We start from the raw sequence: 72,089 nt of genomic DNA on the forward strand, positions 1-72,089 counted from the left end.
GTCACAAAACCTCAATACAATAGCATTCGATGCTATTTCGCATATTTCAATCCTAAAAATTAAAACAAAAACGTGGCCGCGTACGTTCGTCTTCTCCCATCCGACCATCAAAAGCCCCTCCGAGTGTCCACCGAATACATTTTTAGCCGTTTCGTTTTGAATAAGGTGCACATTAGCCGGCTAAAGATGAAAATTGCCGGACGCAAATGAATACTGTATCGAACTTTAGCCGGTCCTCGAATATAAACCTAAGTTTAGCCGGCTAATTTTAAGTTTATACTCATACACATCTTTAGCCGTAACATATTATATATGTATACGTAACATATTATATATGTTACGGCTAAAGATAGTTATGAATATAAACTTAAGATTAGCCGGCTAAACTTAGGTTTAGCTTCGGGTATTTGATAATGTTAGTTTCTTCTATCTTTAGCCGGTTAAACTTAAGTGTAACCGCATCCAATCGGCTAAAAATGTAGAAGCTAATAGAAAAGAAGAAAAGTATTGGCAAGGCTTGAGGGGCGCAAATTTTCAGCAATTGAAAGAATTCAGAGAAATAGTAATATAATAATCAAACTATCAAAGCAATGCATTTTTTGTATGAAATTCACATATTTTTAATAGCAGAAAAGCATTTTATCCAGGAGTTAACAAATGGAGAATGAACATACATATATTTGTTCTGTGTCTCATCGTAATCTTATTAGCGAATCTAAAAATCTAAACGCATGATAACGAAATTCGAGACGAACATGCTATTTTGAATGTGATGAATGATGTCGCGAACTTCTTCATCAAAATACCGAAGGTCAAATTCTGGAGCAATATAAGTATCGGTTCCGAATCTTATTTGTAGCTAACCGGAATATTTGGCTGATAAGCTTTACGATGACTGCACTTGAATCCTCCGGGATGATTCATAAGGCTAGCCACAAGTCGTATTTTGTAATCCGTATGTTCAATGACTTGGGAAGAAATTCTCAACAAAATCAGCTAGAAAAAGTGTTTTCAACTATTTTCATGTTCATGGTTTTTTGTGCTTTTTTGCAAAAGTTTTGGTTGAAGAAATTGCAACATTAGAAATTATCGTTATTATTTCGGAGAAAATTTTTCCATAAACATAATTATTGAATGGTAGGGAAAATAGTTTGTTCTTAGAAAAAAAACTCTCTATGTCTAATATCTTATATTTCATTTCCTTGTGAGGTCATATTCTGGTTCTTCATAGGACAATTGTTATCCACGTTCCTTTTGTTCTGTGGAAAACTGTTTATCTAACTTCTGTATGTGAATTGATTTTAAATAACTTAGGCTCGATTTGAAGAGCATCAATCTCCTAAACAGATGAACATAACTCATTAAACATTAAATTGAAAACCCATGGGCGTTATGTAACAAAACCCCAATACCATAGCATTCGATACTATTTTGCATATTTCAATTCTAACAACAACTTGCTTTCATCTTCTGACATCCGACCATTCAAAAGACATCACCCCTCCGCGTGTTCATCGAATACATTTTTAGCCGTTTCGTTTTGGGTAATGTGCACATTAGCCGGCTAAAGATGAAATTCCCTGAGGCAGCTGAATACTTTATCGAACTTTAGCCGGTCCTCGAATATAAACCTAAGTTTAGCCGGCTAATCTTAAGTTTATGTTCACACCTATCTTTAGCCGTAACATATACATATGTACCAAAATAAACGTCATCCTCAATTTTATTTTACCCCACATTTCGCACGCATTAAATCTCTGCCATTGATGTACAGGGCATACAGTAAATCAGTGTTTCCTGTGGTACAGGCACAGATTACAGAGAATCTGAGGGTACAGGGTAGGCAAAATTCCACTTCACAGATTACAGAGTGGCAAAATTCGATGGGATTGAATGGCAGCTCTGTAACCGCATTGAACTATAAAAGAACTCTTTTAGAGTTCAACGGGATCAATAAGACTTTTATAATCATGAATGAATAGGATTTCAAAAGAAAATACAACTGTACTATAACACATATATTAATTTATTCAAAAAACTCTCTCCTTTGCATTAAGGGTAACGTTTTCATTCTTATGAAACTATTCTCATTTCCTAATGGACTATACAATCTTTCACCTTCTTTTCCTAAAATGGATCTCAGACAAATATTTCTCAGTAATAATTTTGTATAATATTCCTTGCCCCCTTCAGCTAATTCAGGGGATTTTTCTTTTAATTCTTTATCAATTATTTGTTCATAATGCACCTGACTATAGTCTTTCACAAAGAAATAATTACCTAGTGTAAAACAAGTTACTAAAGAATACATAATTAACCGAACTACTAAAGGTTTAGCATATAAGTTATAAGTTGTGTTGATCGAACGTGAAAGGGCATAAGTAGCAAAGGAACAGGTTGTTGCAAAAAATGTATCGATCATCAGTTTTGGAGTTTCCCTCATTTTAATTTCTCTAGCTATCGCGAAATTCTGAGCATTTTCTGAAATGATGAGTGATTTCAACAACTTTTTTCCAGCTTCCGTTTCCCAAGAGGCCAATTTTTCTCCACCTAACTGAAAAACATTATAAATTGTGAAAACATAAATTATTTAGAACATTATTTGATCAATATCTTAATAATTCTTTGGGAAAAATTTTAACAAGTCTGAGTAAAGGTTACTTCCACACTGACATGATGGTTGTATTTCGGAGAATTGGTGGGGTAGTTTTCGTTCACAAATTATTTCATCCCAATTTAATTCCTGTTTGGAATAATAACTTCAGTTAATAATAGGCAATATTTGAATTTCTTCAACCGAATAATAAAAAATTATTAAATACGGTATTGTTACTATAATGCATAACACAAGGTTCATGAGTCAAAACTTTTGAAAATACTCCTTCTGACGAAAATGTAGTATTTTTTATGAAATATCCTTGAAACGTCACATTTTGAAATAACCATTTCAACCGTGTCCCAAAAAAAAATTATTTCAAGCACTTAAAAATGAAAAATAGAAATGGGTATTTGAAATTTAAAGCGTTTCATTTCGATTGCAAAGTTGGCAACATCGACTGAAATATGACTTTATAATAAAGGACAACAAATACATTATCTTGATGAGATAGACAAAGATGGATGTCTATGAAGTCTGTGACGAACGAGGATCGTAAAATTTTATGGGATTTTTATGGCCGGTTGAAGTTGAAGCTCGCCAGTAAGTAGGCGTCTGTAAATCAACAGCTGTTATTTTATAAACAAGCTGATCGGACATTGTTCTTTTCATTGTCTGGTAGGCGCTGTTGCCAAATCGTAAACTCGGAACCAAGCGATTTAAATTTTAAAACCCCATATTTGAAGAATGATTTTGAATAGTTTCCGCGGTGCATTTGAAAAAATCATGAATGAAACTCACAATTATTCAGTTTAAATTTGCATATGCAGTGATAACCCAAATAGGGAGAATTACCCATTTATTCCTCCTTATTTTTACTGGTGAGGGCTACTCATTTAGTTCATCAAATTTTTGAGTTGCATCTGTAGAGCAAGTTTTCGAGAAACAGTCTGAAATAAGTCTTTACCTGAATATCGTTAAGTCTTAAATAAGCCTTAACGATGTATAAATATACAGTTAGAGTTTCTAGCCTTAAATATACAATAATCTAACATGATATAAAAACTTAAGCCATGTAAACACATTTGTCAAAAGTGACAACTGCGAGTTCAAAGTTTTAATTTGTTTCTTGTTAGTAAAAAAACATCTATATCATTACATCTGAATAACACCCCTTTATACGCAACTATATCTTTGAATTTTTCAGTTCTCAATTTCAAAAACCAATTTTAAACACTTACAGTAATTCGAGATATATCAACATCTGTTTCTGTTTTATAGGAAAAATTAGCAGGAATTCCAATTCGAATACCCCATTTACCAAATGATGAGCCTATCCCACCAACATGAAAACCAACTATGTTGAAAGGTTGATAGAATGGCCTTCTTTCTGGATTTACCTAGGGTTGAGTGAAATGTAGTCAATGTAGCTCAATTCTAAATTCAACACATACTTCCAATATATCCAATACTTTCTGAAATTTTTCTTTGGTTTCAGCGCTAAGAGGTACAGCAAAGCCTTTTCTACAAAGTTAACTAGAATATAATGATTTCAATTTTTATGTTTTTTCTGATCTACCTATAATGATGAAGAAAATCTACATAATACTCAATTAATATAGTGTGAGGTGCCATATGAGCAAATGCAACACCTCCAATTAATCCAGCCGCCATAAAAGAAGCAGCCTTACGTCCTCTTCTTGATATACACCAATTTAAAAATCGTTCAGTCATTTTTTTAAGTTTTACTTAAATGAAGTTCACAAAACCAAATTCGTTTTGTCTTTCCTTTTCCAAATTTTTTAGAAATCGAAAAATAAAAACAAATTCTATTAGTTGTTTGGTTATTCAGAGAATTGGTGATACAATACCATTGAACTAAAGTTCAATGTACAATACATGCATTCGATTCTGTGACGTATAGCATTCAGAGATATCTCTATATTTCTGATAGCATGAATACATTTCAGGGAAGGAGTACTCTTTTTTAACGAACCCATTCAGTATGATGATAGTAAGCAAAACTTTGAAGAACGCATTTCCAGTTCCAACTTTAATCAGTTCAATCCAGAGAGAATCCTGGTTGTTTATAGTTCAATCAATATTAGTGTTCTGTGGTTCAATCTTTCTCCTTCTATTTCCACTCTGTAATCCTACTCTGTAATCTGTGTTCTATTTCTATGAAATCTTTGGTTCAGCAAGTCATGTCACCAGTGTCACCTATCACACAAATGTCATTCAGTTCATTCATCTGTCGATCTGTCGTTCATGTGATCGTACATTATCGTATTTTCATTAGTACTGAATTTCATAACAAATATAGTGAATATTAATAATTAACGAAATGAACCAGCCTTCAAATATTTTGGCCTGGTAAATCAGATCTCTCTGTTTTTCACAAGATAATACAATGTGAAGATTTCTCCTGCAAATTACTCGAAAATGAAGGATATAAAGTGTGTTTTTATTTTTATGCTTATGTGTGGATTCGTCTTTACTGGCGATGAAAAAGTGAATAATACGGTGAACAGTGCTACGAATAACGCAGTATCTTCTGTTAGTACGACAACAGCGACGACAGTCAAAGTTACAGAAGGCTTAAAATCAAATCAAGACCAGTTTTCCTCACCAAATCCAGTACCTGTTACTACACCTAGTAATAATGTTACTGTTAAGAATGCATCAATTTCCACTAGTACCACTAAGAAAATGGAACCAACAGTTTCTTCTACTATGCCCAGTGTTCCTATTGTAAACAACCAAACTAATATTAGCTCTACAACTGCATCGGCAGATCCTGTGTTACCTGATAAGGGTTCTGCAGAAGATGAACATAATAGTTCTATGGCAATATTCTTTGTACTCTGTGTATTAGCACTGGGTATTTTGCTTATTCATCTCATGTTACAAACAGGGTTCCAATATATACCAGAAAGTATTGTCATCGTATTCCTAGGAGCACTTATCGGATTAGCTATGAGTGCATTATCAAATAGAAATATCAGCAACTGGAGGAAAGAAGAAGCATTTTCACCAACAGCCTTTTTCCTCATTCTGTTACCACCAATTATTTTTGAATCTGGATATAATTTGCACAAGGGAAACTTCTTTCAAAATATTGGATCGATATTAGTGTTTGCTATATTTGGAACAACCATTTCCGCTTTTATAATTGGATGTGGAATTTATTTTCTTGGATTAGCAGATGTAGTTTACAAATTAGGTTTTGTGGAATCTTTTGCCTTTGGATCATTAATATCTGCAGTAGATCCAGTTGCAACTGTGGCAATTTTCCATGCTCTGAATGTGGATCCTGTACTGAACATGTTAGTGTTTGGGGAGAGTATTTTGAATGATGCAATTGCCATTGTTTTAACAACTGCTGCTCTTGAATCAAATAATCCAACAATGTCAGCGGGAGAAGCATTAGTTATGGGAATTCAGTCGTTTTGTCTGATGTTTTTTGCATCGGCTGGTATTGGTGTTGTCTGCGCCCTAGTCAGTGCTCTACTTTTGAAACATGTAGATCTAAGAAAGAATCCGTCCTTGGAGTTTGCTATGATGTTAGTATTTACATATGCCCCTTATGTGCTTGCTGAAGGTAAGGTTCTAATCATTTATTATTTCCCATCTTATATTATAACCAAAACCCATTATTGCATTTTTTTAAATTCTGAAATATTGTCAGAAATATTCAAGGTAAATTATGAAGGCTGTTCATTGGAAAATTTTTAGGGAAGAACAAACAAATGAAATTAAAATTACTTACACAAAATCAATCCAATTCTTCATAAATTCTTTATTAATATGATGTAATATCGAAACAAAATTAAAAGTAGATCATATGATCGGTAGATTTAATACACTGGTTTTGGTCAGAGGATTCACAAGCCCAAGAAGCTGATTCCTTCATGGCTTTACGAGAACACTTATTAGAATACTGAAAATCTTCCGAGAAATCTTCTCTGTTTCTTGATGTAAACAAACAACCAAGTACTTACCATAGTTGCAAAAACGAATTCCTTGAGTACCTAATCAAAATTTTAAAAAAATCTTCCTATTTGAGCACCTTTTGGAATGAAGAAATGTCGAATTTTTCGCTGAGGATAAACTCCAAAATTCCCACTTTTATATGGGATGTGACGGCAACGAAATTTTTTTTTTGGGGGAAAGGAGATTTCCCTTTCAAAATCTGCAATGAAATTCGTTCGAAAAACCTGACGAGCAAAAATTTCTTGAAAGGGACCCAAAATTCCGGTAAATTTAAGATATGTACTCGGAAACGGCTGGATCGATTCTGACCTAAGTCAATAAGTGGCGGACTCGATGGCGCATAACAGGCTCCACAAGAGCTGGCGCTTGTTAACATGATTGCTTTTTCATGAATCACGAAGTGCTCTATTGCTACCCCTATTGTTCCATAAAATAGAATAAATAAGAGCAATATATAGATAGGTTTCTTATTGAAAAAAATGGAGTTTCAAGGAATTTAAATTAATGAAACGGATTTTAGAATTGTTTTCAAAAATAAGTCTACAAGAAAACACCCCACACAGACTCTTTTGAAAGTGTTTGCACCTATTAAATAATTCCTCGTCGTTATGGAATGTAAAGTATCATCAAATTGATGATTTAACCAAGATTTTATTTCTCATTAAACTCAATTATGAAATTTCACATGATTATTTGAACAGGTTTCGTGAATAAACCTATACAGGTTATCCCAAATTGCTTGATTTTGGCTGTTTCTGGTACTTCTAGACCGAGTTCTAGACTAGACAAGTAAAAACTTTAAAAGGAGTCCTCGATTTTCGTTAAAAGTCCATAACTGAAAACCGTTTCATGATATCTTCATTTGTCCTGAAGATATGACCAAATTTTGATATTTTGTCGATTTCGAAAATGTGCCGTATCTTCTTTATTTACAAAAATATCTGAAAACGGTAAAACTTTCTACAGGCACTACGATACCATATTCAACTTTTTTTTTATCTCTTGAACTAAGGGTCGAAAAAAAACAACTTCGTTATTTCAAATACGAATGCATTCTTTTTTTGGCCTCATATCATCCAAAAAAACATCAGCTTTTCAAAAATATATATATATATATAGGGAACTCTAACGATTTGTCAAAATTAGCTAAGCGTTCGCTGTCGTGAGGCAGACAAGCTTTTCCCTCCATTGATTCGCGTGCTGTTTTGGTCGAGTATTGTGTTTTGTGCATGGTTTTGGAAAAAATGTTCTTCCCGACGTTAGATTAGAGTGATAAGACTATAGCTTTTTCAGAAATGCCTCTTTATAGTGATAATAAAAAGCTTTGCCCCACGGTAACGAACAATGAGCTGATTTTGACAAATGGTTAAGCCTGGTCCAGACTGTATAACAAAACATTTTATTAACAAAGTTATACAACAAATGTGTTATACAACTTTGTTATGTAACTTGTTATAAAATAGCAAAGACATCCAGACTATGTAACAAAATAAAACTAAACAAAAGTGCTCATCTGGAAGCAATGGCATCTGTAGTATTGAAAATGTCCTCAAATGTATAGGATGTCATTTTGGCAGCAGCAGCTTTCGCGATATTATGTAGACGACGAGTGAAATCTAAACGGAGATTTCGGGTACGGCCATCGTTGAGAGCTAGAGGAAAATATAGTGGAACAACTCTTTTGAAGGATCTAGCAATGAATGACATAGACCCATTGACAGGGGACATCAAATGTAATGTAGTTTTAAAAATTTCCTAAGGATGACAAGTTCTGACTTCGAATACCTGATAAATCAAATCGGCCATACAATAGGCAAAAAAGACACGACATGTTTAATAACACAAGTGTGGACAAGTTGCGGCGTGTTATATAACAAAGTTATATACGGATGTGAAGGCAGCAAATAAGCCAAATTTTCTTCATATTATATTTTAGGTCCCAGAAATCTCCCGTTCACGATTGCAAGCACGGGTCTGAAGGCAGCAACGGTTTCCAGCAACGGTTTTTTCATTTTCGCTTTTACCATACAGATTGTAAAAATACCTGTTGTTCGGGATTTTTTGATACGAATAGGTTATTTAGAACATTATAAACACAGTCTATAGGGTGAAATAATTTGTGCATCGAAAACTACCCCCACCAACCCCCCGAAATTGAACTATCTTGATACACAGTGAAAAAACCCCGTTGCTCGGAGTTTTTCTATGAAAATGGGTTCTTACCCACATACTGAACACGATCTATAGGGTGAAATAATTTGTGCATCAAAAACTACCCCCCTCCAACCCTCTGAAGTTGAAATATCTTGATACAGTAAAAAGTGTGAAAAAAAAACCGTTGCTCGGTGTTTTTTGATGGAAATGGGTTGTTACCAACATACTGAACACGATCTATAGGGTGAAATAATTTGTGCATCAAAAACTACCCCTCCTTCAACCCTCTGAAGTTGAAATATCTTGATACAGTAAAAACCGTTGCTCGGTGTTTTTTGATGGAAATGGGTTGTTACCAACATACTGAACACGATCTATAGGGTGAAATAATTTGTGCATCAAAAACTACCCCCCTTCAACCCTCTAATGTTGAACTAACTTGATACAGTAAAAAGTGTGAAAAAAAAACGTTGCTCGGGGTTTTTTGATGAAAAAGGGTTTTCACCAACATACTGAACAAGACCTATAGGGTGAAATAATTTCTGCATCAAAAACTACCCCTCCTTCAACCCTCTAATGTTGAACTATTTTGATAGAGTAAAAAGTGTAAAAAAAACCGTTGCTCGGTGTTTTTTGATGGAAATGGGTTGCTACCAATATACTGAACACGATCTATAGGGTGAAATAATTTGTGCATCAAAAACTACCCCTCCTTCAACCCTCTAATGTTGAACTATTTTGACACAGTAAAAAGTGTAAAAAAAACCGTTGCTCATGGTTTTTTGATGGAAATGGGTTGTTACCAACATACTAAACACGATCTATAGGGTGAAATAATTTGTGAATCAAAAACTACCCCCCTCCAACCCTCTGAATTTGAAATATCTTGGTACAGTAAAAAGTGTGAAAAAAAACCGTTGCTCGTAGTTTTTTGATGGAAATGGGTTGTTATCCACATACTGAACACGATCTATAGGGTGAAATAATTTGTGCATCAAAAACTACCCCTCCTTCAACCCTCTAATGTTGAACTATTTTGACACAGTAAAAAGTGTAAAAAAAACCGTTGCTCATGGTTTTTTGATGGAAATGGGTTGTTACCAACATACTAAACACGATCTATAGGGTGAAATAATTTGTGAATCAAAAACTACCCCCCTCCAACCCTCTGAATTTGAAATATCTTGGTACAGTAAAAAGTGTGAAAAAAAACCGTTGCTCGTAGTTTTTTGATGGAAATGGGTTGTTATCCACATACTGAACACGATCTATAGGGTGAAATAATTTGTGCATCAAAAACTACCCCCTCCAACCCTCTGAATTTGAAATATCTTGATACAGTAAAAAGTGTGAAAAAAAACCGTTGCTCGGAGTTTTTTGATGGAAATGGGTTGTTACCAACATACTAAACACGATCTATAGGGTTAAATAATTTGTGCATCAAAAACTACCACTCCTTCAACCCCCTGAAGTTGAAATATCTTGATACAGTAAAAAGTGTGAAAAAAAAAACAGTTGCTCGGGGTTTTTTGATGGGAATGGGTTGTCACCAACATACTGAACAAGCTCTATAGGTTGAAATAATTTGTGCATCAAAAACTACCCCCCCTCGAACCCTCTGAAGTTGAAATATCTTGATACAGTAAAAAGTGTGAAAAAAAACCGTTGCTCGGGGTTTTTTGATGGAAATGGGTTGTCATCAACATACTGAACAAGACTTATATGGTGAAATAATTTGTGCATCAAAAACTACCCCCCTCCAACCCTCTGAAGTTGGACTATCTTGATACAGTAAAAAGTGTAAAAAAAAAACCGTTGCTCGGAGTTTTTTGATGGAAATGGGTTGTTAGAAACATACTAAACACGATCTATAGGGTGAAATAATTTGTGCATTTTCACACTTTTTACTCTATCAATTTAGTTCAACTTCAGAGCGTTGGAGGGGGGGTAGTTTTTGAAGCACAAATTAGTTCACCCTATAGATCGTGTTTAGTATGTTGGTAACAACCCATTTCCATCAAAAAACCCCGAGCAACGGTTTTTTTTCACTCTTTTTACTGTATCAAGATAGTTCAACATTAGAGGGTTGGAGGGGGGGTAGTTTTTGATGCACAAATTATTTCACCCTATAGATCGTGTTTAGTATGTTGGTAACAACCCATTTCCATCAAAAAACTCCGAGCAACGGTTTTTTTTTCACACTTTTTACTGTATCAAGATAGTTCAACATTAGAGGGTTGGAGAGGGGGGGTAGTTTTTGATGCACAAATTATTTCACCCTATAGATCGGGTTCAGTATGTTGGTAACAACCCATTTCCATCAAAAAACACCGAGCAACGGTTTTTTTTTACACTTTTTACTCTATCAATTTAGTTCAACTTCAGAGCGTTGGAGGAGGGGTAGTTTTTGATGCACAAATTATTTCACCCTATAGATCGTGTTTAGTATGTTTCTAACAACCCATTTCCATCAAAAAACTCCGAGCAACGTTTTTTTTTACACTTTTTACTGTATCAAGATATTTCAACTTCAGAGGGTTGGAGGGGGGTAGTTTTTGATGCACAAATTATTTTACCCTATAAGTCGTGTTTAGTATGTTGGTAACAACCCATTTCCATAAAAAACTACGAGCAACGGTTTTTTTTTTACACTTTTTACTCTATCAATTTAGTTCAACTTCAGAGGGTTGGAAGGGGGGTAGTTTTTGATGCACAAATTATTTCACCCTATAGATCGTGTTCAGTATGTTGGTAACAACCCATTTCCATCAAAAAACACCGAGCAACGGTTTTTTTTTTTTACACTTTTTACTCTATCAATTTAGTCCAACTTCAGAGCGTTGGAGGGGGGGTAGTTTTTGATGCACATATTATTTCACCCTATAGATCGTGTTTAGTATGTTTGTAACAACCCATTTCCATCAAAAAACTCCGAGCAACGGTTTTTTTTTACACTTTTTACTGTATCAAGATATTCCAATTTCAGAGGGTTGGAGGAGGGTAGTTTTTGATGCACAAATTATTTCACCCTATAGATCATGTTCAGTATGGTGGTAACAACCCATCTCCATCAAAAAACCTCGAGCAACGGTTTTTTTTTCACACTTTTTACTCTATCAATTTAGTTCAACTTCAGAGCGTTGGAGGGGGGTAGTTTTTGAAGCACAAATTATTTCACCCTATAGATCGTGTTTAGTATGTTGGTAACAACCCATTTCCATCAAAAAACCCCGAGCAACGATTTTTTTTCACACTTTTTACAGTATCAAGATATTACAACTTCAGAGGGTTGGAGGGGGGTAGTTTTTGATGCACAAATTATTTCACCCTATAGATCGTGTTCAGTATGTGGGTAAGAACCCATTTTCATAGAAAAATTCCGAGCAACGGGTTTTTTTCACTGTGTATCAAGATAGTTAAATTTCGGGGGGTTGGTGGAGGTAGTTTTCGATGCACAAATTATTTCACCCTATAGATCGGGTTCAGTATGTTGGTAACAACCCATTTCCATCAAAAAACACCGAGCAACGGTTTTTTTTTACACTTTTTACTCTATCAATTTAGTTCAACTTCAGAGCGTTGGAGGAGGGGTAGTTTTAGAGATAGTTCAACATTAGAGAGTTGGAGGGGGGGTAGTTTTTGATGCACAAATTATTTCACCCTATAGATCGTGTTTAGTATGTTGGTAACAGCCCATTTCCATCAAAAAACTCCGAGCAACGGTTTTTTTTCACACTTTTTACTGTATCAAGATAGTTCAACATTAGAGGGTTGGAGAGGGGGGGTAGTTTTTGATGCACAAATTATTTCACCCTATGGATCGGGTTCAGTATGTTGGTAACAACCCATTTCCATCAAAAAACACCGAGCAACGGTTTTTTTTTTACACTTTTTACTCTATCAATTTAGTTCAACTTCAGAGCGTTGGAGGAGGGGTAGTTTTTGATGCACAAATTATTTCACCCTAGAGATCGTGTTTAGTATGTTGGTAACAACCCATTTCTATCAAAAAACTCCGAGCAACGTTTTTTTTACACTTTTTACTGTATCAAGATATTTCAACTTCAGAGGGTTGGAGGGGGGTAGTTTTTGATGCACAAATTATTTTACCCTATAAGTCGTGTTTAGTATGTTGGTAACAACCCATTTCCATAAAAAACTACGAGCAACGGTTTTTTTTTTTACACTTTTTACTCTATCAATTTAGTTCAACTTCAGAGGGTTGGAAGGGGGGTAGTTTTTGATGCACAAATTATTTCACCCTATAGATCGTGTTCAGTATGTTGGTAACAACCCATTTCCATCAAAAAACACCGAGCAACGGTTTTTTTTTTTTTACACTTTTTACTCTATCAATTTAGTTCAACTTCAGAGCGTTGGAGGGGGGGTAGTTTTTGATGCAAAAATTATTTCACCCTATAGATCGTGTTTAGTATGTTTGTAAGAACCCATTTCCATCAAAAAACTCCGAGCAACGGTTTTTTTTTACACTTTTTACTGTATCAAGATATTCCAATTTCAGAGGGTTGGAGGGGGGTAGTTTTTGATGCACAAATTATTTCACCCTATAGATCGTGTTCAGTATGTTGGTAACAACCCATCTCCATCAAAAAACCCTGAGCAACGGTTTTTTTTTCACACTTTTTACTGTATCAAGATAGTTCAACATTAGAGGGTTGAAGGAGGGGTAGTTTTTGATGCACAAATTATTTCACCCAATAAATCGTGTTCAGTATGTTGGTAACAACCCATTTCCATCAAAAAACACCGAGCAACGGTTTTTTTTCACACTTTTTACAGTATCAAGATATTACAACTTCAGAGGGTTGGAGGGGGGTAGTTTTTGATGCACAAATTATTTCACCCTATAGATCGTGTTCAGTATGTGGGTAAGAACCCATTTTCATAGAAAAACTCCGAGCAACGGGGTTTTTTCACTGTGTATCAAGATAGTTAAATTTCGGGGGGTTGGTGGAGGTAGTTTTCGATGCACAAATTATTTCACCCTATAGACTGTGTTTATAATGTTCTAAATAACCCATTCGTATCAAAAAATCCCGAACGACAGGTATTTTTACAATCTGTATGGTAAAAGCGAAAATGAAAAAACCGTTGCTGGAAACCGTTGCTGCCTTCACACCCGTGCTTGCAATCGTGAACGGGAGATTTCTGGGACCTAAAATATAATATGAAGAAAATTTGGCTTATTTGAATATTTCAGAAAATTTTGTTGAGGAGTATATTGACAATATTCCTTTCAGTGAATCGGATGTTCCTTTCTTATCAGCAGGATGGCGCACCTGCACCTGCACCTGCCCATAATTCGCAACGAACTAAAATCAGTGGCTGGGAACACATGGTCCTATTGCCTGGCCTGCAAGATCACCAGACCTCAATCCAGTCAATTTTTTAGATTTCTTCGTGTGGGGATATGTTAAAAATAAAATTTTCAAGACTCCAGTCATTAATAGGGCTGATTTAGAGCAGAGAGTCAGGAACGCCATCAGAGACATTTCCTCAGTTATGCTGTTGAATTCAGTGAATTAGAAAAAGAAGTAGGATATGTTTACAGAATAATGGAACTCAATTTGAGAACTTTTCATAAGCTATACTGAACTTTATCATAGAAATTCTGTTCGATATTTATTCCAATTGAGTTAACATGAATAACATGATTTTATTGAAGTTATAGGTGTTTCAGCTAACAAATGAAATTATATGAACGGAAAGTTTTAATTCCTATCATAGAGATGGAGATTTATTGGTCCTGGACAATTTTGTGATCAATGGTTTCATAGAATTCTATCAATATAAAAATTTTACTAAAATGGTGATTTTGCCTCGAGTAAGAAAGTAATATATCGACATATATATATATATATATACAGGGTGACCACGGGAAGTATTTACATTTTTGATGTGACTGTACTCGGCCTTGGCAAATTAGGGGGGGTTGGGCGGGCGGTCATTCACCTCCTTAGCATTGGCCATTTAGGTATACCAGTCTTTTTTGAAGAGGATGGAGTTGCGGTGACCGTGAATGCGAATCGGTACGTGCGTATGATCAACGATTTTTTTTCTTACAACTGCAGATGCTCAACTTGCAACAGGACGTATGGTTCCAGCAAGATGGAGTTACTGCACACACAGCAAAAGTTTCGATGACGTTGCTGCGAAACTTGTTTCCAGGTCATGTCATTTCAAGATTTGGAGATTTGCCCTGGCCTCGTCGTTCTCCCGACCTCAACATCTGCGATTTTTTTTTTGTGGGGACATTTGAAGGAGAAAGTTTTTCAACGCAAACCTCGTAATTTGAAAGATTTGAAGGAGGCAATTCGTGAAGAGGTGGCACTAATCACCGAGGAGACACTACAGCTAGTATGGCAGAGCTTCCTCAACAGAATTGAAAACTGCATCAGAGAAGACGGCCGTCACCTTCCTGACATTATTTTTGCAAGTTAAATTAAATGGCATATCCTAACAAACATGTTAGAAAAGTAAATAAATTTTTTGTTTAAAAAATTAACACCGTTTTGCTGTTTTCAAAATGTAAATACTTTCTGTGGTCACCCTGTATATATATATATATATTTTTTTTTTTGAAAAGCTAATTTTTTTTGATGATATGAGGCCAAAAAAAAAGAATACATTCGTATTTGAAATAACGAAGATACGGCACATTTTCTAAATCGACAAAATATCAAAATTTGGTCATATCTTCAAGACAAATGAAGATATCGTGAAATGGTTTTCACGAGGGTTTTCAGTTATGGACTTTTCACGAAAATCGAGCCCAGGACTCCTTTCAAAGTTTTTACCTATCTAGTCTAGAAGTACCAGAAACAGCCAAAATCAAGCAATTTGTGATACCCTGTACAAGGTGTCTCTTCGTAAGTTAGAATTAGAAAATTACAGACCATTACACTGGGTGTTTCTCGGGGTCTTTACACATGATTGTAACATCGTTGTGGACTTGGAATTATCCTTTACCGCTCTATACTAATGAATATCATGAAATTTTAAAATTGGCACTGATTGTATTCTCAATTTTCAGTGAAATTTAGCCAACCTTCTGTTAAAATTATTGAAATCCTCTCGGAAATCCTGCAAAATAATATTATTTCTCGGATTATTCCAACGCTAACTGCAATTTCACAATAATTTATATTGTATAAGTCAGTTAATTCTTCAAGTCATTATTCATTCATTTAAGATGTTGATTAGGGACATGTGTCGGACCCATAAGCCATCTTTAGCCAATTTTTGAAAAACGGGTGATAAAACAGTGAACTAAGTATATAAAAACAGAGATAAAAACGAAGAATTCTGCACTTAAATAACTAGAGTCAAGTTTTTTGTGGTCGTGGAAACCGGAAACCGGTATCACGTCCGAAGCATTGTGTGATATGTCAGATGGTGAGATGAAAGCTAGTGAAATTCTCTAATGACGAATAAAATTTGTTTTAGTACAGTGTCCCAAAAAAACCACCCGGATAACCAATTTTCAATTGACGGTCGTTTTTCAACTCCATCTCGAAAACAAAATCGAACTCAATCGTTTCAAAGGACTCTATGAAGATCTACAATTTGACGCCCCGCTCGCTAAATTTTCTCAATTTTTGACCGTTATAAGTTATAGGGTTAAAAAGTTGTAACATGTAACTATAATCTTTGACCCGTCCGCCAGCCAGAAGCGAGACTTTCAGTTATCGGAAAATGGAGACGGAATTCAGTTTCAAAAGTTATATGTTTAAAAGCCAGAAGGCGGCCCAACGGTACGATTCGGTTCTTATCTGCGATTTCGTCTTTCCAGAGGCTTTCGCACCGCCAGTAAAACTACTTCTAGTAGGGTCAGTGCTCGGACAGGACGAGGACGGGTTTTTTTCTCCTGTCCATTTTCGTCTTCCCAGGGGCTTTTGCACCGTCGGATAAACTACTTCCGGAGGGGTGAGAACTCTGATAGGATGGGGTTGGCTAAATCTGAGCTTCAAATTTAACAGTACGGGGCGGCGGCTTACCTCTGAACTCACAGCACCGGCTACGAAGTCTATTAAAGTTCTTCGAGATTGTTATTAGTCTATCGCACAAGTTTTCAATTCAAGATATTTTGAATATTTTTCCAAAACTACTTCGAAAAAAAATTTTTCTCAACAATGCAGAAATAGGTAGTCATACTTAAGCTCTGTATTTCAGAATTTCTCATCATCAGCCTAATTAAGATAAAAAGCTCTCCAAAAAGTTCTTTGCGAATCACAATTCGATAAAACTTCATAGTTTAATTCAGTAGGTTTAATAAAAGCCTTTCTTTTTCAGGTATTCACCTTTCTGGTATAATGGCAATATTATTCTGCGGAATAGTTATGTCTCATTACACTCACTTCAACCTGTCAACTGTGACTCAAATAACGATGCAACAAACACTGAGAACTTTATCATTCATCGCCGAAACTTGTGTGTTTGCTTACCTTGGACTAGCATTGTTCAGTTTTAAGCACAGAGCAGAGCCTGCTCTTGTTGTTTGGAGCTTGGTGTTATGTCTTCTTGGTAGAGCTTGCAACATCTTCCCACTAGCGTACTTGGTAAATAAATTCCGGGAACATCAGATAACGAAGAAGATGATGTTTATAATGTGGTTCAGCGGTTTGAGGGGAGCCATTTCGTACGCTTTGTCGCTCCATCTGAATTTCAGCGATGAAACTAGACATGTCATCATAACAACCACTTTGATAATCGTTCTGGTTACTACCCTCGTCTTTGGAGGCGCCACCATGCCACTTTTGAAATTCATGCAGGCGACCAAGAATCCCTCCAGGCGTCTGAGGAAAAAGAAGAAGGACAGAGAGGTGATTCTAAGTAAGACGAGGGAGTGGGGAAAAACCATAGACTCTGAGCATTTGTCGGAGACCACGGAAGGTGAAGCTGAAGTATCATTCGTATCTGATAGAATAAAAGGGTTCGTGAAGTATGACATTAAGTACTTCATTCCATTCTTCACCAGGAGATTCACACAACAGGTGAGTGCAATCTTATTGAACGGTTGATGGGAAAGATCTCCGGAAATTCAAGAGTGTTTTAAATTCATTTCCTTTATTGAATTGTCAATTCTTTTCTAAGACCCCAGATAACTGACATAAATGATGTTGAGAAGAGAAGGCAATCAAAACAAATTTTGCTGGTTTTCCCCTATAATTATAAGAAGTGGAAAAACCCATCCCTAAAATTTGTTTCGCAAGTAACTTCATCCTTATCATAATTATGCCGATGAAAAATTAATTTTTGATAGCTTGATTTATTTTGAAAGTATTAGGTCTCTTGTAATGTTTTGCTAGCAGTACAGGTGAATAATTATCAACAGGTAGCTCAAGGTGCATAAAAATTTATGATTTATGAAAAAATGCTAAATCTTAAAACTCCCATATCTTCGTTAATATGGTAAATTTTTCGCTAATATTTCACAATCTTGTTCCTATAGGCATTCACCGTCAGCACAAGAAAAAAAATTGCAGGCCCGTATTAAAAAATTTCAATTTGACAGGTGAGAAATATCACACGGTATATGAGATGAAATAAATTCAAAAAGAAATTTGAGAAGAGCGAAAAAAACTGATGAAAGGCCTGTTTTTTGTTTTCATCGCACAAATTTTATATTGTTTTTATGATATGTTGGAATCAGAATATTACAATAATTTTATATTCCCATCATGAAAAATAATATTCCTGATAAAACAAAAACACTAAATTTGAGTCTAAGATAATTGATAGTTGATGGTTAGGAAGGGGTTACATCTTACGGCGCCCTCAGGTTCTATTGTGCCCCCTAAGAGATGTTCTCACCAGGTCGTACACATCTCGCCTAAGATAAGTTTGATTTACTTTAATTTGTCCCAGAACTCTAGTTCATTCTACTACACCGAAAAAAGTGGAACAATAATCCGCCTGGTATGTTTCCAACAAAATTTCCTCTTCATCAAAATAATGTAAACTTTATAAGGACAAATTTTCTTCTAACAGTTTCTGGGGGTTAGACTTAAAAAAAAACATTGTTTCATCCAAATATGAATTTCTTCAATGCAAAAAACATAATATTGAAGAAAATAATGATTTTCAATCATGAAAATGGATTTCAAGATTTGAAGGTATATTTTAAGCCAGGCTCATTCTAGCACATCAAATTCAGTGTTTGTTCTATCAGGAATATTATTTTTCATGTGAATATAAAAATATTGTAATATTCTGATTTCAACATATCATAAAAACAATAGAAAATTTGTGCCATTCGAACAAAAAACAGATCTTTCATCAGTTTTTTTTTCTCTCTTTTCAAATTTCTATTTGAATTTATTTTCATCGCACTATCATCAAGCGCTATCAGAGTCTTCAATATTTATATATAATGATTTAACCCTTTCAGACCCAAATTAAAAAATTTCATTCAAAATAAACCCATATTTTGAGGTCGAGAATACATGAAATTCAATATGTATATTTCATTGAATATCTATTTGCAATTTTTTTTAAATGGTGGTTTCTACATGTAACGACCAGGACTCAACTAATAATACAAGTAATATTATTGTAACGTTTTCTTCGCTTGATTAAAACGTCCGACTTATTAAAATTATTTATTTACACTTAATACACTTATAACTCACAAACTGACCATTACACTACTATTTATTTCCACTAGTCGCTTGCACTGTAACTGTACTTGTACTTGCCTACCTGCTCCTCCGCTGGGCTTATATAGGCGCCGGAAACATTCAGGTACCTTCGCGGTTATTCGAGAACCTCGCGACCGCTCTGGTTCTCGAAAGGTCCGACCGCAAGGGCCGGACTGGTTACACTGTCCCCTCCTTAAGCCTGTTCTGTCCCAGAACAGATTTAGTGAATTTCTCCGAGGACCGTGGCGAAACTTGCACCCATCACCATTCCTACAGTAGCCATTCTGATGGAAGTAGCACTCCACAGTTTTTCCAGACTCCCTGGCCTGCTTTGGGTTGAAACTACACACCAGGATCCGTATACCAGTCCCCTGAAATACCACCTCCAGCATGCTTCGCACAACTCGCCAATTCAGCTGGTCCAATCCACAACCGAGCTTGGGAACAGCTAATTTCCTAACTCCAAAGCGTTGAAGGTCTTCTTTCAAGCTATGCAGTGCTGTCCATAGATTCTGATAGGTTGGCTTCTGATAGGAATGTTGCTTGGTGACTAGGTAATAAATGAACCGACCTTCAGCCTTCAATTTCAAAACTTTTCCGATTCTTGGCTGCTGTCGCAATAGCTGTTCCTGACGTCCAAATTTATTTCTGAATACTCTTGCTATTCCTTTGCTCATACGAAGGTCCTCCGCTACGCAATGAGCGAGAGAGTATTCCTCAGACACGGTAAAGAGGTCTTGATGTACTTCCTGTGTAACGCCTCACCGTAGCAATCCATAAACTTCTGGTAATCGCTGATACCTTGCATCGAAGTTTCCACAAGACGTACTTCTTCTTCGTCCTGCGCGTACGGGGCTAATCGGTTGAAACGGACAACCTTTGGTTTTCCTCTGGGGAGCTTCCTTACTACATCATTTATCCTCTTGATTATTTCATACGGTCCCTCCCACTGTCTCTGCAGCTTTGGTGAAAAACCTTTCCTCCTTTGTGGATTATGTAGCCACACCAGATCTCCAGTGGTGAATCCACCTTCAATAGCCTTGATGTCGTAGCGCATTTTCATTCGGTCACTTGCTTGCTGCATTTGATTGCGTACCTTGTCATGAATGTAATCCAGCTTGTTCCTTAATTTACTAACGTAGTCCTCCCCAGCTACGTCTTCTCCAGGCTTACATCCAAACTCTAAGTCGCAAGGCAGCCTTATTTCTCGGCCAAACATTATACTGGATCTAGTTTCCTTGGTAGATTCTTGAACCGAAGATCTATATGCCATGGTGAATAGATGTAAATATTCATCCCAATCCCGCTGGTGATCAGAAACTACTTTGGCTAGATGTTTTCCCATGGTCCGATTCATTCGTTCGACCATGCCGTCTGATTGTGGATGAAGAGGTGTAGTCCTTGTTTTGTGAATCCCCAATTTGCTGCATACTTCTTGGAATAACTTCGATTCAAAATTTCGGCCTTGATCACAATGCAGCTCCAGAGGTATTCCAAATCTGCAGAAGAATTCTCTGACCAATTTGTCAGCTACCGTACTTGCCTCTTGATTAGGAATACCGTAGGCTTCCACCCATTTCGTGAAATAGTCCATCGCTACCAAAATGTACTTGTTTCCATGGTCTGTTTCGGGTTCCATTATGTAGTCTGGTCAGAATGTCTGTCACACGGCTCTTCGGCACAATCAACTGAAGTCTCTGCTCAGTTCCATCTTCATTTTCCCAACAACGTTTCAGAAGACCTCCATCAATCTTCAGCGTTTCCCATTGTGCCCAATACGACTTTATATTCTGGCTCAGTGTGGATACTTCTTCCCAAGTAGGTCGTCTACCGCTCTTCTTCTAACTCAGGATTACTTTTAAGTCGTTATCTTCCTCTTGTGCTCTTTGAATTTCTTCAGGTAGCCAGTCGTCTTCGATTACGGTGGTCCGCCTTAAATCGATCTTTTCTCCCAGGCGCGAACAATGGCTGCAATTCTCGGGACAAGGTCTTCTTGATAACGCGTCTGCATTGCGATGGCTAGTCCCCGCTCTATGTTCAGTGTCAAAGTCATACTCTTGCTGCCTCTCAATCCATCTAGCCACTTGTCCTTCCGGGTTCTTGAAACTCAGGAGCCATTTCAAAGCAGTATGGTCCGTTCTTAGTAAGAATTTCCTTCCGTACAAATATTTGTAGAAATGTTCTACGGACTTGATGACTGCTAAAAGTTCTCTCCTGGTCACGCAATAATTCCGTTCTGGTTTGAACAACACCTTGCTGAAGTACCCGATGACTCTTTCCTGTCCATCCTGAACTTGCGATAGAACGCCCCCAATGGCTGTATTACTGGCATCGGTGTCGAGCACAAATTTACCTTCAGCCCTTGCGTAACTCAGAACTGGAGCTGTGATCAGAGCCCTTTTCAATCGTTCGAAGGCTCCAGCGCAATCATCGGACCATATGTACTCCTATCCATCTTCCGTCAATTTCGTCAGCGGCTTGGCAACGTTGGCAAAACCAGATACAAATCTTCTATAATAAGTGCAAAGAAGAAACTCCGCAACTCACTCTTGTCTTTCCGTTCCAATACTGAAGGCAGTCTTTTCTTTGTCTTTTGGATCCAAGCCAACCTGCCAATATCCACTCTTCAGATCCAAGGTGGAAAACCAACGTGATCCCGAGAGTGTATCCAGGGTATCATCAATTCTCGGTAAGGGATAGCTGTCCTTTTTCGTGGCCTGATTGAGCTGCCTATAGTCTACGCAGAATCTAGTGGTTCCATCCTTCTTCTTCACTAATACAACGGGCGATGTCCAGGGGCTATCGGATGGTTCGATTACACCTTCTCTCGCCATGTCTTCAATAATCCTTTCAGCTTCTTCTCTTTTTGCCAGAGGAAGACGTCTAGAATGCTGTCGGATAGGTTGTGCATCACCAGTATTGATTTTATGCTGCACAACATCAGTCTTCCCTGCTTTTCCGTCCGTAGAAAAAAGGTCGGAGAACGTTTGAACCAATTTTCTCACTTCGAGTAGTTGGTATCGGTCGAGCTCTTGACATTTTGAAGTGAGGAGGGACACCAGTTCTTCGGAACTCCTTTGCGATTTTGAGACTTCTGCAGTACTTATCCCACCCGAAATATGGTACACAGGTACACCACGTCCAATCAAGGTATCCTTCTTCAGGGTGACTGGAAACATGTTGACATTTAGCAATCGGATGGAAATGCTGTCTCTTACCCTTACCAAGGTCTTCCCAAGTAATAGTCCTTTAGCTAAGGTTATATCGTCAGAGGGCTCAATTACTCTCACGCAGCCACACCTCGTTACATCGTCACATCTACCAGTCACTATGCCTTCAGTTCGCCCTGGTAACGTGATGTCCTCGGTCAGTCGAATCCGATATATCTTGTCCTCCACATCATTGAATGGAATCTCTTCACTTCCTAGCCGAAGTACATCACTCTTCATATCCAATTGGCATCCAAGCTTCTTAACAAGGTCCAATCCCAGAATAACTTCTTCCGTGATTCCAGCTACCAGAACTTCGTGGCTAACTGTTGTGTTTCCTAATTCAATAGTGGAGACGATCGATCCATAAGTCGGTATTTCTTGTCCAGACGCAGTTCGAAGTTTGATCCTAACTGGGCGAATCTCGAATCCTTCAGCAATTTCTGGACGCACAATGGTTTTGGTCGAGCCAGTATCTACCAGTATTTTCACATTTCGATCATTTATCTTTCCGGGGATAACTATGCTTGATAAATCCTTGGACATTATTCCCCGGATTATCACTTCGGGGGCATTTTTGGCTTGGGTCGATTTATGCCCCTTATCACCGACCCCTTTTAGTTTCCCTGCTGTGACTCTTTTTCCAATTCTGGACAGTTTCGCTTGAAATGCCCACTTTTGTTGCAGTTCCAGCACACAGTATCCTTTTTCCTAGTTTGTGATATTCTGCGGATTTCTTCTCTGACAATGTCCTCAATAGATCGGTCTGTTTCTTGGACTTCTCTTACACGAAGGTGTCCTCTATGCGACGCTTGCTTCGCTGCCTCTATTTCCAAAGCCTGGGCTAAGGCATCATCTATGATTGTAGGGCGTGCTAGTCTCAGGGCTTGTTGTATTTCACTATCCTTTATCCCATCCACGAATGTCTGGATTGATAGCTGTTCCAGGAAACTATCTGGAGCAGATGGATAAGCCAGCCTGACTAATCTCGCCACATCAGCTTCAAACTCTTGGAGATTTTCCCCTGTTTTCTGCACTCGGTTCTTTATTTTTGCATGGTATACTTGTTGTAGATGAGCATCACCATATCTCATCTGAAGTTTCGATGTAAGAACTTCGTAACAGGCTTGTTGGCTCTCCGGGATCGTCTGCAGAATGTTGAGTGCCTCTCCTCGCAGAGCTATAATTAATGCCGTGGCTTTTTCGTTGTCGTTCCAATTGTTCACCAGGGCAGCAGCTTCAAACTGTTTTTGATATGTCGACCACGGTATTTTTCCATCAAAAGTTGGAGGCTTGATCTTCATTCTACTACATTCGCCGTCATTTTCCGCTTTCGCTGTGCTGTAGGATGTTGAAGCCAGAATATCTGTTCTGTTTGACATTCTTTTCAAGGAATCTATCAATTTGGAATGATGTTCAATTATTCCTGCCATTTCTTCAAACTTTCCGTTAACCTTGTCAAACTTTTCATCAACCTCGTCAAATTTTCCACTGACTATATCGAATCTCTCGTCCACTTTATCGAATTTTTCATTTATGGTTTCTCATCCAATTTATCTGTAAGTTGACCCACCACATCGTTACAATTTTCCCTAATCTGGTCAATTTTCTCATTCAATTTCTCATCAATTTTCTCATTTAATCTTCTGGAATTTTCTTCCATTTGTTCATTCAACTTACATGAGTTCTCGTCCATTTTCTCATTCAACTTACAAGAGTTCTCGTCCATTTTCTCATTTAACTTACAAAAGTTTTCGTCCATTTTCTCATTAAAATTTCGAGAATTTTCTTTCCTTTCTTTCGTTCATCTTACTCAAAAAGTCCATTACCGCTTGAGTCTCCATTGCGTTCTGTAATCTTGTGGTCACTGGCATGAACAAATAACCGAAAATATTTATTTAATTCGAGCGATGTTGAACCTCACACGTGACACCAATGTAACGTTTTCTTCGCTTGATTAAAACGTCCGACTTATTAAAATTATTTATTTACACTTAATACACTTATAACTCACAAACTAACTATTACACTACTATTTATTTCCACTCTTGTTTATTTCCACTAGTCGCTTGCACTGTAACTGTACTTGTACTTGCCTACCTGCTCCTCCGCTGGGCTTATACAGAGTCTTTCACGAGGAACCTCACCCATATTTATACGGGAAACTACTGAACGTATTTTCATGAAATTCAGCACTTATAAGTATTTCACGATGCTGATGAAATCTAAAATATTTTCAAGGCATGAGCACCTCCGGTTTTTCCGGAAATGACATCAACTTCCGTTTTTCAAATTAGAACACCATTTTTTTATTGCAGAAATAGATTCCTTAGAAAACTTCAAGTTATTTTGATGTAACATTTTTCAGTTTTGGTTGGAAAATTGTCTCTGAGCGGGAAAATTCGAAAAAAAAATCGAAAATAGAGCTCCGCTGAAACAAGAATAACTTCGAGGTTTTTGGATGGAAAATTTTCATTTTTGGGATTTTTCAAGAAGTAAGATTGATGAATCCACTTTAAAAATCGAAATCGCGATTCATGATAAAGGGGGTGAAAAAATCGCTTTCAAAGTTAGGGATGACAAAATCGTGAAAAATCAATTTCTTCAAATTAGAACCCCATTTTTTTATGGCAGATATTGAATCTTCGTTAAAAAATAATGTGAGTGTATGCATCACACCCTTGCCCTAAAATGGATATTTTCTGAGTTATTCACAAAAAACTGTTTTTCGTCTTGAATTTTCAGCTATTTCTTTTCCCTTCACGCCAAAAAGATGAAATTTTCAGGAACTGTTATTTGAACCATGCTGTAGATTTTTCACCCCTTCTTGAAACCGACTTCAAGTTACTATTAGGAGAACCATGGCAAACTCTCGCAGTTATAACTAGAGAAGATGCTCAAAGTTTTGACCGTTAATTTCTAGACATTTATTTATACGTCTCAGGAATGCTTCGTGCGTTGCTCTTCTTATTTCATCGGGAGGAAGAGATCTGCAAAAGTGTTTAAAAACCAAATTGGGTTTCAAAACTATGAATCTAAAAATCTAAACAAACCTGAACGCATTTCTGACTCGTTCTATGCAGTCCTCTTTATCAGTCAGGGGAGTTGAGTAGACAATATTTTTTATCCTACCCCAAACATAATAGTCTAAAGGAGTTAAATCGGGAGAACGTGGTGGCCAAAGATGTGGACCATTGTTCGCCAACCATCGATCTTCAAATAGCCTGTAGAGGATATTTGACACATTGAGTGAATTGTGTGGAGGCGCGCCATCTTGTTGATACCATAAGTCATTATGGTTCTGTACTAGCGGCTCAATTATTTGAGTCAATATGTCAGAATATCTATCTCCTAAGGGAGAACATTCTTTAAATAATGCAAACATGTGTAGTGTTCTATCTTACCAGTTAAAGTCCCATCATAAATGTGAACATCGAGAATTGCATTATTTTTGATGGCGCAAAAAACATTGAAACTCCAGGTATCTTGAAAGTTCCATTGTCTGAAGTGGTGGTTGTTCTCTTCATCCCAATAATGACTGTTATGCCTATTGAAAGAACCATTCTTTGTGAATTTAGATTCATCTGTCCAAATTATACAGTCCAAAAAGTTTTCATTCTCTTGAAATCGAATCATCATAGCTTCGCAAAACTCTGTTCTCCTGACGAAATCAGTTTCCTTCAAATGCTGTACCCTATTGAATTTATATGGGTGCATTTTATGTTTTTTTAATATTCTCCAAACACTCGATTGAGATAATCCCAGATCAATCTCGGCATCTTTGAGAGAATTTTGAGGATTCACACGAAAATATGCAAGAACTGTAATTTCGTTGTTCTCATCTTCTACTACACTTTTTTCTCTGTGTATAGTTTTCTTAACGAAAGATCCGACATTGTTTGTCATGGTTCTGTTAATGGTATCTCTCGTTGGTCTGGGTCGGTCAGGAAACCTCTCAATGAACAGTCGAATCGTTCTATCTACAACTTTATTACATTCTCCATGAAGTAGAATGAGATTTAAATAATCTTCATTGGTAAAATTAGGCATAGTGATCGATTTTATAACTTAATACGAATTATCACCAAATTAATAGTAAACACAAAATGCTACTGAATAAAGAGGAATTTGGCAGATGTAATTAATGATATTTATCATTAAAAAAAAAAGAATGTAAAACATGGTAAGTTTTTGCATATGGTTCATAAGGAATTATTTATTTATCACTGGAGAGAAAACCGATGGCCGATTAGTTGAAATAAAGAGGTTTCCGATACAAATTCGAATCAAAATTCGCCATCTATTTAGGAACAACCTGTAACTTTTTTCTCTTGCATATTAGGGTAGTAAAATCTAAAACATGGTTTAAGTAACAGTTCCTGAAAATTTCATCTTTTTGGCGTGAAGGGAAAAGAAATAGCTGAAAATTCAAGACGAAAAACAGTTTTTTGTGAATAACTCAGAAAATATCCACTTAAGGGCAAGGGTGTGATGCATACACTGACATTATTTTTTAACGTAGATTCAATATCTGCCATAAAAAAATGGGGTTCTAATTTGAAAAAATTGATTTTTCACGATTTTGTCATCCCTAACTTTGAAAGCGATTTTTTCACCCCCTGTATCATGAATCGCGATTTCGATTTTTAAAGTGGATACATCAATCTTACATCTTGAAAAATCCCAATAATGAAAATTTTCCATCCAAAAACCTCGAAGTTATTCTTGTTTCAGCGGAGCCCTATTTTCGATTTTTTTTTCGAATTTTCCCGCTCAGAGAGAATTTTCCAACCAAAACTGAAAAATGTTACATCAAAATAACTTGAAATTTTCTAAGGAATCTATTTCTGCAATAAAAAAATGGTGTTCTAATTTGAAAAACGGAAGTTGACGTCATTTCCGGAAAAACCGGAGGTGCTCATGCCTTGAAAATATTTTAGATTTCATCAGCATCGTGAAATACTTATAAGTGCTGAATTTCATGAAAATACGTTCAGTAGTTTCTCGTAAAAATATGGGTGAGGTTCCTAGTAAAAGACCCTGTATAGGCGCCAGAAATATTCAGGTACCTTCGCGGTTATTCGAGAAGCTTTCGCAATTTACTTTATTGCTTCTTCGGGGTTTCTACAAAATAAAATTTTCAGATCGAAACACAGTTGCATACCATTACCTCCTGAACATGACCGAAAGTGAGGTTAACTATGTGACCGACTTCAACAATAATTCTTTTTGCGGACGATACATCCATAGCAGTACGAGCGAAAAGTATAGATGATCTCATACGAATTTGTGAAGAACTTATTCTGCGATTTGAAGCTTGGTGTCGTAAAAACTCGCTCATTATGAACTCCAGTAAGACTCAGATTATAAAGTTCCAGAATCGTGAAATGGGACAGTCTACACCGCTGATTATTAATATGTCGGGCGGCAGTATAACAACCGTAGAGTGTGTGAAGTTCCTTGGTCTTTACGTCGACGGCTTCTTAAGATGGAACTTTCATTTGGATCATTTGTGTAAGACTCTCAACAAATCCTACTACGCACTACACCGATTAAGAGAGTCACTTCCAATTGAGACCCTCATCAGCGTGTATTACTCTCTGGTGTACAGTCATCTGAACTACAATGTTCTTCTTTGGGGAGCATCATCGGAGAGTAATCGTGTATTCGTCACGCAGAAGAAGATTATTCGCCTAATATTTGGTCTGAGGTCTAAAGATTCTTGCAGAGACGTCTTCAAGAACTTTCAAATTTTAACGTTGCCGTGTATATACATGTTGAATTGTCTGTTGTACGTGCGAGCTAACTTATCCAAATTGGAGAAATGTTCAGACTTTCATGATTATAGAACAAGGCATGGCAATTTATTGAGTATACCAATGCACACAACTTCCAAATTCAGGGCATCACCTAAATTTGCCGGAATTTCTCTTTATAATCATCTACCAAGCAGATTTAAAAAGTTGAATGATAGACAGTTCAAGAAAGAAATCAAGGTGCTATTATGTTCTAAGGGTTACTATGAGCCAAGAGAATTTTTTTCAGATCAATTAAGTTGATAGTTGTATTAATATTTGTGAATTTTCTTTTTTTTTCTTTGACCTGTCCTATATATCGCTATGGTATCTGAAAGGATTAATAAATTATTATTATTATTATTATTATTATTATTAATACATAGCATACTTTTCAGACCATAACATCAACATACAAATTAATAATAATAGAACAAATGAAAAATAGGGTGATCAAAATCTGCCATAGCACATTTCAGAAACAAGGTTTAAAACAATTCTATGAAATATTGGTTCAGAATTCTTATCCACCTGGAATGATTAAAAAGCTATTATATTCATCAAATACAACTTGAAATGAAAATGAACAACAAAAACCAACAACTATTATTGAAGCCATGTCTGTTCTCACTCTGATTTTAAAAAGTGTTACAGAGAATTCCCAAAAAAAGTTTGAATATTGATTCGAGTTTTCATCGGAAACTTTATCATTTCTTGCTCTGCATGACGATATTTCTTTACTCAAGTCTGCTCTACGTTTGTTTTCGCGTCTCAGAAATGCTTGATGTTTTGCTGTTCTAATCTCATCAGTAGAAAGTGTTTTAAGTTGTGAATTTATTGAGAGGTTTCTATGAGTCTGAACTAACCTAAGTGTTTGCAATCCCCCCTGTCAGTTGGTGAACATATTTTTTATCCTAACTTAGTTTGTTGGCAATATATCTGCTAAACGTGGTGGCCGGAGATGAGAACCATTGTTTGCCAGCCACCGCTTTTCAAAAAGTTTATAGAAACTATGACATCAGCGTGCCAATTTGAAAAGGTACCACCCTGATATCACGGCCCCATGCAAAATCGGAAAAAAATGCAAAAAAAGGTTTAATTTGCTTCGTAGAGAGGCATTTCCGACTGTTCTAATCAATTCGTATCAACCCTGTGAGCGTGATGACAACAACCCCTGAAATCTTAAATGAGAAGGGGGGGTTGAGTAGCACCTTGTTTTGAAGGTAATACGATTGCCTTTTCAAAAAGTTCGTATACTTGACATTTTTGGTAGTACACCAATCAATCCTTAAGTGTGAAGTTTGATCATTTTCATCCCTATAATAAAGAAGTTTGTTAAAAAACATCATTGACTACAAAATAATCCTAAGCACCAAATGGCCTATCCATTCTTGACATAAAAAAATCAAACTACCCTCATAGCTGGTCACCGTTAATCAAATAATTTACTTCGCTTATCGCTCCTCCTTTACTTTTGGGACGATTTACGCAAGTTAACGTTAATCGTTAACACCATATCAGAAATGCTCTTCTATATTGTTGCGTTCAAGATCTATTTATGAGAATTGTTGTTTAGGGTTATAGAAATTAACAGTTTAGGAACAAAATAAAAGAAGTGTATAATCAGAGTATGCAATTTAAATCATTAAATCTAGGTATCTGGCTCTGCAATATAAACATCCTTCAACATATCGATGTTCATGAAGGGCAATGTCATATTGACATTGATACTTTATACTCGCTCTGTATTTTTACCGGTGAAATAGTTGTTGTATATTGTATGCGATAAATTTAAATAATTGTCATCTTTAGATCATTTCAAATACATCCAGTTTGAACCAGCGTGCATCATGACGAGGACTAAAATTTCTTTCGTGAACCGAGCAGGTTGAACGGATGATTTTGAAATCATTTGTCCAACAAATGGTTTGATTGGAGTCAATTATTATTATTTGCGTTAAGGATTCGGGTCACGAATGAATACGGGCAATTTATTCGAGTCTCATTATGTCTCAAGTATTCAAGGTGAAATTTTACGATTAAAAATACATAAATATTTGGATATATCCGCCATAAACCTTATTCTGTTTACTGAAATCGGAATACCTCTGTGATCAATAACATGAGTGTATTTACCTTGAAAATTAATTGATGTATGGAGAATTTAAAAATCATTTAATTGTTAGAAATATTGTGGATAGTTCGTAGCATGATTTATATTTCACTAAAAATGATCATAGAATGAAAAAAGAAGGCTATATTATTGCCCCATTCGGTGAAAAATGTCGAAATTGAGAAAAGTATGTGTAATTATAGGATGAAGTTAGTCCTATAAATAAGAAAAATAACACGGCTCAACACGAATTTTGACTTTGATTCTTATCAAATTTCGTACCCTCTTGGGTACGAAATTCCGATAGATATCTGTAGTTGGAGGAAAAATAAATTTACCTGAAAAAGTTTGCTTTTGTATGCAGGAGAGAGGTTGATCAATATTTCAGAAAATATTAAATTCAAATTTTTATTAACGATTAATCGGAACAAATATATTTATAAAAAAGTTTTATATTTTTAAATTGTAACTCGACTGCAACGCCACTTCGGCCCTACCAAGTTGTAAATCTAAACCATCAGAAGTAGTTGGGGAGCCTAAGAAGGAAATTCGGGATTTACTCGAGGAGATATTTCAGAAAAATTCCTTGTTATCATCTTCAAACTGTCAGAAGAAGAAAATGAGTACGTAGGAATGTAAATGAAAACATGGCATTGCCGAATTTTTCTCATTATTTAGAAACGTACACGATTATATGAAATGGCTCATTTCGATACCAACTGACAGAAAAAGACTCAATTTTAATATTAGTTCAAAACTTAATCAATAAAATTCCTCTGAATTATTCACAATTTTTTTTTACAATAATTTTTTTTTACAATAGTCATCACAATCATCTTCTTGTTCGAACCCTCCAACAATCGTGCTGAAAATGGTGTGCAATAGGGTAACAACACTTTCTCAACATAACCAATTTCAACAAACTGTCTCAATTTTCTACACTGTTTTCACCCCCAATGACATCAAAATATGCACCCAGTTCCCATCTGTTCTGTCAATGGAAGTCGATGTGTAAGACTGTTGATCACGAATTTTCGAGATAAAAGTCAATCTTGAACTTCCCTGAGGAACATCAATCGATTTCAAGCGAGTGACCGGTCATTACCGCGGATATGGTTTTGCCCATGGTTATGTTGTGGTTGTGGCCCTTCATAGGGGTAGTTCCGATATTCCCGAACAGTATTGTCAGTATTCCTAGAGACCCATGACTTCTAACCCTACGTCAATAATCAGTTAGTTTAACCCAGCTCTCGAGTATCGTAATCGTCGGTCATCTGCGGTATAAAATAAGTTCATGACGTCATATCATATAGATCAACAATGACCAAAAGCGTTCGATTACAGTTGGTAATTACCTATTATTACCGGTTACTCGCTTGAAATCGATTATTACGATCAACTAAAAATAAGTACCTATGATCTAAAATCTAAACAATATTCTCTGAGGATAGAACAATTATTTTAAACGCTGTATAACTATTGTCAGTAACAAGTTATCAATTCATTCAGAGCGAACTCTTAATATAACTGTGAGGTTTGGGTAAGAAAAAGTTAGAATAAACCGTAATTGAAATTTTATTACTAATCCAAAAGTGTAATGAAATATAGGATGTCTCATTTCTCATTTGAAATAACAAAGCTTTTTTTGATTCCGGATACTTTAGCAGATACCTGTGATTCGTTAAGTTTTCATGAAAAAGCCTCATTCGGTTAGCTTTATATATTATGTCTAATCGTCCTAATCGATACTTGAAAAATATTTTAACATTCGATTGGATGTCTGATAACCCACAATTGAAGAGCAAAAGTTTCCTCAATATACATATTTGCCTCAATTTAAAAAATCATAATCATAAGTCTGCTATGTCAGCTAGGGTGGTGAATTATAGGTGCATTGTGTTTGTTGATGTGTGTTCCTTTCAAATAGCCCGACCGTACTTCATGCATCGTTGAACGTTGGTAATTGCGACATTTACGTTATCAGCATTCACCTAGTATACCCGTCCTTCTATTATGAAAACTATCTACACTTTGCAAATCGATTTTCAATTTATCTTTTGTGGGTGGAAAATTTATATCGAGGTCGAAACAGTCACTTTGATGGATTGAGAGGGAGGGGAAAAAGAATGCGTAATTTTCTATTTATACGTTTGGGGTTTAGGGTGTTCGTTGATTAATTGTGGATATTTTGGGTTGGGCTGAATAAATTTGAAGTCTCTTTTCAGGAAATTATATTTTTGTAGTGCCGATCAATAATTGAACACGAAAAAAAAAATAGATCACCGTAGAAGGTATCCCAAATTGATTGATTTTGGCTTTTTCTGGTACTTCTAGACTAGAAAAACTAGGAAAAATTTTGAAAGGAGTCTCGGGGCTCCATTTTCGTGAAAAGTCCTTCAGTGGAAACCTTCGAAAATGTAATCCCCATCAAAATCTGATTTATAATTCAAAAGTTATGTAAGGAAAAACACACATTTATTTGTGCATTATTTTAGGAAAAGCAAACACTTTTCATTACCATTATGATGCAGCAGCTACTATCTTTTAATATGGCTCTACTTCTCCATATGGATAAACGCTAATCTATCCCTTCAAGGTCTGCAGAGTTTTGTTGTGATAATTTTTAATTTTTTTTCCAGGAACTCAAAGATTGTAAAAGCCAAATGACCGACCTCACAAACCAATGGTATCAAGCTATACGCATCTCGCCAGACCAATCAGATGAAGAACAGGCCAACACTCCTAGATCCAGTATTTCAAGCATTATACGCTAAATATAAATTATTTTAACCTTTAACTCCCCACTTCATATTTTTGAAGATATATTGAAGAAATCAACCTGTATATTGTTGAGAAGATAATATGAAGCACAAAATTGTCAACAAAAAAGTGTAAGTTTATTAAAGAATTTATTTTTAATTTGAACTGAATAATTGGCTGTTACTCCAAAAATAGGTATGTGCATAATTTTACGTTTAAAACAAGAATCGAATGCTTAACTGATGAAAAGTTTGGAGCGGTTGGAATTTATAAAATTGGGTCCTTTGTATTTCAAGAGTTTTTCGTATTTAGACTGATCAATCAACATAAAATTACTCATGATTAAAGCGTTTCTCGTTTGAGAAATCCCTGATTGAACTCAATGAAGATATTGCAAATCAAAATTTTACTGAGTTCACATAGAAGATATTTTGCCATGTGCCAAAACTACATATACAGTCAATATCGAATATTCAAAGGAATGCTTGCAAAACTAATATGTTGTTATGTCTTCATGAGTGTTTTTGACTTCATTTGGGATTTTTCGTTGCTAAAATAATAATGTTGATTTTATGAAGACTTTAATCATCAGTATTAATACTAATCTAGAGACCATTTTTTCACATTAGGATTCTGGGACGATAATTGGAGTTATTCATATAGTGAAATAATGATTTGGAACTACATATTATTTGTGTTTGGATCAAGATCCTGATGCTTCTTAATTTAGTTATACAAATGTAAAACTTGCATATTTCGACTGTTCACATTCAAAGTTTTGCTTTCATTAGTATGCAATATTTCAATTTGATAATGCAAAATCAACTTGTTTTGAACACGTTTTCTGAAGATTCAAAGGAAATCAATCGTAGTTCATATATAGTCACTATAATATATTTTTTGTTAACTAAATTATGACTTTTCGAGTTTGACTCTTAAAGAAATAAATTATGAAATGTAGTTTCTTTGTAAATAAAGTTGTTCATTTTATTTCAAATTTAGTTGGTACTTAGTGTAAATAAATAATCAATTTGCTTAAAGTGCTCGTGATGAAATATTTTATTTGTGTGATAACACTGTGATTTAGTTTCAGTTACGATAAATTCCTAGCTGTAAATCTGTTATAAAAATAAAATGTATGAATTGAATACATTTTTTTATTATATTGGTGTTCCATTGATATAAACCGGGAGGTTCTAATCATAGGGCGTGAAATTTGCTCTCCAATCAAAAAGATATATGGAAAGGAGGTGCAATTCAGCAATTCGTCGAAAAGGTGATGACGTAGATGGTGTCAAACTGAATTGACAGAACTGGTATCGTTAGCAGGGGCATAGCATAGATGCGTTCTACGAAGCTACTAGATAATTGAATAATCTAATATTCGAGAACCTAACCTAACTCTTTATATATAGTTTTAGTGTCTGAAATATGTATAATGAAATGAAGGTTTTAGCGGCATGCAGACAGGAATTGAATTCTGAAAAAAGTACCACCCAGAGCAGGAAAAGCGAATGTTGATCCCCTCCACCTATAACATTTCCAATCGCTTTCGAACGCCGCAGTTCGGAAGTGATAATACTAACACGTGAATTCCTAAGATAGTGGTTTCCAGACAATGCAGATGGATCCTCACGTCAGCCCGGGTAACTCAGTTGGGAGAGTAATCGAGGGGTCGTAGGTTCGAATCCTGCTCTGGGTGGTACTTTTTTCAGAATTCAATTCCTGTCTGCATGCCGCTAAAACCTTCATTCTTTGTATATCTTTGTATCTCTGAGGTAGGCGTTCACAACGCTCAAAACGTACCTATGGGCGTTCCACTAAACGACCACGATCGTTCTGTTGGGATCGAATACGTCATGGATGACGTCATGGTTTTCGATCACGACGACTCATCTCTGCCACAGAACACACCCATGACTTACTTTATGATCTCTGCTGGTGGGTCGAAGTGGTCGTTTGAAAGAGCGTGGAGCCAAATTCGAAAATGGACAAGTGTACGATAGAGCGCACATGATGTTTGATATTCTTGTACCGGAGGACTCGAAAAATTTGTCAGAATTATTGCAAAATACTTTTCTACCACTATACTTATTTGTTTCAAAATATTGTGATGATAAAAATCCAGCATTTATTCAACTTCTAAAAATTTTATGAACTTCGTGTTTCGCATTGCAGTAGCACAAGCATTTTCCAGCTGTTTAATTCTTCTTTTAATTTTTTATCGAGAGGCCTTTTCTGACTATCCAAGAAGGTTTGGTTGAAAATATAGGTTCTTCATCACTTTTTGAGGAGAATCATAAACAATTTATATGTTCATGTTCCCTCAAGCTTCGCAGGACGAATTTTCTTCACTTCACTTACTTTTTCCAAGATGGTGGTGAAATGGAGAAGACTTGAAAAGTAAAATATAGTTCAAAGCCTTCCTTGGAGGATTCTCAGACAGACAAAAAATTTAAAAAGTGTTGTTTAGGTTTAGTTCTAAATAACCCAAAAAAGTCAGGTATAGGGAACTCTAACGATTTGTCAAAATCAGCTAGAGCTAAGCGTTCGTTGCCGTGGGGCACACAAGCTTTTCCCTCCATTTATTCCCATGCTGTTTTGGTCGAGTATTGTGTTTTGTGCATGTTTTTGGAAAGAATGTTCTTCTCGACGTTAGATTACAGTGATAAGACTATAACTTTATCAGAAATGCCTCTTTATAGTGATAATAAAAAACTTTGTGTGCCACACGGTAACGAACAATCAGCTGATTTTGACAAATCGTTAGAGTACCCTATTAGAAAATTAGACACACATATCCCAAGTTTGTTTATTAGTAGAGATTTCGCTATTTGTCATTTTTGAAAACGGAATTCTCCGTCGCTCACGTACCGTTCCACTAGCCTATACCGTTTTGAAGCACTGGCATTAGTGGAACGGTAATTCGGGAGGTCGTGGTCGTGACAGAGATATATCTATATCTCTGGGTCGTGATCGTTGTGAGCGCATAGTGGAATGCACCCTGAGTGGAACGCATACCTTCAACAGTAGTCTATGACCATTTAATGTTATGTATCTATGACGATTTGAGGAAGCCGAAACGAAAGTGAGGTTATGTAAGAAAGAACAACAATCACAAGCATTCAAGAATATTTGTAATTGTTTTGCTTCTTGAAGTACCTTGATTTTATAAAAATTATAATATTTACGAAAATGGGAATCGATCGCACCCCTTGTGTCTTGAATGAAGAAACAAGAAATTTAGTGAAACAATCGAAATTGTTAGTTGTTGGTGCTGGTGGCATCGGTTGTGAAATCTTAAAGAATTTAGCGTTATCTGGATTCACCAATATCGAAATAGTGAGTCTACCTAAGACTGAAGACTATTTTGAATACAAATTCAATTTTTTCAGATCGATTTAGATACAATAGATGTTTCGAATTTGAACAGACAGTTCTTGTTTCGTAAGGAGCATGTAGGGAAACCTAAAGCGGTGGTTGCACGGGAAACGATCCTAGGATACAATCCAGACATAAATGTTAAAGCATATCATGACAGTATTACTAGGTAAAGATAATATGCATTCATATTATAACTTGCTCATCAGTTTCTTTTTAGCCAGGAGTATGGTGTTAATTTCTTCAAAGAATTCAATGCTGTTTTAAACGCTCTGGACAATAGAGCAGCAAGAAATCATGTCAATCGTATGTGCTTGGCTGCAGACGTACCTCTGATTGAATCTGGGACATCAGGTTATTCTGGCCAAGTTGAACTGATAAAAAAAAATGTAACTCAATGTTATGAGTGCCAGCCAAAACCTGCTCAGAAGACTTTTCCTGGTTGTACCATTCGTAACACTCCTTCAGAGCCAGTACACTGTATTGTATGGGCCAAGCATTTGTTCAAGTAAGGATAACATAGGTTTTTAACATTTTTAATCAAACGATATGAGACAGCCTTGCTCAATGTCGTCTTACAAATAATATTTCATTTAACATTTCTTATAATTTTGAATAGGCCTCTTCAAAGGATGATGAGGAACAGTTTTTTGAAGGTTTCTTATGAAAAATATAGAACTCGTGAGATGTGGCAAGCAATATGCCACCATTCAAATAAAGTTTATGGGTCCCAACCTCAAACACAATTTTATCTGATTTTATAACTGGTACCTGTCTTTAATGATATAGCAAAGGATATTTTACATATTGAAGCTGATAGTCAAAAACTTAATCTTTCAGAATGTTTGGAAATCAGTGTATGTAACATACACTGTATGTGTATGTAACATAACTGCGAGTTCATGTCCATGAGATTGTACAACTCTCTTCCTTTGTCCATCAAATCAATTTGTGAATTCAAGAATTTTAAAAGACAAGCATGGAAATTCCTGTAGGAACTTCAGCCATACAATCCAAAAGAGTACTTTGAAAGATGATTTCTAATGTGTGACGTATTTTTCTTTCATTGTGTGAATGTGTATATACTTGCAATAATTGTAAAAACAAATAAATGATTATGACTTTAGCCTGGCGGCTTTCACACTCCTGTCCAGAGGAACATTCACTTATCCCAGATATCTCAGATGTCTCAGATATCAAAAGGATTAAGCTCTGTTGGAGCCCTTTGCAGGTTTTCAGGCCCATGGTGGTGGTCGGATTCAGGCAGCTCCTCGGCTTCTGCACTTCACTAGCTGCACCTCCTGTCGAAGCAGACGGTGTTCCTCTGCATTCCCCACGTACTTGCGTACAGTTCTCGCCGTTCCCAGCAGTACCGCCTTCTGCATGAGTCTATAGATATTTTCGTCCAACTGAAGTTTCCTCAAGTTCTCTGGTAGTTTCTTCGGTATCAGGCCTGTAGATGAAATGACAATAGGGATGGTCTCTATATCTTTCAGCTTCCACTGTCTCCTGGTTTGTTCTCTGTATTTTGAAATTTTTTCGGTGTGTCTATCTAGAAGATTGTTATTATTTGGAATCGCCACGTCGATGAATAGTGCTCTGTCTTCATCCTTGAGCAATATGAGGTCTGGTCTATTGTGAGTTATTTTCCGGTCTGTGAGAACCATGCGATCCCAGTAGAGCTTGTAATGTTCATTTTCCAATACAGCATTTGGATGGTAATTGTAATAAGGAACCTTTTTCGAACTTAGAAGTTGGTGTTTTAATGCCAATTCTTGGTGAAGAATCTTGGCAACAGTATCATGTCTACTCTTGTACTCCGTGCCCGCGAACTTCCGACATCCCCGGTGATGTGCGGGATAGTTTCATGTGTCGCACAGCCATAACGACAGCTATCGTCCTTCACTGTGGCATACTTGGCGATATATTTCATATCAATATCAATAGTTCTTTGTCGGAATCACCTGGTCCTGGATGGCGAGGATAAGCCCTCTGTCTCGGGAAACAACCTTCCGGAAGTCAGCCAGTAGTTCGACGCAGATATGTCGATGTAATCATGGTTGGCCTCGTTCTGGTGCCTTCCATGCAAAGGTTTGCATGCAGATTCTGCATTTTGCTTTCTGCAGAGTGTTCGACAGCTTCCGAGTGTAGTTCTTGTTGTAGTTTTAACGGAGTAGAACAATCAGCAACACAAACTATTCGATGAAGTTCCTTGCAAAGGAAATATATTCGAAGTCCTCCAATTTCCTGGGACATGCGGTTGAACAAATCAATAATTCCTCTACCCCAAGATGTCGTGGCAGCTCTGTCCGTTCTATTGAGCTTTTGGGGTGATGTTTATTGAGTTAAGTCAAAATCGTTCTTATTTTTTTCTGCTGCTAAATCGGTGGTGGTCTAAGAGATGATACCGAATGAGTAGCTCAGCGCCGAGCAAGCGCAGGTATTAATCGCTTTTATCAGATTCTTGCTGTTAAAACCAGTTCTCATTATCCTTCTCAATCTTCGGGTGAACTACATACTCCGTTAATTCTTTCTTCATCTGGCTCTGATTGATTTTCCTTGCCTGTTTTATGCTTAAATACTTGTATGTGTCTCCTTCCTTTAATACTTCAATTTCTGCATCTTCCTTGAGTTTACACGTACCATCTTCTATTTTTCCTTTCGTTATGTTCAGCACTGGACATTTTTCTAGTCCAAACTATTTTTATTATTACACTGATGTAATAACTTAACGACGACGATGACCTCAATAGCTCCCCATTTTTCAATTTATTTTGAATCACAATCCAATGTCTACAGCGGCACAAGGAACCAAAGAAAACAACATGTTCTTTCAGCGACGTTTCGGAAAATTTATTTCCTTCTTCAGGCACATCAGAATAATATTGACTATAGGGAAGAAATATACATTAGTTACATGAAAAATAGGTTTAAGCACAACTTAACAGACAGATTCAAAAATCAGGACAACTTAATTTCGAATATTTTTGTTCAATTAGTATTTTCGTCAATTTAGTTGCTAACATAAAAAATGAAGATTCAATGAAAAACTTGTTGAAATCTAAGGGAATGATATTTTTCCAAGGCATCGGGGAATATTATGCAGTTATAGAGAGTTTCCTTCGCTTCTTTATTTAAAGACAGGTCCTTAAATTGTTACCTTATCTGTAATTGCTCCGAACGTTCCGGAACCGTTCTAGTCCGATTTGTCATCATGCTCTAAATGTTTTGGAAACTATAATTACCCATTCTAGAGTTTTAGGAGAAAAATTGAAACCTTCTCCTACCTGAAGATGTTATTGTGATAGCGAAACACTTGTCTGGTTTAACAATTTGTTTTTGTGAAAATGATGTGACCTGATTTTAGATCAAATATAATGGTAATCTTTTAGTTTTTTTTAGCAATTCCCTGAAAAAATTTCTAATCAACATTTGAAAAATATATGTATCTTGTCTTAGTTATGAAGCGATAATATTACCTTGTCAACGAATAATACCACAAGCACTTTCAGTACAGTCTCACAGTTTTTTTACACTTTTTATAACTTACCCCTTATTTTCTCAAATATCCCCAAACAATTATTCAGATAGTTTCGAATGTACTGAACTATTGTAAAAAATAACGGCTCAGATATTTGTTTCTTGTTGCCAGCGACACCAGTACTTCTGTTCTTGAAATTAAATGAAATCGCATCGTACTTCAAGCGATGATAACTGCGTCATCTTAAATATTCCATGTTGTAGGCGATTTCTGGTGAAATGATTTATTTTGATTCGGTCTAGCTTCTGTCAAAAAGACCCTGTATCTAACTTGCTCAGTTTTATTCTTCTTAATAATTATCGAAAGAGAAAATCTAGAAAATCTGTATTTTTGTCTTTGAGTCATGCATTATAAGAATATGTTCTTTTATTTTCAAATCTACATAGCCAACTTTTTGGTGAAGAAGATCCAGATCAGGATGTTTCTCCAGATTCAGAAGATCCTGAAGCCAAAACAGAAGGTACCCATAGTATGACTGAATCAGGAAATGTCAAGAGAATTTCTACCCGCCAGTGGACCCAGGAGGTTGGATATGATCCTTCTAAGCTTTTCAATAAGTTTTTCTTCGATGACATTCAGTATTTATTGAAAATGGGTGAGTACTACTTCATTGAATTCAAATATTGCAAATTTTCCAGAAAATTGCGCAATGCCGTTAAAGTCAAGCCATACTCTTTTCCTTGAACAGCTGATGATTTTGTTGATCTTTTGTGGGTTAAGAGTCTCAATCTAGTGCAGTGGGTGGCGTTGGAGTTGAGCTTTAATTAGAGATTCTCAATACATATTGCACCAATGTCAATGCAATGGTTTCAGAAAATTTGTGGAAAACTCGAAAACCTCCAGTGCCCTTGAGTTGGACTGATGCAAACAAAGGCGATGAGAAAATGGAAGTAGATGAAGAAGACAATGTTAAGAATACAGATATGAAGGTGTGGTCTATTGAGAAATGTGCCCAAGTTTTTGCCAAAACTGTAGATATCCTAAAAAAGGAATTGAGCGGTAAAGATTACTTGCTCTGGGATAAAGATGACAAGCCAGCTATGGATTTTGTTACTGCCTGCGCAAACATCCGGAGTCATATATTCTCCATACCCATGCAGTCCAGATTTTCTACAAAATGTAAGTTTCATTCAGATTACCTTCAACCTATTCTTAATTATTGTATTGAATTGCACTTAGTTTCTTTCCATTCATTGTTTTTGAGGATTTGAAGCAGGGAATCTTCTTATTTTTAGAAAATATACAGGATGTTTTCAAAGATGATTTTTTTTCATAGGAAGTAAAATAAATCATTTGACCAAAAATCGTACACATCAAAATTCAAGATGGTAGGGGCATCCCTAACCTCCTATATTTGAAAGTAATCCAGTGAAATTTCAAATAGGGGACTGATAGTTCCCACTGTTAGATCAGATGATTCGTTACTAGTGCAGTAGTTGTCAATTATGCTTCATTTTTACTCAAATGTCTCCAGAGAAATTAATGTAATGAAAGAAAATGAAGAGTCGAAATATTTTAATTTTGAAAGGAATAGATTCAATGCCTTATTTTGGTGGAAACTCATTTATTCAATCACACTGCAAATGCTCGACTGGTTTCGGTGAGTTATTACATCACCATCTTCAGGAGCCGAGTAACAGGACGACTGCATCGAAAGGAAAAGAAAATTAGATGGAAAAAAGCACTACAAGAACCTAACTTACGATGCATCAGTCCTGTTATAGCTTTCCAAACGAGCAGAAAAAACCGATGGCCACAAATATTCGTCAACATATAAAATCATTACAATTTAGAAAACTTCAAATCAAGACTTTGGAAAACTTTCAAAAAAGATCTTCAAGCAGTGTGAATATAAACAAAACAACAACAGCGCGCGCCCACACACATTAAGACAGCTGACAGATTGACGTAGCTGACGGGTGGACGTAGCTGACAGGTTGACGTAGCTGATAGGTTGACAAAGGAGAATCGTCTCCCAGTCAGCACATAGACGGCGTCGTAGGTTTTCATGAAGATAATTATTCTGCAAAAATGTGTATTTCCTATTAAACAAATCTCTTTGACCTTGAAATCAAATTCCAAGGTCAGATTAAATGTCTGCATATGATGTCCCCCCGAAGACTAAGACATTTTTGTATCCAGGCTTTTCCCAAGAAGTAATTGCAATTTCTTCTGAAATGGGTCACCCTGTCAAAAAAAGCCTCACCTTTGAAAAAACTAAACATAGCTACACCGACTTACTTACTTGAAAGAAGAGATCATTGACCCTAACTCTACCTGACAGGAAAGAAGATGCAACTCAATTCACATTCTCAACCCCCTCAGTGTGCAGGAGCGCAGAATGACAGCCTAAACTAAGATGTCTAAAAACATGGTGTATTCTGTATTCACTGATTAGATATTGTTTTTCCAACTTCCAACACTGTAGATAGCGCTATTTAAAAATTGACAGTTGTCAATGAGTAATGTATTAGTTTCGAGAAAGGGAGTAGAACATACATTTATTCAACATGTCGTTCAGGTTTTTTGTATGGAAAATCAAGAACTACAGCTAAGAATTCGGTGTTGTTGGACTATCATCCTTTGTTGTTGGAATTCGAGGCAGAACCAAATCAGATAAACGAACATTCGGGACAGATACAGCTAAGAGTTTTATGCAACTTCAGCGATATTTAATCAAAGGAACTGTATTGAGAATACGTAATGTGAACTGTGAGCATGTATAAGAAACAGAAATACATGAATCTATTCGAGCCTGTTCTTCAAATATTCTTCACGAGTACAGTGAAAATTACGTTTCCGTCAACTGATTATATTGGATATTTCACCAATGAAATATCTGCAGATTCGTTTTTACAATGAAAACTTAAGTGTAAATATACGTTAACAGCTGACAAAATAGTCCACTTCATTTTTTTTTAGATTCGTTGATCGATCGGGATCACACATTACTGTAATCTGAAATCGATATCAACGCAGAAACAAATAAAACGAGAGAGTATCATTAGACTTTCTTCGATAGAACAAGGATAGAACATGGTGGCGCCGCAACGAAACAAATCGTTTAATTTCGATTTGGTTTAATGTCATTGCATTCAAAAATGGACGAGTGCGTACACCATGTTTTTAGACATCTTAGCTAAAACCGTTTCCTGCAATCTCAGATTTGGAGCGCGTGGATGAACGCTGCCACTTTTACTCTGTGGGTCGTGAAGGAGAATTGAGTTGGATCTCGTTCCCTGTCAGGTTCATCAAATCCGTTCCATTTTCATAGAGATGTAAAACCCTCACGAGGCCAAATAAAGCCGAAACATTAGTCAGCATCTACGCTTTCTCAATGGAATGGATTTTCAGTTGATGGGAGGTGGTGGTTAGCTAATTCGATTTAGATCTAAACATTTTTTGATATTTATGTATCTGAATTAATTTCAATAATTATTATTCCCCCCTTAATTTGAAAGCTCATTCATTTTTCCAATTGTCATTATGTTTTCTCTTTGTGATTTGTCGGAAGAGTGATTGGGCTACAATATTGCAGTCTTGTCAGGTGATGCATAATATGCGAATGCGGGAGATCGACAGGCTAAATGGAAGCCACAAGAAAATATGTCTCGATATATGTTGTAATTTTATGTGTATCGATTTATTGGCTCGCCGTCTTACTGACCTACTTCGTACTAAACTACTCGATAAAAAAAACATAATTTTATTTTTTTCAGCAATCGCTGGTAGCATAATTCCTGCTATTGCTACAGCTAACGCCATCATAGCTGGTTTGGTTGTTTTGCATACATTCAGAGTCTTACAAGAGCAATATGAGAAGTGTCCATCAGTATACCTCAGAAGAAAATCCAAATTCTCCAAGTTTGTCTTGGCAGCAGACAAAGAAATTCAAAAGGCTAATCCCTTATGTTACGTGTGTTCACCCAAGCCTTTCGTTAATGTGTTTGTTAATACAAAAACCATGACTGTGAAGGAGTTTGAAAGTGAAATTCTGAAAAAACAGCTGAACATGATCGCTCCAGATGTAGTTCTTGACGGCAAATTTGTGGTTGTCATTTCTTCAGAAGAAGGAGAAACAGAAGTGAGTAGATTCAATTGAGAAGTTTTTTTCAGCAGACATAGAATATACTGAACACATTTAGTTGAGGTCACGTTTTCGACCTCAATTTTCAAAAGATGGATTCATTTTCAAGTTATAAGTGAACACTCATTTTTCTGTTCATCAAATTAGTGACTATTTCGTAAAGTTTCAGTAATATCTGAAAAAAATTTAACATTCTACAGTCTACATTTCTTTCAGTCCACACCACTTTACTGATATATTAACTTTAATTTTTTTTGAGTGTAAATCCCAAGTTTCTTACGTATTTCAGTTCCATATTTTTAAATTTTTTGGATTCAGAATAACACCCTTCATCTTGATGACGAAAACCATAATTTTGCTCGAACGAATCAATTGTCCGTATTCTTTTCGAAAATTTCCGCGATTGTGTTCTTTACCATGCCATTTTTTACTATTAAATCGAGGGATTCGATCCTATTTGAAAAGTAATAGATTTTCTCATATTTTTCTAGACAAATAATACAAAAACTTTAGAGGAGATGAGTGTTGTTGAAGGTTCAATGTTGAAATGTGACGATTTTCTTCAAAATTATGAACTTCAAATAGCTATCAATCATTATGTGGCAAAAGACAAGGAAGATCCTCTCTACAAAGTAGCAGTTAATCCAGAAGATTTGAAACCTAAAAAAGAAGAAAATGGTAAGCACCCAGTTTAAAAATATCGTCAAGAGCATTTTCTATATGTTTTCTTCTAATCTCACAGGGTCTCAAGAAAATGATAAGCCAATGGATACCGATAATCATCAGGATGACTCTGATGATGAACCTGTTTTTGTGGAAACTGTAGCCGAAGATCCCCAAGAAGGTTCGTCGACGAAAAAGAGGAGGCTCAATCCGCCCGAAGATAGTGACGATGACTTAGTCATTCTTGATGAGATAATCGAATAATTGTATAGTTTAGTAACTTAATTTTTATGTTCCCCAGAATTCTAAACGATGTAAGCATACATTTTTGTAATAAAGTGTTCACATTTTTAATGAATTTTTTCTTATTAATTCCCATCAGTGAAATATTTACTTGACTTCTGAAGATCCATAGTATCATAATATCGTCCTGGCCGACTGGAGTACAACTGGCGGCGCGAAAGCCCCTGTTAAGACGAAACCGGAGCGGAGAACCAAATCGGATCTGTAAACCTATAACATTAGAGACTGAGATCCGTCTCCATTTTCCGATAAATAATATACTATATTTGTTTAATATAAGCAAATGTAACTGGCTGGAAGACCTAGGTCGATAGCCGTTTGACTGACTGGTCAATAAAGTTTTTTTTCTCTTTTCTCTCTTTCCGATAAGTAAAAGTCTTGGTTCTGGCTGGCGAATTGGTCAGGAACATGCGTGTAGAGACTGCTATTTCCATCTATAATACTGTACTTTTCTTTGGCTGATTTCAGTTTAAATTTCTTTCGATCGGTAGATTTATGATTTTGCATTAGCGACTCTTGTGTTCCCTACTTCGGATACTGAATAAATTTGTAAACTCGGATTTTGACTTTCAATAGTTGTCGCTAACACCCTACACCCTAGATAACAGTGAACTTTGTCTTTGACTAGAAGCCGCCAGGGTAGGTTTGCTATCTCCCGTATACAGAATAGCTGACACTCTAGAACTCCAAGGAAAATACGTTACTCCTCATCTAGTGGGCATAATTAGCCTGCTGGATAAAAGATTTGGACTTGAATCTGTAACGACAAGTGTAAACATTAAGATCATGCTGAATTAATGAATGATGTTAAACATCATTCTTTGTAATTATGTTGAATGTGGGCATTAAAAACATACATAGCCTTTCTTATGTGACCAGCATCAGCTACTTCTATATAAAAAGTTTCCAGAGCTGCCATCTCTAAAACTTTGAAACCAGTGGCGGCTCGTGGTCATGAGAGCTGAGGAGGCTAAAAGTTTTCGAGGAGTGTTGACTCTTCTCAGGCAATAAATATTATATTTTTTGCCTGAGTATTTGGATCTGATTTGAGTAAGAATAAGTTATTTCTCCTCTCTGGCTTTTAGAAAGCATGTGATGAGAATGGGCTTCTCAGAAACTGACGAGTGTAGATTCTGTGAAGAAGAGAAGATAACTCCTGTTCACCTGATTACAGAATTCCTCGCCATTGCAATCCTTCTTATGGAATGTCTTGGACGCAGAGGCGGATTAACAAATGTGCCGCCTAAAGGCTGACCCAAAAATTGCCGCCTATCCTATATTTCTTACAAAACTAAGAAATGGGTAGTAAAATATATATAATAATATTGAACAGAGTGGTCCAGGATTAATGGGAATAAATTTGGACCTCGACCTCAAAATAAGACGACAAGTTTCTGTTCAGTCATGCCCGCAAACCCTCCGTTGAAGAGTTACGTTGATTCAAAGATGACGAATTGATTATGGATTTATTCATTTTTTTCAAAGATGGGCGCAGAGATAAACAAATGAAATTTTGCAGTGGCAGTATTCAAATACAGATATACACCTAGAACACAATCTTCTCCTAATCCGCAAATCCGCCATAGCTACAGAGGGGTGAAATTGCACCATAACAAATCATTGAAAAATATGTATGACAGAGAGGGCCTGGGCGCCCCTGGACCCCGGCGCAGCTGCCGCCCTGCAAGCATTAAATATTAAGTTTTGTCTATAATCCTTGACTGCGATACTCCTAACCATTGATTAATACTCAAAGCCGTAACGGAAAACCGAGAATAGAGAGATAACTCATTTTTTGGCAAAGCTCGCTTTCGGAAATTTGTCGCCTACAAGAATTCGCCCCCTTAGGCTATAGCCTACCAAGCCTATATAGAAAAACAACTTCTGCTTGGGCAAGTCAATTATAGCCTCCTTGAAGCTCTCTCAGATACTGGAGTTCATTGGACCTCTGGAGCTGGACAGCACCCAACAAACACAATATACAGCAACTGTACAAATACTGCACTACAAATGCCACCAGAATGCAGCACAGAGATTGCTGTACTGAAACTGCACAGTTTCTGTATTGATAATTCTGCATTTTCAAAACGCAGTTTTTGATGTACAGTAACTGCACATTTTCTGTATTCATAATTCTGCATTTTCAAAATGCAGTTTGTGATGTACAGTGACTGCATAGTTTCTGTATTGATAATTCTGCATTTTCAAAACGCAGTTTTTGATGTACAGTGACTGCATAGTTTCTGTATTGATAATTCTGCATTTTCAAAACGCAGTTCTTGATGTACAGTAACTGCACAGTTTCTGTATTGATAATTCTGCATTTTCAAAACGCAGTTCTTGATGTACAGTAACTGCACAGTTTCTGTATTGATAATTCTGCATTTTCAAAACGCAGTTTTTGATGTACAGTAACTGCACAGTTTCTGTATTCATAATTCTGCATTTTCAAAATGCAGTTTGTGATGTACAGTGACTGCATAGTTTCTGTATTGATAATTCTGCATTTTCAAAACGCAGTTTTTGATGTACAGTGACTGCAGATTTTCTGTATTGATAATACTGCATTTTCTAAACGCAGTTTGTGATGTACAGTGACTGCATAGTTTCTGTATTGATAATTCTGCATTTTCAAAACGCAGTTTTTGATGTACAGTGACTGCATAGTTTCTGTATTGATAATTCTGCATTTTCAAAATGCAGTTTGTGATGTACAGTGACTGCATAGTTTCTGTATTGATAATTCTGCATTTTCAAAACGCAGTTTTTGATGTACAGTGACTGCAGATTTTCTGTATTGATAATACTGCATTTTCAAAACGCAGTTTTTGATGTGCAGTAACTTCACAGTTTCTGTATTGATAATTCTGCATTTTCAAAACGCAGTTCTTGATGTACAGTAACTGCACAGTTTCTGTATTGATAATTCTGCATTTTCAAAACGCAGTTCTTGATGTACAGTAACTGCACAGTTTCTGTATTGATAATTCTGCATTTTCAAAACGCAGTTTTTGATATACAAATGACTGCACAGTTTCTGTATTTGCAATTCTTGATTTCAAAAATGGAGTATTTGATATAGAGTTAATAATAGAATATAGAATAATAATTCATAGGAATTCCTAAAACTTAAACATATACCTTCTTCAAGAAGTTGAAAATTCGATTATGAAGGTTAAAGAGACATTTCATAAACAGATTTAATTCAATAATTGAAGACTCCGTTCATTACCACAATATGGATTATACCCATGATAGAAGAATACTTCATCGCACCATGGTGGTACCAGAATTAGCCAAATGATGGCATCACTGCTCTTGACGGTTGCGATCACAGGGTAGCATACACGTCTATTGCGGTGCAGCATACGCCAAACGATGGCGCCACCGGCGACGCATTACTCTAAGTCCTCTATGTAACCAGCGTTTATAGCAGGCACAATCTACGCTGCCTCGACGATTGTCGTAGCTAACTCCTATGGTTCATTAATCTCCACCCCTAAGAGTAGGCTATGTCTCAATTGGCGTGAAGTCACCTTTGCGCTTACCGCAAAAATACTAAGTGAAATTGAAAATTTCTGATTTGCAGAATAGATTTTCTGTTTATAACTAGGAAACTTCTCTAATAGAATATTGTTTCGTAATTGCAAGTTTCGATATGGTTTTTACAAAGTGACTGCTACATTTAAAGTGCAGCTACTGTATAGTTTGAGCACAGTGTCTATTGTATATAAAATACAGCTTGCTGTACAGTTCTTGCGTGAACAAACTGCATATAAAACACAGCTAACTGTACAGTATTTGCACAGTGACCACTGCATTTAAAGTACAACTTGCTGTACAGTTTTAGCACGTAACTGCTGCATTTGAAGTGCAGCTATCTGTGCAGTTTTTGCAAAGTGAATACTGCATTTAAAGTACAGCTTGCTGTACAGTTTTAGCACGTCACTGCTGCATTTGAATTGCAGCTTGCTGTACAGTGGATTGCGATGCCATCGCTGTTTTTGAAGTGCAGCTGTGGCTGTATGTCGAATGCAGTTTGTACTGTACAGTAACTGCAAAGTCCACCTGGACATATACGGTCCTTTTTGGTGCAGTTATTGCATTACCGTAACTGCAGTCAATTGAAGCAACGAAGTACAGTTTTTGTACAGTGACTGCATTTCAGTGTTTGCTGGGCAAGCTGTAGATGGCGCAGTTGTGAGAACAGCTCTGATGAGTTTCTTGAAACTTTTTAGGGTTTTCACTTCCTCTGATGAGGTAGACCTTTAGGTCTCAGTGGAATGTAACACCCTTACCGTCCTTACCAAAGTATGAACTGCCTTGCTACTTTGCAACCCGATCGAAATGTTTTTGTCTGTTCTTCAGCTGATTGACAGGAAAAAGGTCTGGTTAATATAAACATAATAAGAAGTATCTACCATCAACGCAAAAAGAGTTTTGACCATTTTCTTGTTTTTAAACTAGACATTTAACAATTTAATCAAGGCTGTGATCTCCTCACCATTTGTCCATTTGAAATTCTTGTTTCTATTTATTATAGTTAAAAATTATATTCACACAATTCAGTAATGTCCCCCCTTTTCTTTTGTTGTGTACGCTATATTTTAAAATGTATCTTTCATTGTAGAGCCTTGAGGATGATTTTTGAATAAAATTGAAACTAGTAGGCATTGTTTTAAGGACTGGTTTTTATTCTATAAGCCTGACCTTTTTCCTGTCAATCATCTGAAGAATCTAATAATAAAGGTCTCAAATCTACACTTTCAAAATTTTCTTGTTTGTACATACTCTATGAAGCACTATAATATGAACATAAACATTTGATTGGTCAAATAAGTACTGCGACGTACTTTTTCTCACCCTGGACTCTCCTCACCTTTGCTCGGGGGGGCAATCAGTGAAACCCCATGTCTCTCACAGTCTCACAGAATCTCCAAAGAATTAGAGAGCCCGGGTAGACTTAAATGATCAGTGGAGAAGGGTAGCAGTGAAAACTAGGGTGGTAGCGTCTTCTTGGTCTCTGCCTTCTGACGGTTTTTAATCGTTATAAAAGAGAACCTACCTCTTATGACGAAAATCTAGCTGTAACTGATTTAGGGAACAAACTCTCACTGGCAAAAATAACTGGCAACAAAATAAACGTTCAGTTCTTTATTCCTACTGGATTAAATTATATACATTATTTTGTACCGTCACTCCAGAGGAGTACGGTGGAAATAGACGGTAAATACGGTTAAATTTTGTACGGTCACTCCAGAGGAGTACGGTGGAATTAGACGGTATATACGGTTAACTTTTGAAATCCTGGCAAGTCACTCCCTCTGTCGGCGGAAATCGGTACGGTGGCTGGTCCCAGTCCAATTGCAGTGCACCCTGTCTCTCTCTCTCTTTCTCTCTGTGACCCTCAAAATGGTTGCCAGTCAGACAGCAGGTCGGAAGAAGCTGTCATCCTGTAACTTGATCGGTCGGAAGTCGGCAATATATTAACAAAATGAGTACCAAAAATTCGGTAGGAACCCCAAGTCCTCCTGAGACCCAACGGCGGTCGAACGGTCGCGGAAGCCGGCAATCTACACTGCCTACGATAGGTAGGTAGGTAGGTAGGTAGGTATTTTGAGCCAGTCCAACGGACTAAAGAAATTGGAAAATAGCGAAGATATCCCCTCAGGTATGCACTACGTAAGGAATAATAATTTTACAAGTGACTTGCCTTAAACTTTTAAACTCGTCGTATATCTAACTGTCCTGAACGGTAAAACACCTTATACACTCTCCTTGGCACCTCGATATCAATTAATTCGACCTTGACCTTCAGCGCCGGGCCTCGAAGAAGTACCCCTTTCCTCGGAAAATTTGCCCCACTATGGGTAACTCATCTCTCCATTGGATGCACTCAAATTGTGAGAAGGAAAAACGGAACAAGTTGAAAGACCTTTTTCGACTCAGAAAAAGTACGGAAAGAATTATAAAATATATGAATTCTGAAAACGAAAGACTTTACGGTTTCCGTTACAAATATGGGACTGGTCGGTGAAAAACAATGACATAATATCAATCGGTAAAGCCCCCCTATGATAATATAACGGTTCTTCCAAAATATTTCGATTGTCAGGTCCTATTATGGAAGTATCGGTGAAGAAATTTCCTTTTGTGGCGGAGCAAAAATCTGCCTCGTCACATCCCCTCCTTCGTCGGCAACAAAAAATAAAACTTCATTTAATTCTTTCAACCCCCCTGTGTATTGTTGCGGTATTTCTAAATGTCGATGTCGGTCTCAGTCTGTGAACAAAGAAAAGCTGCGGGGTCATTGACCTCGGAGTGATTTAATGACCTGATGAACTCTAACGGTTATTTAAAACGGTCGGTTCGCGCATCCTCCAGTTCGGTAAAAAGACTTATATCCTGGGTTTCATAAAGCTTGATCGGGGAATCAACGCTCGATTGAGGAATAGACTTCAATTTGTTTTCTATCGATAATTCAGTCATGATCGTTCAGAATGTCATTCTTGCATCAAATTATAATGTTCATACTTCCCTTCAATTATTCTCAATTGCTACTTCTTCAATATATTCAGAAATGAAAAGGTTTCAGTGATTTCGTTTTAGAAATCCAGTGACTGTCAAATCGTTGATCGGACAATCAAAGTTTTATGAAACCTGCTGTTAGCCTTCTCGGATTTTCAAATTGGAAAATTATTCGGTCAGGTTTCTTTCAGACTTCAGGTCCTTTATATGAATGTGTCTGACAACCTTACCACTGCCAACCTTGATGTCATACAACACAGGAGAGACTACGTTTATAACAGAGATATCTATATTTATATCTCTGGTTTATAACGGTATACGGTCCGGAGTATTTAGGAGCCAAACTTGGTCACTTGGTCTACAATCCTATGACGCCAGTCCCTACGACGTAGGTTATAGTGACTTTTGCTGGGCGATGGCTCGTGTTAATCTAGTTCGGACAAATTTAAAAGTTTAGGTAAAACGGTTACGGTTATTTACATAGTGAGCAACTTGCGGTTCGGTATCCGGATCGGTGTGATCCTTTCCCTCCTTGTTAGCAATCTCGGTTAGAAATTTTGCGTTCGGTGAACGCAATATATGCGGTTTATCGCATATCAACATCAGAAAAACGTCGAAATCTTCAACGGCATGCAAGAAAAACAACGTTAAACATAGATAAACCGATAAACAGATTTACTCTGCTTATCGGAATGAATGCATTGAAGAGTTGAGAATTAAATATTTTTTTCTACAAGCGTGCGCGTTCAACCTTTTTCCCGCACGCATTCCAAGTTGCAAAGAGTCACTTTCCCAAAGGGTGCGGGAAAAACGCCTGCTATTTCTTTCCCGCACGCATTTGCGTGCGGAAATGGATTAGCAGGGGTTTTTCCCGCACGCAAATATTATAGAGTAAATTAAATTCTATCATGGTTCTATGCACAGAACGTCAACAATGAGAAACCCATAGTAACGACATGCAGAATTACGTCTGTCATTATAATATATGAATTAATCAAATGAGATATGATCATAGATATGATATGTTTCGTGAAATGGATACATTTATATATTTCAAGCGCTTGTAGAAAAAATATTGTTCCTAACTCTTGCGGAAAGTGTCACTCCGCACTTGATAGGAAAATAACTATTAAAGGCGGAAATGTGAAATGAAAGGAATGCACTAAAATGAATTCCAATCTTCCCAGAAAATTCGGATTCATTACAACACTACCCGAAATTTCAAAAGAATTACATTAAAAGATATACAGATGGTTCCAAAACCACGATGGGAGCTGGTGCTGGAATAACGGGGCAAGCACCAAGTGTACAATAGCATTAGGCTCCCATTCGAGTGCTTTTCAGACGGAAATAATCGCAATCGAAAGATGCGTGGACATAAACCTGGAAAGAAACTATCAGGGCTGTGACATAGTGATACACTCTGATAGTCAAGCCGCTATCAAAGCATTGAACTCCTACATCACTGATTAAAAATTGATATGGGAGTGCCGAAGGAAACTAAATGAAGTAGGCAAGAAAAACAAGGTCTCTTTTGTCTGGCTTCCTGGTCATTGAGGAATCAAAGGAAACGAAAAGGCCAACACACTAGCAAGAAAGGGATCTCAAACGCCACTTCTGGTCCAGAGCCTTTCTGTCGTGTATGCAAAAACACCTAAACAGAGTTCTCGGAAAAAGAAGAAAACAAAAGAGAATTACTATGGCGAACTCTTCGAGGAATGGATAATTCCAAAAGTTTCCTTCTGTACTTTAGAACTGCAAGAACCAAGAAGTTCTTGGAGCTCGCGAAAAATAAGCTAATAGCTAATACAACTTTCATTGGTCCAATATTAAGTACTAAACGATTGCGATTGAATACAGTACGATTCAATTGCAATGGCAATATTTGCAAGTCCTATGTTGGTCTATCATAAATGTAACCTATAGAAACCTTAATACCGTTATACCGAAATTCACAGTGAATAGAAAAGCGCACTTCACAATCGCGATGTATAGTACATAGTAGTATTGAATAATAATTAATATACTGACCACTTTTCCCTCAGACTCACAATATATTGTGTTTATTAATTATAATTAATAAACTGATAACCAAAATGCCTAACTTCGAAAACGTTCGTGTATTGTTCATTTGACCACTGCCATTAAGTGTCTTTTTTTTTTTTTTTTGGTGTAGCAGAGGGAAAATCTGCAAAACAGACGAACACACCCTCTGCTGAGGGGGAACAGTGTGGGGATTCTCACTCTCTGAGCTCGAGACCCACTAAAAACCCTTAACTGCTTCTTCATAGGTTCCGGGCATTTTGCCTATTAACCAGTTGACTCTTATGGTTTCTGGACTCTCACACGATCATAGTCGTGTTGATAGTTGTATGCTGCCTATAGCTTTTATAGGTTAAGCTCTTCTTTGGTTACATTTAAATCCTTAACTGATCTCTCGGTCTTCGGTGGTAGGTTCTTGACCTTCTAGCTTCTTCCGTTGGATCGTAGTCGACTAATCTTCGTAGTTCCTCATTTGGATGTTGTTTGGCTTTGTCGAATATCCTTCCCGCCTTTCTCTTCATAAATTCTGTAACTGATTCCCATTCCAAGTCTTTGTGGATTTGTTTGTTCCTAACAAACCAGGGTACGTCCGTCGCCATTCTAAGGAGTTTATTCTCAGTGGCCTGTATTCTCTTGATGTGGGTCTTGGCTGCGAAGCCCCATGCCGCCGATCCATATGTGAGTTGTGGTCGCGCAATAGTTTTAATCATCGTCAACTTGATGTTCTTATTCATATGACTTCTTCTGCCTATGAGTGGATAAAGTTTACTCATTGCGGCTTTTGTTTTATCAACAGCACATTTGATGTGGTTTTTCCATGTAAGTCCTCTGTCAAGCGTCACTCCTAGGTATGTTGCTTCATTTTTCCATTCAACCTCTTCTCCATCAACTTCAAGGTTTTCTTCCATCCCCAATCTTCTCTTTTGCAGTAATATTGCTTGAGTCTTTCTTCCATTGATTTGGATTTTCCATTTGATGCACCATTTGAGTAATTCATCTATGGCTTCCTGCAGTCTCCGGTGTATGATCTCTGGGCGTCGATGTCTGAACGCTTCATTAAGTGTCAGTCCCTTGCCAATTATCATGGAGGTACGAAAACCTCATACTTTTAGCTCCACCTCCATGCCAAGCCCAAGATTTGAATTTTATGTTTTCAGTCTTGATTCTCTTAGTATCTCAGGCAACTGCTGTCCCTCATGGGACCCACTCAATATGAGGATCACATTTTTTTTCGAAATTACCTGCTACGAAGTATGAGGAAAGTTAAACAAATGAATAAATCGGTTCCGCCGTTTTTGCGTTATAGTCTAGAACTACAAAATATAGGGCTCCATATTTATTTATAAAGAAGGATGGGAATTACCGATATTCAATGGTACATAAAATATTGATGTGAATTGTGCCAGTATTACCAAATGACTTGTTTATTGTTTCAAAGAGTATTTAGGTAAATTATGGACCTACACCAGAAAACTGCTAAAGGCTAAAGCTTTCACGAGCTGAGCTTCGGGTGATGGGACTGCTAACAGGGCACAAATATCATTTGTACCGTATGGGAGAGTCAGCAGATGAGATTTGTAGGCTCTGTCGAACAGAAGCAGAAACAACTGAACACATGGTATGCAAGTATCCAGAGTTGGCTGGCCTAAGAACCATTCCAAAGATTATAGAGTTTAATCTTTGAATATGGGGAAACCGATCCTGGATACTCACGAGGTAACTGCCAAGGCCAAGGATGCTGTCAGTTTTATCAACACCATTGACGACTGCCGTGGGTTCCTATGAATGAGTAGGGTAGAGAACAAAAGATCTACATGTTCGTAGTTTCCGCCAAAAGGCTAATCGAGCCTCAACGACCCCGGTTCAAATAATATTAATAATACATAATAGGTAAATTATGAAGAAAAATAGCTTCTCAAAAAATTTGTTGTACAGGATGAGATGAAAACTATAATTTTCTCAGTTCGGACCTGCCCTAACAATTATGAATGAATATTTGTCATTGTGCAATACCCATTTATTGAAATTTTCATGAAAATCTGTTTAAGAATTATTAAGCCGATTGAAAGTTTTCGATTAAATACATGAAACGTGCTGTATCTTTTATACGAACACTTTTCAGTAGGTACAACCGAATATCATTGGTGAAACACCCTGTATAGTATTAATTGAATAGTATTATATATAACTAGGTGCTCAAATTCATTGAATCCATTAATCGATATAACGATATTTTATATATTATTAACTACAAAATATGCCCCTTATTTCGCTTACCCCCGGATTGTACAGTAAAAGTCATCAATCAATGAGAAATTCCGAACCGTTCAGAAGTTATCAAAATAATTCAGTTGATAAGAAAACCAATTCAATCGAAATTCCTCGGCAGTGCTGTCCCTCATGGGACACGCTCTGTATGAGGATCACATATAGCTCGACGGGAGAAGAGGTGAAAAATATCTGTGCTCTCGTGCTCTGATAAGAAAAATGAAAAACGACGCGTATGATGACAGGGGCGGAAAATTAAATTGCCTCACAAGGTCCATATAATATATAAACGGGAATTTTTATGATCTCTTATCGGGAAAACGTTGGCATCTGATGTAATTGGAAGTGAACCGTTCTATTTTATTTCTGTTGCTGTAGATATCCAATTGAGATAAGGCAAAAATTCGAACCAGGTTTAGGAAAGAAACGGATTTTGTTCGTTTCATACACCTACGTTGAATTGCGTTTTTTGAAATTCAACATATACACCATCACGAGGAAATTGACACAACTTCTTTCATATATGAATAGGGCGGTTCTTCAAGATCTGAATATGTCATTGGCATTTGAGAGTTACAAAACAGCATTGAGCACAGGGTGAGTATTTGACTCGTTCAAATATTCTTGAGGTCAAAAGAAACACTTTCTTCCTAAACCATTTTTTCCGATTCGACCCTGATAAAAAGATATAGACTTTTTAAGATTTCATAATTAGCTGTGCCACCCTGGAAAAACGAAATTCCCTTCAAAATAAGTAGCTCAATCTGTGACACTACACATCTGTGGATCTTTTGAACAGAGATGTATTCGGTCAAAGTACCCACTTTTTCGAATTTCATAGATATTTTTTATTTTTGTACATCAAATATCTCGAAAACGGCGCAGAAAATATGAAGAATACTTTCATTTTCAAAAACGTTCAAATATTCAATATAATATAGACTTATAGATAGTGCCCAATTTAGTTTCAAGAGTTGGGTTCTTTAAATGTTTGTTATTTTTATGGTAGAACCAAATATAAATTTTTTATGGTTTTTTAACATCCTCATGTATTTTTTGAACCGAGACGATTCGAAAGAAATGGTGCAGGAAAAAAGTGCTTCTTTTGACCTCAAGAATCTACTGTTAAAATATTTGTACGAGTCAAAGACTCACCCTGTACAACATTACAACTAGAAAATGAATAATTTCGAAAAAAGGTAATTATTTCTTGTCAGAAAATAATGTGCGTCCTCTTATAAATTTTGTTAGCAGCCCCTGCTCGTCAAAAGTTGAAACCATAGAAATATTGAGAAAAAAGGTTTTTGACCATTTTCTATTATTTATATTGATACAAACCATATGATGTTATATATTTTTGAAATCAGTAAAAATTAAGCTTTCAAAAAATTGCACAGAAAACTAGTGTTCCCATTTAAAAAAACATAACTATGGGTAATAGCTTCGTATTTAAAAATCCTGCTGAAAAGGCGAGCACGCCACTGGATTCTACGTAAAAAAGTGCCTGTATAATGTTTCAATTTCAGAGCTCTAACATCAGTATTAGCGGAGATATAAATTTATTTCGATTTCGCCATTCTTCCAATTTTTGCTTATAACTCGAAAACAAAAGAAAGTGGCCAAAAATCACTACTACTTTTGTAAGTTTCTCAGAAAAAGAGAACGAGAATGGGGTATCACATATTGTCTCCTCTGGTTTGAAAGCTGTAGTGCTAAAACATCGAAATTTGCCCACCCTGTACTCAGAGTAAGTTGTTAAATTGGATTCAACTGATCTCCTGGCAAAGAAGCCATGTTGCTGAATATTGGGCGAGTTCTTTACAAACCAAAAAACATGCTTGTAAATTAGAACCTCCGAGGTTCTAATATATTCTATTCTATTCGAGGTTCAACTTCGAATACCTTACTGAATATATTCAATTTAGATATGAGTCTATAATTCCGAACGGAGTTGCGGTCACCATCCTTATAAACTGGAATCAACAATGACGATTTCCATCTTTTGGGGAATATTCCAGTGTCCATAGACCTTCGAAAAATCAAATAGAACAATCAGATCGATTCTGTTCGCATCTTGTTATAACATTGCTAAATCTACAACATTGTTATAATTATAAAATATAACAATATGACTGAGCGAACAAATATTCTGTTTCACCGTTTTACGCAAGATTGGTTATGATTTTCGCCATAGCAATATTGTTGGAAAATAATCGAATGTTTGAGCTGACAACACTGTTTTGAAGGGTAAGATTGCCATTTCATAGAAAAGAACACATAATTCTCATAGAACTATAAATATATAGTATAGAATTATGTGATAATTCTATAATAGTTCTATGGAAAAGAAGAACAGGTTGTGGTTAATCAAAGAGTATCAATTGATACTCTTTGGTTTAATGTTTGGTGGTTTTTGACAAATGAGTGTACTCTAACAGCTTCAACATTTATACTATAAAATCCCTTTCTGTTGATGTATGAAACTGCTGGTTGAATCGGGTCATCAGTTTTTGGGGAAACTATTGCAACATGGGTACAATCAATCGTACCTATTGCATTGGGAAATTTAAATTTGCATTCCGGAATCTGAAATTATTTTGATCAGAAATTAAATTGCTAATTAGAAAAGATCTGTAAACCTTTCTTAGCATTTCTTATTTCCATTTCACTTGTGGGGAATTTAATATATCTTGCCAACAAATGGGTGGATATAAGATGGCTGATTCTATTTATTGCTGCACTCATAGCAGGCTGACTTATTTCAATATTTAAGTCTTCACCAATATTAGTTTGGTAGCTACCGCTAATGAAGAAGATAAGACTTCGAAAACCTAAAAAATAGATGCCTTCATACTTTTTCTCAATGGATTTTCACTCACTTGTAGGTAAAAAGGAACTGTATCTTTTCTGATCGATTCTTCAACCAATCCACTCAACTCTTTACTGGTGTCCCTAATATATCGAAATTGTAGTTTCATATTTGCTCTATAAATGAAAAGTTCAATTGAAGGTTTCCAAAAAGAGACTGAAACGAAGAGTGTTTATAAATACTTATCTATTTCCAAGAATTTTCATCACCTGAAGGCACCATACGTGAAGGACGTGATTAGAAAAAAGCGAAAAACATCACACAAGGCTCGAAGGCCATATGAATGTTTTACTTCAGCCGCTGACTGCAGTGCAAAATAATCGGCGATTCAAACGTAAATGGCCAGCAGATCTGAAAGAGATTTGAGTTGGAACTGCGTCTGTACAGGACCTTATCGCGACAATTGAAAGCATCTAGCTTTAAAGCCAGCAAATGAGCTCATAGAATGATTATTCTGATTGCTTGTAATACATATTATAATAAAAAAAACTTTGGAAGAAATGTAAAAACAAGGGATTCACTGCCATTTTCATCTTTGTTATGAAATAGCAAGTACTAAAATGATGTTGCTGATATAGGTTATCTATGATAGCAAAGTGAAATAACAAGATGTCATTAAAATTGACAGCAAAGATTATAGAGTAGAAAGATAGGAAACGCCCTCATATCGCTAGTACTAAAAACCGACTACATTTTGGCCAGTGAAAACACATTTGACAATGAGATGGCGCTGAAAACGTATTATCAATACAGAAAAACTGTTCAATAACAGTTTTCTCTTTTATAATTGAGGGGCGCGAAATTCGAATTCTATTCCTTGTATTCAATTTCAATATTGACCTTGTTGAGACCAGAAAACAAACATCCTGAGCGACAAAACAAAAGGATGGTTTTGTTTTGCGACCAGGATGTTAGTTTTCATCTGAACATTGTTTGGAATCGATTGGTTCCAATGAAATACGCTGTTGGATGTGATAAATTTTTATTTGCAATCTATAAAAAATTTACAAAAATTTGAAATTATGGACAACGAATATAGCCTTGACTAGGATACAAGAGTACATGGTTATCTGCTATAGTTACGTGAAAGGTGTTTTTCTGTGAAAAAGTTTCGAATTAATAAACTGAGTTGTTTTTACAATTTCTATCAGAAATTGTTTGGTATTTCTATGGAAATTGATATGAACTAATATTCAATTTACCGTCATAGGATACATATTTCCGTTACTTACATATTATTTACAAAATTTTCAGAACCACAATTGAAAAAAACCTTACAGAGGTATACAAGCCTTGTATTCAAGCCCGTCAGTATAATTTCTTCATGCTTTTTCATGATTTCTTCATGGTATGGTCTCTTTATGACAAAATATACAAATTGATTGACGAATGAACACTCACAGAAGGTTTCATAAAACTTTGACTTTCCAAACAACAATTTGACAGTCACCCGATTCCCAAATCGAAATCCATAAAACTTTTGCATTTCTGAATATAATGAAAGCAATTGAGAATCTTTGAATGGACGTGTAAAAGTCATAATTTCCCCTAAATGAGCCCTTCATGTAAGGGATGCTTCCTGCATACAACAATTAACGTGGATAAACAGTTCTCAATCGACTTGCAGTAAAATGTTCATTGTACATGGTGTAGTCAGTAGTGTTTGCAGGCCTTTACGCCCTGAAAATTTTATCCACTTCGTAGCACTGAAAACAAAAATCAATGAATGACCGAGTCACATGTTACCAGTTAATACTTACATTCCCATTTTCCTTAGTAAAATTCGTTTTATTTGATCCACAATTCTTCACCATACAATAATTTTCGAACGATATTCTGAGGTTTTTGCCAAGAAATTAGAAAACAATTTCAATAATCAGCAACTAGAACGGGCTCGAAAAACAAAAGGCGATACCAAAGATTATAGAGTAGAAAGATAGGAAACGCCCTCATATCGCTAGTACTAAAAACCGACTACATTTTGGCCAGTGAAAACACGCGTGACAATGTGATGGCGCTAAAAACGCACTGTCAATACAGGAAAACTTTTTTATAACAGTTTTCTGTTTTTTAATTGAGGGGCGCGAAATTCGGATTGTATTCCTTGTAATGCATTCCAATATTGACTTTGTTTCTATCAGAAAACAAACATCCTGAGCGACAAAACAAAAGTATCGTTTTGCTTTGTGATCAGGATGTTAGTTTTCATCTAAAAATTGTTCGGAATCAATTGATATCAACGAAAAACGCTTTTGGATATGCTATATGTTTATTTGCAATTCATAAAAAATTTACAAATATTGAAATAGTGGGCAGTAAATGAATCTTTAACTAGGACACTAAAGTATATGGTGATCTGCTATACATACCATCATAGCATACATATTCCAGTTACTTACATATGTAGGTATTATTAAAAGAATTTTCAGAACCACACTTAAAAAAAACCTTACAGACATATGCGAGACCTGTATGTCAGTATAGTTTCTTGGTGCTTTTTTTATGATTTCCTTATGATATGTATTGTCTCTTCATGACACAATATATAAATTGATTAATGAATGAACAAAAAACTCACAGCAGGTTTCATAAAACTTTGACTTTCTAAACAACAATTTGACAGTCACTCGGTTCCCAAATGGAAATCAATAAAAACTCTGCATTTCTGAATATATTGAAAGAGTAGCAATTGAGAATCATTGAATGGACCTATAAATATCATCATTTCCCCTTAATAGGCCGTTCATGCAAGGGATGCTTTCTGCATACAACAATTTACGTCGATGAACAGTTCTCAATTGACCTGCAGTAAAATGTTCATTGCACATGGTGTAGTAAGTAGTGTTTGCTGAATTAATTGTCTTCAAGCTCTGAGAATTTTATCCACTTCGGAGCACTGAAAATTAGAATCAATGAATGACTGATTCACATGTTACGACTTTTGATACTTACGCTTCCATTTTCCTTAGTTGAGTGAAAAACTTAATCACGTAAAATACATTATATTATTTGATCCACCGTTTTTCACCATTCAATAATTTTCGAACAATATTTTGATGTTTTCACCAAGAAATAAGACAAAAAAATTCAAAAATCAGCAACTAGAACGAGCTAGATAAAAAAAAGCGGTACGAGAATCAAAACATTCAGAACCTCTTTGATCAAAATTGACGTCTGAAATCTCAGAAAATTTCATATATTTCTGCAAATGGCACTCAAATAAATATTTTAATCAGTCCTAGCGTCTTAAAAACACGCGTGACACACAGATGGCGCTCAAACCGCTTTAGTCGCCTCGTTTCCCATCTTTCTACTCTATAATCTTTGGGCGATACGAGGTTGTCTATGGATACGAGAATCAAAACATTCAAAACCGGTTTGATCAAAATGGCCATATGACTCTGACATCTCGCAAAATTTCATATGTCCTTCGAATTAAAATTTTAACCAGTCTTAGGGCCTTAAAAACACATTTGAAACACAGATGGCGCTCACATCACTCTAGTCGCTTCGTTTCCTATCTTTCTACTCTATAATCTTTGATTGACAGATCATATTGCTCAAAATCAATGATCAGAATACCAGTTTTTTAAACTTTGCTGTGATAGCAATATCTTATCTATAACCATATTGCTATTTCCAAACAGAATCGATCTGATTATTTTAATCCGTAACACCCGGGACGCGTTTTAGATCGGATGGCCCTTTCTTTCCATTCAATTATCTTCGTTAAATCACCACCCTGTCATTATTATTTGTATGTATTGCGAAAAAATCTTTTAGTCGTGTTTAGTGGACTGTGTGCTATTCCACCTCTGTGTGTGTCAAGTTTCACTTGACTGATCTTAGTTTATCCTTATATATATATAATATATTGTTATTGAATATATTGTTATATATTATATAGTAGTGTTATAGTACGCATGGTGTTCCTCATTTCCAAACATTGAATAAAATTTGTTTGACTCGAAACCACCAGGGTAGGTTTGCTATTTTTCCTTTAAAGAATAGCTGCGATGGCATATATTTAACTATAGTCCATTCACGAATGATATCTCGGGTGGCTATGGAAAATCGAATTTAAGTTGGTAATATCCCATAAGTTGAGATTTTGTGTTGCGGAATTCAGGTTGGTATTGTGAATAAACATTGATCTATATACCAAATATATGTGAATCTATGCACTTATCGACGGTTATTTGAATTTTGTAGAGCTGTTGATGTTCTTAATTTAATTTGTAGAAATTGGAAACATAGTGGTGTCAATTTGAAATGCCGATTAATATGCTGCAAATTTGAATATTTCTTATTTTCATATACTTTTCTAGGTTATAATAATATATTCTAGTTCTGTGAATGAAAGTACAGAAATTTTTGGAAATCTTTTGTGACCAGATATTAAGCTGCGCCTAGATTTTCAAGACCTACTGGGATGTCAATCATACTTGAATGGACTATATAAAGGCTAACCCACTATAACCAATTCCATTTTCGACTGGCATGGAATGAATTAATATAAAAATGATTATGAGCCCTACCTGTGGCATTTATTCCTGATGCAAAATGCTCCTTACAGAATAGTTTTCTAACATATATTTAGCGACAGGTTAAAAATGAATTTAGGCAAGAAATAAAATCTATGCGGAATCACCTTTTCATATGATGGCCATTTCGAGACGAGATTATGGAAGGAACACTATGGATACACAAGGTGAAGGTGGTAAAAAAAAAACGCAGAAGAAGTAAACCTAGCAGACAGACACCGCTGTCGCAGGGTAGATCTCAGAGCTCCTGTAGGCAGGCCTTTCTCTGGTATTTAGTAATAATGGTGTGGTTATATATCTGATATATGTATATTGCAACGTTCTTCGGGTTAGTTGAATTATCTTATTTATTTACGCCTTATTCATTTACACAATTAATGAAGTAATTTATATACGAGGACCTACTCTAATTTATTTAAACACTCATTAATTTACTTTACCTACTTTACACTTTGTAACTCCTCTAGAATTCACCGTTCACTCGCTCCTTCTAGAAACTAACTACCCAACGAGCCCACCGAGCGTCTCTTATATCGATACGCCCCTGTTCGAGAATATGCTCGCAGCACCGAGAGCGATACATGTGATGTTCCCGATGTTTTCGGGCAGCGGCAGGGGCGTATTCAGCGGATTCGGATATCATTAACGCTTAAGTTTGTATGAATATCTGGATGTTTATGAGTTTTTCACTTTGAAACTTATAAACTAATTTCAATGAAACTTTACACAAATATAGCTTATACTTCAGAATACGACATCGTTACATGCTTATTGATTCAATTGTTGATGATTATAGATAATTATCAGTAGTATTGAGGTTTGTTAATTTTCTGCAAATTATCTTTTTTCAAATATTCTAGTTATATATTAACTAGCTTTTTCATATGTAATATTGCGCGAATGAAGCCCAAGGTTTAAGCTAGATTAGCTTGAGTTCTTTTCTACATAGGTACATGATTAATTTGGCAGTGTGAACTTTTTTATGGAATTGATTCATTCAATCCCTAGCATAACCGGAAGCGAGGAAAGCTGAAAACGTAGTAAAAAAAGAAAATCAACTCCGTTCAACCATAGTCGGAACCATAAGTCATTCGTAAGCCAATCAGGGGAGTTGAACAGATAACGATGCGGAGTCACGACGGTTTCTTAACATCATTTATTTAGTGCTTTATATGGTATAATAATTGTACGTTCCTCGTTTTACCTATATCGAGGCAGAGTCCACCTTCATCATCTCTTAAAGTGACTACCGTTCTTTTGCTTCTCTCAGTCACGCTGCCATCTGTGGTTAAACTTATAAAAATACAGAGGCGTATGTATGGAATACTTTGTAAGTCAATATTCACATGCATATTCAATCAGGTCGATTCTGTTCGCATCTTGTTATAACATTGCTAAATCTACAACATTGTTATAATTATAAAATATAGCAATATGACTGAGCGAACGAATATTCTGTTTCACCGTTTTACGCAAGATTGGTTATGAGTTTTGACCATAGCAATATTGTTGAAAAATAATCGAATGTTTGAGCTGACAACACTGTTTCGAAGGGTAAGATTCTCATTCCATAGAAAAGAACATGTAATTCTATAATTGTTCTATGGAAAAGAAGAATAAGTTGTGTTACTTGTGTTCAATCAAAGAGTATCATCAATTGATACTCTTTGGTTTAATGTTTTATTCGGTATTTGGATTGCGAGTTTTTGGTTGAACTGTGCATCATGTCTGAAAATAAGAAAACAACAAAAAATCAGATGGAATTGATTTGATAATCAATCTCCTAGAAATTCTCTATGGATTTTCACCCACTTGTAGGTAAAAAGGAACTGTATTTTTACTGGTCGGTTCCTCTACCAATCTATTCAAATCTTCTCTGCTTATTCAAGAGAAACAGTTCCAGAAACTTTTCATCAGGCAATTCAAATGAATTACTGGTGTCCCTAATACATCGAAATCGTAGTCTCATATTTTCGCTAGAAATGAAAAGTTCAAGTGAAGGTTTCCAAAAAGTTACTAACACGAAGCATGTTTATAATAACTTGCCTATTTTCTAAATTTCTAACGCTTGGAAGAAATGTACAAACAAGAGATTCACTGCCATTTTCAACTTTGTTATGAAATAGCAAGTACTTAAATGATGTTGCTGATATAGCAAACTGAAATAACAAGATCTTCTAGAAATTGACAGATCATATTGCTCAAAATCAGTGATTAGAATACCAGTTTTTCAAACTTTGCTGTGATAGCAATATCTTTTCTATAACCATATTACTATTTCCAAACAGAATCGACCTGATTGAATGTTTTCCAAAGAAACCAGTTTCAATCTGAAAAAAAGTGAGAAATATTTAGAATAGGTGAGATATTCTGAAGAGTTATAATAGAGTATTGATTCTCTGTTAAAAAAATTTTAGAAACAATACCTTTTTATTCATTTATCCACAATAGGAGCACCCGAACAAATACCCGAAAAAATGTCCTAAATGTACCTAAATGTATCGAAATGCAAAAATCAAGAGATGAAAATAGTTTTGGGTGCTTTTCAACAGCGTGTAGCTTCAATTCTTTAGCGAACCTAAATAAGAAAACATCTTGCTGTGAGATATCGGTTGTTGACAGAAAAATGATCATTTTGCCTTATTTATCAATATCTTAACTGCATTTCAAATCACACTCATACAAACAATTCTTGGAGAATGGGTTTCAAAAAGAAAATTTCCGAAACTCATCTTTTCTTTTTCAAGTTACAGCCTCTTGAAAATCACTTAAATATTTGTGGAAGATTTGCAACCATAAACTAATAAATTATTATTAGTCTATGTTATTGATTAGCAAAGGGTTTGTGATCAATTTCTGATGATTATTATTGTGAATATTGAAAAACTGAACAGATGAAAATGAATATACTTACCCCAATGGGCTCAAGAAGAGACCTAGGCGAATCTCTACTGATCTGGTAGTAGAAAGGGGTTTCAAAGAGAAAGGAAACGGGGACTCAACCTTCCTTTTGTACAAGACTCAGATGGGACGGGGTTAGTTGTCCGTTCCTTTTCGCCTTTCCAGAGGCTTGCGCACCGCCAGTCAGACTACTTCCAGTGCTGTGACAACTCGGATAGGAAGGGGGTAATTTGTTCATTGCTTTTTGTCTTTCCAGGGGCTTGCACACCGCCAGTCACACTACTTCTGTTCTGGTGATTCAAGAACTCGAACAGGATAACAATGAAGTCTAATAACATTCTTCGGTATTGTTTCTAAAAATAAATATTTTTTAATATTAAATAATAATAAATGCTGAAGATAAATGTCATATTCATTTTCATAATAATACATTTCATGCCAGCCAAAAACCCTCCTCAAATGGAACCTTATTTTGGATTGATTTAAAAATATTAAAATTGGGTAAGGTCGGTTATCCTTGATTGTTAGATATAGGTATAGGGTAAGTCTTTGACACCTACGAATATTTCAACAGTTTAACAGAAACACTTTCTTCCTATACTATTTTTTCCGATTCGGCTCTGATTGAAAGATATAGCCATTTTAAGTTGATGAGCTGTGCCACCCCTGAAAAAACAAAATTACCTTCAGAATAACTAGCTAAATTTGTGACACTACACATCTGTGGATCCATAGATAAACACTATAGATGGGAAACTCTCAGATAAAATTTTGTTACGAAGAAAAGCGCCATCTCTTAAACGTCAGCAAACTAATCTCGATTAATTTGTCGAGAGCGCTCTTTACGCTTTGATAAGGTAATTTTATTTTATTTTATTTGGAGACAACTATGTAACAAATAATACTCTGAGTTCATACATACAATTTATTAGATGAAATGTTCACATATGAAAATTGAAAAACAATAGAATATATGATTGATAAACAAACAGAAATCAGTTAAATGAAACTTATCTATTTTTTATGAGCTGAAATACCTCAAATTTGGACAAGATTTCAAGCGCTTCATGAGAAAATCATACCTCTTCTTTGGTACTACATCCTACGTAATCAGAAAAGATTTATTCTTCGAATTCCTAATTGTCCGGCTTCTGAAGAATTATGCCAAACATAACTCTATAAGGAACCATAAGAACAGGCAATTTTCTCTCTCTTCTTTCACTTTTACTCGTTGCTCTTGAATTTATGTACACAACAATATTTCTTCCCAACGAAAACTTGTAATAAAATGAACAAACAAACTTGAAATCGAATGTTGATCATTTGACATATCAATTTCACACACAAGCGCAGAATCAAAGATTAACTTAGTCTATGCTACAAAGTCACTCTGGTTTATGCGCAGAATTATCAGCGTAGGAAACTAACATTTTTTCATATTAATTCGCTGACCTTTCAGAGATGGCAGCAGTTCATTCGGTTCACGTCATTACTGAGGGAGTTTCACCCCCCTGTGTGGATCCTTCGAAAATAACATTATACGAGAAAATATGAAGAATACTTTCATTTTACAAAACGTTCAAATATTCATTAGATAGCGTCCAACTCAGTTTCAACAGTTTGGTTCTTTGAATTTTTGGTATATATATTTATGATACGTTATGGCCATAATGAGAAAACTGGAAGACGTGGGTGATAGTATATTTATTTCATTTCTACAATTAATTTACATATCACAGATATGTCAAAATAAAATAGAAACATGTCAAAACAACAAAACAAAAAATATATCTCAGGAGCAATTTCTCGTTTTACAAAATTCTCTAAATTCTTCCAAGTTATAAGGTTCACACTGAAGTATGTAGCTGTGAATCCTTCTCCGAAAAAGGTCAAACTGATCGATGCCTTGCAAATTCCTTGGCAAGCCATCAAATAATCTCATCGCTGCATAATGGACACTTTTCTCCCTTAAAGTTGAGGAGTGTATGGGATAAAAGAAGGGTTCAGTTCTTCTTGTGTTATTACCATTCTTACAGTCCTCAAAGTAATACTGGTGCTTGTGGAGAAATAGAAGTAGGTACTCTATATATGTAGAGACCATAGACTGTCAGAATGTTGTTTTTTCTAAAGTGACCCCGACACGATTCTCTATGTCCAAGTGATAGTATAGACCTTATTGCCCATTTTTGTACCTATGTATATTGATTCAACATGGGTGGACCCTCCCCAGAAAATTATACCATAGGACAATCTTGATTGAAAGTTTGCATAATAAAGAATCTTTAATACATCAAAGTGAACCTGCTGTTTCAACATGTAAAGAGTGTAGGAAATAGAATGTAGCCTTTTCTTAAGTTGTTCAATATGAGTGCCCCAATTCAGCTGAGAATCAACAGTAATTCCCAGGAACCTAACAGAATTATGCACTTCTATATTATTATCCTGGTTTTTGACGACTTTTGGATATATCATCTCACCAGATCCATAAAATATACACTCTGTTTTCTGGATGTTCATAACCAGCCCACTATCACAGCACCATTGTCCCACCAAGCTCAAAACATCAGCCAAGATTCCCAGGAGAGATGGCATATCCACAGATCTAACCAAGAAGTTCGTGTCATCAGCATACATTATTGGCAGAACTCCATCCCAGAAAAAAGGTCCAGATGAGTGAGTTCACATAGATTATAAAAAGAAGGGGACCCAGGATACTACCTTGCGGTACTCCCTCTGCGGTACTCTCTCTCCTCTGACTCATAGGAGTGGTCATCCACCATCATTATAACTTTCTGCCTTCTATTACTCAAGTAAACTCTTCATGAGTGAAAGCTGTTTGTCTCTGACTCCATAAGCTTCCAGATTTGTCAGCAAAAGTGCATGGTCTACGCAGTCGCAGGCCTTGGACAGGTCCAAAAACAGGCCAGCAGGAATCTCTCCCTTTTCCAACGCCTCAACTATTGCATGCCTAAGTTCAAAAATCGCTGTGTCAACATTTCTGTCCTTCATAAAGCCATGCTGACATTTTGCAATGATGTTAAATTTCCTGAAAAAACTGCAGAAGTCTGTTTGCCACAACTTTTCAAAGATCTTAGAAAATGATGTTAAGTTGCTTATGGGCCTATAGTTACCTAGGTCTTCAGTGTTTCCTTTCTTATGCACAGGCCTGATGATGGCAATCTTCAAATTTTCAGGATAGATCCCTTCTGTAAAGGAGCGGTTAATTATGTGTGCCAAAGGAGTGCTCATAATGTTCAATGTGGCCTTGATCACAAGCGTAGGGATATCATCATGACCATATGAATCCAGGTTCTTGAAAGTTTTCACCGCCCTAGTGATCTCCGACTCTGCAACATCAAAAGCATAGAAGGACTTCCCAAGCTGAGCACCTCTAAATGTTGCCTGACTTGACAGACCACGTATGAGGGTGGGTGCAATTTCTGTAAAGTAGTCATTGTAGTTTCTTGTAGTTATAGAAGAAACGCTCCCATACCAAATTGACATCTTCTGACATGTCGTATATATCACCCCAATCTACCTGAGATAATTTCTCAAGGAAATCTTTGATATTTGCTTCATATATGCATCTTTTTGAGATAGTTCCTCCCCTATTGGTCCTAGAAGAATTGATGCTCGACTTGAATTTCACAGCCGTATGGTCTGATGTATGGCCCTCCACCACTTCAGAGATTCATTGAAGGATAGTCAGCACATTATCCAGAAAAGCCCCTGATAGAGGACGAGTAGGTATCCAATTTGTAATTGTGACATTGTACCTTTGTAAGAGGGACAGAAAACTTTGAATATCCTTGCAATCTGAAATAATTTTAAATCACCCAGTATAACATATTCCGTCTTTTCACGGCAAACCATTTCTAATATATTTTCGAGCTTTTGGAGTCAGTTCGAGTCATTCGCTTGACAAAAGAAGACGTTCTACAGTGCTCCTAGTGCTATAAAAGAGAAAGAGGAAGAGAAAGTCGAAGTGAAAGTGCCCACTAACAAAGCTACGGAATATTTGATTCCGAGTGTGAAGTTTGTGTAGGTTCTATATTTGTTATCGGAATTTTAATTCGTTAAAATTTTCAAAGTTGGTGTTCGATCCACAGTGTCCAGAGGTGTTTCTCGTTGGTACTGCAGAAAACATAAGGTGAGCATATTTTTCGTATCTCTTTTCTGCTTTTTCTCATAGCGTATAAAACATTCGGCTTTATACCATAGTTTTATATTAGACTATTTCAGTGAAGATTCCTGAATATTTTATTATTTTCAAATTGTTTGACATTTTGAGATTTTTTAGTATTATATAAAACCATGTCGGAAACCTCAGATAATGAGGGTTCCTACATGGAAGCGACCGATGCTGAAGAATTCAGCGAAGGCGAACACGAGGAGCATGTAAAGCTCAGAGAAGAAAATGGGCAGTTGAAAGCTCAAATAGTCAAACTGACTGAAACTGTGTCACAGTTAGTCGGTGAGATGCGCCTCTTGAGGGAGGAAATGACCCGCAACCCGCAATAATATGCCGATATAGGAATTGTTTCACAACCCGAAACAAGGAAAAATGATTCAACGCAGGTCGCGAAGGCCCCAAACGCGCCCCCAATTAAACGCGCGCGAAAAGAAAGCTCCTCTTCTGATGAGGAGACTGTCAAGAAGGCAACGGAAGTGCCTAAAAGAGATAAAATTCCACCCATCACGATGATGGGCACCTCAGATTGGGTAGAGATATCTAAAGCTCTCTACACAAAAAGGATAAACTACAACCGTGCAACTACAGTTAAAGACGGTATAAAAATCATCGCGTCAACCGTAGATGATTTTAGAAAAATCACAACATTCTTCGAGTAGCATGGTAAAGAATTTTTTACCTACCAAATGGAGGAGGAGAAGAAGATATATGCCGTTATTAGGCATTTACCAATCGACGCTGATCTTGCGTTGATTAAGGACGACCTGATATTCCAGGGAATATCAGACGCTGAGGTGTCCAGAATGACATCGAACAAGACAAAGAAGCCAATACCTCTCTACCTGGTTAAAACCCAGAAAAAGGAAATCTTCGAAGTGAAGCGACTCTACAACCTCTGTATTGTGGTTGAACATAAAAAGAGGCCTGAAAGTCCAAGCCAGTGCTTTAGGTGCCAAAGGTACGGACATGCACAAAACAAATGCTCCTTTCCGTGGAGATGCGTGAAGTGCTCAGGAAGTCATAGCAGCAATGACTGCACACTCACTAGAAAAGGTGAAGAGAGAAATGCCACATGCGTCTTATGTGGAGAAGAGGGCCATCCAGCTAGCTACAGAGGATGTAGCGAGTTCAAGTTGGTGACCAGAATGAAGAATTCCCGAAAATCAGCTGAACAGAAAAAGAAGGTAACAAAAACAACAACTTCTGAACAAAAAAATCAGGAAGTAGCGAAGACCCAACCTACAGAGCAGGAAAAGAAGAGGGAGACTCCAAAACCCGTTCAGAAAAAAGAAGGACAGAAGAAGCTTACAATGAAACAGGCTGTGAACAGTCAACAGGAAAAGAAAAAGATAACTGAATCAGCCGATGATTTAGATGTCTTCACGGAAAAAATTTTCAACAAAATAATGTTGAAAATTGAGAGGGAAATGGAGAAAAAACTCCAAGCATTATTTCGTAAACTGAATTAATGGACCTTACGAATATTAG

At 36.3% G+C, this 72,089-nt stretch overlaps 3 protein-coding genes across 3 annotated transcripts; 2 read left to right on the forward strand and 1 right to left on the reverse strand.

The window, feature by feature from the left end:
• Positions 1-2,003: 2,003 nt before the first annotated feature.
• Positions 2,004-4,431, reverse strand: LOC123312417 (transmembrane protein 177). Its single transcript, XM_044896832.1, has 4 exons — positions 4,176-4,431; positions 4,051-4,120; positions 3,838-3,996; positions 2,004-2,554 (listed from the first exon to the last, which is right to left on the reverse strand). Exons 1-4 carry the CDS (start codon positions 4,328-4,330, stop codon positions 2,027-2,029), a joined length of 912 nt encoding a protein of 303 aa, XP_044752767.1. The 5' UTR covers positions 4,331-4,431; the 3' UTR covers positions 2,004-2,026.
• A 402-nt stretch (positions 4,432-4,833) lies between these two features.
• LOC123311552 (sodium/hydrogen exchanger 8) lies at positions 4,834-34,429 on the forward strand. The gene is made up of 3 exons (XM_044895591.1): positions 4,834-6,197; positions 17,057-17,757; positions 33,161-34,429. The coding sequence occupies exons 1-3, from the start codon at positions 5,039-5,041 to the stop codon at positions 33,293-33,295; spliced, it is 1,995 nt and encodes a 664-aa protein (XP_044751526.1). The 5' UTR covers positions 4,834-5,038; the 3' UTR covers positions 33,296-34,429.
• Positions 34,430-36,337: 1,908 nt separating this feature from the next.
• LOC123320723 (SUMO-activating enzyme subunit 2) lies at positions 36,338-45,307 on the forward strand. The gene is made up of 8 exons (XM_044908130.1): positions 36,338-36,623; positions 36,677-36,831; positions 36,883-37,170; positions 40,590-40,798; positions 41,017-41,322; positions 43,923-44,287; positions 44,782-44,968; positions 45,033-45,307. Exons 1-8 carry the CDS (start codon positions 36,477-36,479, stop codon positions 45,215-45,217), a joined length of 1,842 nt encoding a protein of 613 aa, XP_044764065.1. The 5' UTR covers positions 36,338-36,476; the 3' UTR covers positions 45,218-45,307.
• The last annotated feature ends 26,782 nt before the right edge of the window (positions 45,308-72,089 follow it).

This window comes from Coccinella septempunctata, chromosome 1 (genome assembly GCF_907165205.1).
Source record: "Coccinella septempunctata chromosome 1, icCocSept1.1, whole genome shotgun sequence".
Lineage (NCBI taxonomy): Eukaryota > Metazoa > Arthropoda > Insecta > Coleoptera > Coccinellidae > Coccinella > Coccinella septempunctata.

Excerpts from the sequence above, each read along its gene's own strand:
- LOC123312417 (XM_044896832.1), bottom strand. The coding sequence starts at position 4,330 with ATGACTGAACGATTTTTAAATTGGTGTATATCAAGAAGAGGACGTAAG. Across the intron at positions 4,121-4,175 it reads GATTTTCTTCATCATTATAG|AAAAGGCTTTGCTGTACCTC; the intron begins GTAGATCAGAAA and ends TTAACTTTGTAG. Across the intron at positions 2,555-3,837 it reads TTGATATATCTCGAATTACT|TTAGGTGGAGAAAAATTGGC; the intron begins GTAAGTGTTTAA and ends AATGTTTTTCAG.
- LOC123320723 (XM_044908130.1), top strand. The coding sequence starts at position 36,477 with ATGGGAATCGATCGCACCCCTTGTGTCTTGAATGAAGAAACAAGAAAT. Across the intron at positions 36,624-36,676 it reads GATTCACCAATATCGAAATA|ATCGATTTAGATACAATAGA; the intron begins GTGAGTCTACCT and ends CAATTTTTTCAG. Across the intron at positions 41,323-43,922 it reads GTCCAGATTTTCTACAAAAT|CAATCGCTGGTAGCATAATT; the intron begins GTAAGTTTCATT and ends TATTTTTTTCAG.
- LOC123311552 (XM_044895591.1), top strand. The coding sequence starts at position 5,039 with ATGAAGGATATAAAGTGTGTTTTTATTTTTATGCTTATGTGTGGATTC. Across the intron at positions 6,198-17,056 it reads CCCTTATGTGCTTGCTGAAG|GTATTCACCTTTCTGGTATA; the intron begins GTAAGGTTCTAA and ends TTTCTTTTTCAG. Across the intron at positions 17,758-33,160 it reads CCAGGAGATTCACACAACAG|GAACTCAAAGATTGTAAAAG; the intron begins GTGAGTGCAATC and ends TTTTTTTTCCAG.